This window comes from Helicoverpa zea, chromosome 9, assembly GCF_022581195.2.
Source record: "Helicoverpa zea isolate HzStark_Cry1AcR chromosome 9, ilHelZeax1.1, whole genome shotgun sequence".
Lineage (NCBI taxonomy): Eukaryota > Metazoa > Arthropoda > Insecta > Lepidoptera > Noctuidae > Helicoverpa > Helicoverpa zea.
Window position 1 is genome coordinate 13,528,472 of NC_061460.1, and position 72,089 is coordinate 13,600,560.

Consider the following 72,089-nt stretch of genomic DNA (forward strand, 5'->3'; position numbering starts at 1 on the left):
GTCCAATCAGATCTTATTTCCATAAGAATAGGAGGAATATGCATTGTTTTCTTTTTGGTTGTTGATGCTTCATGGTATGGCTCACCTGTAGGTCCAGTTGAGTGTTTGTCTGCTGAGAGAGTGCTAAAACTGTTGCTCAAATTTGTTGTGCTTGTGGTTGACTGTTCAGAGGGACGCGCATATCGTTTTGGGATCTTCCACTCACTTATGTTGACTGGGCCCTCTAGCGGGCGCTTGCCAACGGAATTAGATCGGCTTAAATAACGATCCATGTCGACAAAAGAGATTTATCGATATCGATACAGTTGTTACCCATCACTAAGATAGTAGGCAAACTACGCGCGACAGCGCGCGCGACGAACTGACTGTTATTTATATATTACTATACTTTACTGTATTTGCTGTACTTGCGTTTTAGAGTATTATATTTTTTATTCCTTTATTTCAGGCAACTAGGGCCTATAGAAATGCAAATACATACATATACCTATATCACACATAATAATACTTATTAAGTACTACATATATCGGGTGTGTCGTTCACAATAATACGTAAAAAAAAAAAAAAAAATGCATTTTTCAAACAAAGTAAATAGAATAAAATTGTGCGAAAATTAGAACACCATGTAAATGTCAGTCACTACAAACAACTGAAATCCTCCCTTGAAAACTGACAGCTGTCAATTGATCAAAACATTAGATACTCCTAACTTTATCTCTGCTTTACACATGATGTTGTAAATTATAAAAACGAAAAATGACTCTAATTAAACCACTGCATGGATTATTTTTTTTACAATTCGCCATAGAATATCATAAAGTATATGCGATAGGATTTAATGTGATTGTGAACGACACGCCCTGTATATTGATGATAGCTTTATACAAGCCGTAGACAATAGTAGTGTACTGTACACCGCCCCGTCCCCGCAGCCCGCACCCCTCCCCGCAGGCACCCGGAAACTTGTTTCAAACTCCTTTTAAAGTATTTTATTTAGCGCATAGTTGGTTGTTCTGGTTGCCGCAGCTCACAGTTATTAAGAGAGCGCCGGAGCTCGCACCTCACAAATACCTAACAATGTTTTCCTTAATTACATCGAAACGAAGGAAAACGTCTCTAGCAACAACATGGCTGAATTAACAATCTAACTCAGCACTTCATTTTCCGTTTTGTAATTACGAATATGTGCACGTTCGTACTTACCTTTATCAGAGCCTACTCCGGAACACGCGACACTGCAATATAATGGCGGCTCATAAACTTTTTAACAGCTAATTGAAATTCATAATTGACTTCAAAAATTTAACATAAGAAATATTTTAATTCTACCTGTTGAACCACTATAAAACAAGGATAAGCTGAGTAACTGGTGTCATTAAACAAGTGTAATAATAATAGTGTCCTAGCCGATTGTCAGTCATGGCGGCTGTTCTGTTCCTATAAAAGGGGCTAATAAGCCAGCTGGCCAACAAGAATCAAACTTATTTATATTTGACGTTCACAAGTAAAGGCTTAAATGAAATAAATGATTTGACTTTGCTTTAGCAGGGTATATTAAAGTGCACAAGCACTTACACAGATACAGGTCACTATTTCTTCACGCTCATAGCCCGATGGGTCAATGGCAATCCGACACGACCGGAGAGAGATCAGGCGCAGAACCGACATTAACGTGCTCTCCGATGCACGGGTGTATCAATCACTCCAGAATTCAAGGGTCTGGGCTGCCTTGTTAAAGTTTGTAATTCCTACAAAGCGGCTCGACCCGGGAATATAACCCAATAGAATTTGCATAGCAGTCGCGCGACAAGCAGCCGCGACGCCCGCAGACCGCGCGCCGCCATCACTATCAACTGTTGGCCTGAGCAGTTGACATAGCGCCTTGTGTGTGTTTGTACGGCGGGCTTGGCATAATTACTGTATTATTATTATGGAAACGTAAATACGTAATTGTATACGAGCTGTTCGTATTCTATTGACACAAGTGTTGCATTCTGGGCTCGGTGTAATCGTAGCACAATTTTCTCCGTTTATTATGTTACTGTTGTGTCCCATATTTTTGCACGCGTTCTTTAGGAATTGCCTTATTCTATAACAGTGGCTCGTAACCGGTGGTCCGCGGACCACTGGTGGTCCCTGGAGGCATTCCAAGTGGTCCGACGTTGCTATCTATCTTACGTATATATCCATCTTACTTGTCCAACAGAAAAAAAATGTATGTTTTGGCTACATTTTACGTAATATTGGTTTTGAGTCTTAAAAAATAATTAAAATTTCCCGCTCGCTTCGCTCGCGTATACAGAGGCTATGCGCCCTCGTTTTTGCATTTAACAACAAACAAAAAGTTGAGTACGTTTGGGCTACATTTTACGTCCGTAGGAGTACGTATGCACGAGTCTGAAAAAAGTTTCACGCTTCTTCGCTCGCACATTTGTAACCGCATAAGCATGTGTGTCTTTCTTTGCATTTACTTACCTACAAAAGAACAGAGTACTTGCGTTTTGTAAACGCTAAACATTGTGTTTGTAAATGAAAGATTTAGTCGCAGCTAAAACTGTTTTTTTACGTAGTGGTCCCCCAATTTGTCAAAGCTATAAATACGTCCGTTGGTTTTCGACGCTTCTGATTGTTAAAAACAAGCATAGATGCCTGTAGCACACCTCCGCTGCGAAACCCAAAGGGCGAAACCGCCATAGTTTCGCTGTGAGTTGTGAGTTGTTGGGCGGCGAAACAATAGCGAAATTCCCTGCTCTAACGTACAAAACTGACTATGACGTTGTCTCTTTCTAACATGATTTCGCTCATTTGCTTAGGCGCCGTCTACATCTCCGCCCTGGCGGACAACTGGCGGGCAACGAGCGAGATTGTTGATTGTTCTCGAGAGATTGTAAACTGTCGAATTATTGTGAACCGTAACATATGATTGCAATTTAACGCATTATTTTTCGCTATATTATAATCTATCGATGAGAAATTGTCAAATTGTCAACTGTCCGAAAGCTCTCCCTGATTGGTCAGTCTTTTTGTAAGATCGACCAATCACGACCAGCCGTGCATATACAAATATTAAAACACGAGAAATTAATGTAATTTAGGTTATGTTCGGAAACTAACACTATAGTTCGGCCATTCAGAGAATGCGTTCCTGACACGTCGCGATTGAACTGACGACGTAACTTTGCAATGGCGTTGCAGTTACGATAAAAATATTTTTGCTGGTTGTTTACCGTTTTAACAATTGAGGAGCATTAAAACAACATTATTATATCAATAATCAATGAATGTTATAATTTTGTGCCAAACTGAGTGTCAAATAACTTGGTAAACAATATTTTTCTAAATCTATACTGCGCTATTACAAGGTTATGTCAGCGGTTTATATTTTGTAGTGCTGTGCTAAAAATAACAGGCAAGTATCGTAATCTGTTCTTATACAGTTATAATATAAAATAATACGTTTTGATTTTCTTTTTAAGAATTGGAAAATAATGGACTATAAGACTTAATTATAACGTTTATGAAATATAAAAATAAAACTATGACCAAACCGCATTTTTATACTTAGATTAAAAATGGTAACCCCAAATGGCGTTATGGGCCGCCATTTTGTGACGCTAAAACAGTCGTCCGTTGTCGTTTCGTGCGCATAGACCACGTTTTTCAAGTGTTTTCGATCTGTTTTTATTTGATTACCCGGCTTTTGTTAGACCGAGATATCAGGATTGATTCTGTTATTGATAATAATATAATTATACATGTAGGCGAAGATGATGATGAAGACACCACCTCCTCAAGCAAATCGGAGTCTGATTAATATTCTGTTCGCACATTCAATTCAATGTACTTGTAACAAAGAATAAATAAAACAATTTTATTATATGAATATTACCTTTTTTTGGTTTCCACTTAAATAACTAAAATATAAAACAAATGATTCCGCCAATTTAAAACGAAAATAATCTTAAAATAATGCGGCGGTTCATTTTGAAGGAACGGTAACGAACTCAGTGTTATGTTGTGCCCATCACTAGTCGTGACTAACTGATAGGTGTCAGGAACGCATTCTCTGAACGGCCGAAGTATAATTTGTTGGTTTATCGTTCAAACTACTTTTCTTTGGTTAATCACAGATAAATTTTACATCCTCAACACTTTTATATAACTAATTCTAAAGATATAAGTTATTTTCAACAGGAAATCGATTTATAATCACGAAAACACAGTCGTTTACACAATCGACAACAAACGAAATAAACAAACAAAATGGCGAATGCCGGAGCGGCGGGGGCACATTACGTTCTACCAATCAGCGCGCAAGACGCATTCCGTTCTACGCCAGTTGACAATTTGACCGCTTTACATTGATAGATTATAATATAGCGAAAAATAATGCGTTAAATTGCAATCAGATGTTACGGTTCACAATAATTCGACAGTTTACAATCTCTCGAGATAGATTTTTAGATGGTGGGGGTGTCGTGTCCAGAGATAAGTAAATAAATCGAATACTAAGTAGTAGTGTAATCTAACGATGTTTGTAATCTTACGGTGACATATACAATACTAGGCCGTTTTCCCGCGGTTTCACCCGCGTCCCGTGGGAGCTACTGCCCGCACCGGGATAAAATATAGCCTATGTTACTCGCAGATAATATAGCTTTCTAATGGTGAAAGAATAATCTAAATCGGTCCAGTAGATTTTGAGTTTATCCATTACAACCAAACAAACAAACAAACAAAGTTTTCCTCTTTATGATGATGATGATGATGATGTTCTCCTAGCCGATTATCGGCTACGGCGGCTGTTCTCATGTAAGGAGATTAGCCAGCTGCGCAGGACATATTATAGTGCACGAGCATTTGCGCAGACACAGGTGCACTCACTATTCCTTAACTCTCATAGCCCGATGGGACGGCAATCCGACACGACCGGAAAGAGATCAGGCGCAGGACCGACATTTACGTGCTCTCCGATGCACGGGTGTATCAATCACCACCTTCCAGGCTCCGGGCTGCTATGTGAAAGTCTTCTAAAACCCACAAAGCGATTTCGGCCCGACTCGGGAATCGAACCCGAGACCTCGTGCTCAGCAGCCGCACTTGCGACAGCTAGACCAACGAGGCAGTTCCTCTTTATAACATTAGTATAGACTATATCTATAAACAACTTAAACATAGGTACTATAAATATATAACAAATATTCTTAAAAACTAATGCACACGATGTGTCGGCGTCGTGTTACGCTGACTGGTGTCACGTAGCCGGCCACGAAACCGGCGGTAAACAACACCCTTCGGCCAAAAATCTTCCTTGAGGACTTTTTCAAGCGCTTGTGTCGGAACACGCACCACAAACGAGTTAAAATTCGTGTTGTGACGCGGCTCCAAGCTCTCGACCCTCAAGATCCAATTGGTTTTGACGCGCAGATATTCTACGACCTCCTCAACCTTCGTAGAATGGTGCAGCCTGGACACGTACAACTGCGTCGTTGGGATAGCTAGACGCAGCAGCATATTGGGCCCCGCCAGCGCAGTACCGCACTGGTTCCGACAAGGAGGTTTCTTCTTCTTCCTCCTCTCGACCTTGATGAACCCATCCTTGTCGCACGTGTCGACCTTGGGACCCTGCTTACTCAAAACCTGGTTTGGTTTCGATCGGCTCTTCTTACCCCCTTCTCTGTTTTCCGCTACTTTAACCTGCGAGTTTTGTGGCTCAACAGGCTTCTTAGCGGCTGAAATTGCTGCGTAGGCTCGTTTGGGGGTCGACGAACCTACACGAGTCATCGTCTCTACCGATGTCGAGGCAGGGACGGCGGCGGCACACGTTGCAACGCATTCATTCTCGGCAGTAGGTGACGCATTCGAGCCCGCCGACTCGAAACTGCAGATGGAGGCATTTTGCGCCCCGCGACGCGTGTTCACATTACTGTCGCTGGCGGTAGGTGACCTACTTGCAGAAATTGCATTGCGCAATGCAACTACTTCTGCCCGTAGATCACTGATGGTGTTGTTGGACACCTCCAGCTGATGCTGCATCTCGGCCTGGCTTTGCTTAAGGAGAGTGATATCCTTCAGCAGCCTGGTGACATCTACGTGGTCGAACGTGACGGGAGGAAGCTTGTGCAGGTCCTTCGCTACGAAATCGGGCACGTCGTCCGGGTCGGTCTCCTTAAATAGCGTGACGATGTCTTGGAGACTCTTCTCTGTGCCGTCCCTTCGACGGGACGGCATCTGGCTAAGTTTGCCAAGAGTCGTGAAGAGCAGCAATTTAGCACTGCTAATCTCCTCCTCCTTGAACGACGTCTTGCAGATCTGCAAGATGCTAAACTCGTCCATATAATCGATGGCATGTTTGATAAATGCTAACACTTCGTTGGCTATGAGCGGTTGTGCACTCATAGCAAAAACCGGGCAACGGCTATAGCCGCGCAATTCGGGAATTTAAAATTCATAGAGTGCAGCGCAAACGCGTCCGTACTCGACCGCGTATCGCACTGAACTGACTGTTTTGTTCAGCTATCGACAATATAAAGAACTTAATCATAAAAAGAGCTAAATGAATACTTGGTCCACATGTATGTTAGTGTTGCATAGTGTGCGCGTGTGTGCGTGAGCTTGCGTCGTGACGCGCTCACGTGCTCGCTCGTCAGTGCGGGTAGTCGGCTACTGTCGGCTGTCGGCTACTGCCATCAAGTTGTTTCACTTCGCGACCACCTCTGAGCTGATAAGCTGCTCGTTTGTTTGTATTTGTAACTCCAACTCATTTGTGCATTCATTATTTTACTAATAGTTTGAAATTTTCATAATGGCCCTTGGCCCTGCTGGGCTCTGCTGGGAAATGCTGTAATATCTATAAAAATTAATACTTACACTTACGTGTATAAGTATCAATCAACAGTAGCCTATCAATGATTTGGATGCGAACTTTTGCTGCACAAGTTCGCATCCAAATCATTGATAGGCTACTGTTGCACAGCTCTAAAAGAGAAAGTGAAAAAAAAAAATGCAAAACAGTATTCATTATCTATTTATTTCGCAATCACAGGCCAAAGAGATAGTTACTGATATTCTATAATTACTTTACTATTTAAATCAAACCGCAATTCAAACTAAGTCTCTGCTTTAATGGTAGCGCCATGAGACAGGTGACATCGGATGATGTTTCTCATAGCATTTACCTGTTTGTATAAAACTTTAAATGATACGGACACATGTTCAACCCTATGAAGAATACTTTTGCTTTTCTTGTCCCAAGTTAATCAATATTACTTTTTTTAGCTCTGTACTTGATGAAACTTTCCAACAGACAAGCATGTTGTAGACAGTCTACTATAACCCTATTTCACTAGTCCATATGCAACTTTTCTTATTAATATACCTTCCACTGATTGTCAATACTTTGTAACTTAGAGCAGAGTTTAGCCGTAGTTATTATTTCATTAAACACGTTCTAACTCCCTTAATACTAACAAATGACAATAGCACCAATACAAGAAAATAATCAACATAAAATAAGCTTTCTATATGTGTACTTAATGCTAGAGGAGAGGTAGCCCAAAACGCTCATTCTCCTTTGTAACAAAAAATACATATAAAATGACACAAAGCGAGCGTGGAGGATACATATTAGCAGCAGCTGGCGCGAGGACAGCGAACGTTTAATACTCGGCGCCAGTTTAAAACAAATGTGAATGATTTTTGTATAATTTGATTAGCGCCGCCCGACCGGCCGCCGCCTGGCCTCTCGCCAGACGTGAGGATTAAGGTGCGAACACGACGCGCCGCGCAGAAGCCTCACTCCTCAGCAGACTGCACGCCTCGTTCAGTGTGCTTCATCTTCCTAAGTGTATGTAATTAGTGTTTGTAATGCGTTTGAGTGTATCAATTGGTTCAGTAATTCTGACCAAGGCGAACTTACAGCTAGTGTACACCGTTGACTAGCGTTGTTCGGCTATGAAAACAGCAAGTCCAGCTTGTGTAAACACTGAAAAATTCTGTTTTTACATAACCAATGGCCACAGTAATGAGACCGCGCTCATTTCTATCGTGTTTGTCTCGCGAGCGTGAACCTTTTGTAGTAGTTGTGCTGCGTCCCCGGTGCGGCGGCTGGACGCGAGCCAGCGCCGCGCCTTAAACAAATTTACTTTTGGCTTTAGGCACCGTAAGTGTGCTTAACGACGCCCCCTCCGCCCCGCACCGCCCCGCATCGCCCCGCACCGCCGCGCTGTCCCAGCCACCGTGCGCACTTCATATCATTCCACTTCGCACCAACCCAACCAAGCTAGCTAAATAGCTTTGATCAAGAAGGAAGCTTTGATCAAGAATAGCTTTGATCAATCTTTTTGTAAAAATAAAACAAAGTAATGTAAAGTTTAAGCGATACAAGTGCAGCAATACTGCAGCACCGCCGGTACAGCGCCGACCTGATGGAGTTATTTACCGCCGCGCTCACATCTGTTAAGTTCCAGCGAGCCACACGTTGCGCACAGTTGGCGCAGGCGTGGCGCTGATGTGGTGCAGGTGTGGCAATGCTGCGTCGCTTCGGCGAGCTCGCTGGAGTGGATATAATGTAAATCGTATTAACGCGTGAGAGCGCGCAGCTGCGGCCGAGCACGCCACCCGCGCATCACCCGCGTCGGCGCCGCCACCTGCGCCTCACGCTTCAAGCACTAACCACACGGATAAACTTGCGATACAGCTTAGGGTGCGTCCACATCTGGCGAATGTGCCGCGAATGCGCTGCACGCGAGCCGATTGCGAGCCGTCTGCAAGCTGCGCGCGTGCAGTCACTGCAATAGTTTGGTGTGCCTCTTTAGCGCAATTCATGCAAGGCTCGTATAGAGCGCGCGAGCGGCGCGCGATCTGCGCGCACTCAGTTCTCACCCTTACAGTTCCGTATACTGGCTCAGTACTATCGAAGATGTCAGACGTCGCGCGCCGCCTGCGCGCTGATCGCGTACGGCGCTTAGGTCGCGCGCGAACTGCGCGCGGGCGGCGCAGAAGCGGCGCACGAACAAAAATGCACGCGCGCAGCTCGCGGGCAGCGAGCAAACGGCTCGCGAGCTGCACATTCGCGGCACTTCGCCAGATGTGGACGCACCCTTAAACAGTATTTTTTTAGACAGCGTTGCCATGACAACGTAGTTATTTACATTCAACAGATAGTAACTCTAAGCTCAGTTATCCTAATCGCTGATAGCAAAGTGTCGGATTGTAATGTTGCAAGGAGTCACGGCTGCAAGGAGTTGCGGGATGCGGGGGGGGGGGGTAAGTGAACAGTCGTACAATGTCCACCAGGCAGGAGCCGATGCTTCGCGAGTATGTCAACTAATCCAGGGGCCCGATTCTCCTAAGTTAATAATGTCAAAATCGAATAGAAATCGAATCGCAATATGATTGCAATAGCAGTTTTAACCATATCGGGCATTCTGCTACCAATAAAAGACCAATCGTATTCGATTGACATTTGATTGGTGTGCGATTGGTCTGCTATTTTGGTGATTTTGGTCTATACGGTAGTTTGCTGTACAATCATTTTGCAATCGTAAATCATTTGCAGACAAAATGATTCATTATTGAATGACAGAAAAGGATAAAAACGTTTATTTCAAAGAAAAAATAGCGGAATGCCACATACGCTTCAATCGTAATCGAGTCGGGATTGGATCTCAGTCGAATCGAGTCGAACGTGAATCGTATGACGGTTAAGTATAATTAGGAGAACCGGGGCCTGCTGTCCTACATCTGTGTATGTTTTTATATAGAAACTTTAACTTTCAATGGATCTATATGCTACACAATGATTTGATGAAACTTAACAATAATAAAACTTAATATATCTCTAAATTTTGCTCTAGTATGGGAAGTAGATCCTTCGGAGAGCGGGTGAAACCGCTGGCAGAAGCTTGCATCTGTACATATATAAGAAAGTGACAAATGTCGCAGTCAGTCATGTTACACGAACGACTCACTAAATTAATATTTATGTGCAAATTGTTCGTTACAGTGACTATGTAGAATGATCAATATTAATAAGGCAAGACATATAAACATGGGCACTCAGAGTTGTGTGTTCGTTCACAATATGCGGCGGATGTGCGTGATGTTGTCTGACTAATAAATTAGACTTGAACCCTGTCAAATGCTCAGTAGTTTCTTTTAGCAGAAAACGTGTCCCTCGCCCTACAACTTATAAACTTAAAGGTCAGCAACTGCAGAGATCGCATGGTGTGCGTGACCTAGGCGTGTTTCATGATTCAAAACTTCTGTTTAATACCCACATTGAACAAATAGTGGCAAAAGCCTCGAGGTCGCTTGGTTTTATAATGCGAGTCGCAGGGTGTTTTAAAAATGCCAAAACTCTCAAGATCCTCTATTGTTCTTTTGTAAGAAGTCACCTAGAATATGCGTCACAAATTTGGAACCCTCGTTATGGCAAATACATTGATTGTATTGAGAATGTTCAGAAGAGATTTACTCGTTTTCTTTGTTTTCGGCTGCGTATACCGTACCATTCTGATAATTACATAAATATTTGCAAGAAGTTTCACTTACAACCACTCATAAATCGTCGTCGATTAGCAGATTGCACTTTCCTACTAAAAATTATTTCTAATGAGATTGACTGTCCTGATCTCCTGCATAAACTATGCTTTAATGTTCCCCAGAGATCGGTTAGATTTAATCCGCCTATCTCCATTCCTTATTCCTCTTCTAACTATAGGCAAAACTCATACATGGTGCGAGCGAGTAAAGACTTTAATGTTCTTTGTAAGGACTTCTCATTTGACCCATTTACCACTAAAACTTATACTGCGCGCACTCAGCTGAATGCGGACTTTTTCAAGAGTGAAGCCAAGTGATATTTTGTTATAATCTTATTATTTTATTTTTTTTTTTTACCGTGCTTGTTAGTGATCCTAAGTTGTCTGTTACTTTTTCAGTTTCTACCCGTGAGAATCTATAATTGGCTTACTATATCATATAGAATTGTTATCCCTTTGTTACAGCTGTTGATTCTCCTTCTAGTAAATAAATAAATAAATAAATGTGAGTGATGGCGCCTTTACAGATAGTTACACAACACGTGTGAGGTCGCTGGGGAGGCGCCGCTGAAACAATACTCAATCAGCCGCCCGGCGCCGGCCGGCACTTACCCTCTGAGCAGGCATTGTAGCCGCCGAGTGTCTCCAGTCCGCGGCGCCGCAACAAAGCAACGATTACTGCGCATTCACTGCTCGTCCGGCGCGGCTGCGGCGTGGCAGTGGCGTGCCGGCGGCGCAGCTGTGGCGCGACACAATGCCTCGTTAGCAGGTGCGGTCACGCTGCGCCGCGTCTCTACATAATTGTATGACGACTATTATTGTAACGACCAACTAGAACTGGTCACAAAACTTTACGGATAAGTGTGTCCGCAAATGTTGAGCCCCTACAAATATTTTATAAGTGCCTTATCAGGACTTTTATATGTACAATATGTGATTAACGATAAACAAGCTCGTTCTAGCTATACAGTAACTGTAGGCAGATTACATCGCTGACGGCGACCGTAGCGTGTTGCTCGCATGTCTACGGCTCGTAGCACGTGCGTAGTCTGCGTAGCTCGTAGCTGATTACGCTACGTTCATCGGCTGTCGAGTGTTGTCACGAAGGCACTCGGTGCGTGACGTGGACGTCACTTATTGGCACAAATGTGACACACTAGCTTCCGCTCGCGGCTTCGCCCGCATGATGTGTTGATAAAAAGTAGCTTATGGATTAATCCAGGGTAACACCTATCTACATACCAAATTTCAACAAAATCGGTCCAGCCCTTTTTGCGTGAAAGAATAACAATCATACATCCATACATTCTCACAAACTTTCTTTTATATAATATTAGTTGGATAGTTGGATTTATAATAATAGTTGGATGATTGTTTGTAACGGCTGCTTACAATGGGAAGTGAGTATTTGTCGTGCTAGTGTCCTCGGCACTGTGTCGGCACCCGCGGGAGAGACGCCGCCTCACTCGACCGACTCACAAATGTCCCGTCCATTGCTCTGCCCGCACTTGTAATCGGATTAACATACATATTATAGATAGTCTTACCTAATTCACACTTTAATTATTATTATTTATTACCATTATGTGACATTAAGACAAACATTGGATATAAAGAATATGTTCAGCCTTTAAAGAAAGCCTTTTATGATTTAAAAAAGATGCTTTATTCGCCTAATTTGGATGAAGAAGTTTCACAATTAACCATTTATGTTTCATGTGACGATAACATATACACGGTCAGCACCACAACTTGCAATAATTATATGTAATGTGAAACGTGACAAGGCAATATGCAAAGAAAGGCGACGATCAGTGGCTAGCCTCGCCCGACTGCGGGAAGGTGGTCACCTATGCGAAATCTTGGTTTTAAGAACTTTATGTGTGTTTCAAAAGGTTATAATGACTTTAATATATTTCTAGCATCAAAAGGGTTTTGCCAAGCATGCGTAAGAGTCTGTTGTGAATTAGAATTTTGCAGAATTGCTAAGAAAGTTGTTAAACCTTGTTCTGGGCTAATTCTAAGTAAAAACTTTGTCGGTGTTTTGAAAAGTATTTGAAGTGATTACATATAATGTTATTGTATTGCTACACTAATTACTGGAGACGTCTCAATGCCGCGCGAGTGCACGCCGTAAGCCGCCACACGTGTACGACTGCAGCACGGGCTACGTCGTGCGACTGACAGACAATCATAAGATTAGGCGCGTAGGCATGAGCCGACATATTCCGATCAGCTGCAACACTCACAATACAAGTGCCGTAAGTGAACAAGTACATATACCGGGCGGCGGCACAGAGCGAGCACGTGAGGACGCAGCGCTCGGAGCGCTCGGAGCGCTCGGAGCGTTCGGAGCGTCACGCGCAACTGTTGCCACTCACTGCTGTTTTTAATTAAACTTCTCTGTTTTGTATGTGCTGTGTTCGGATGAGTTTAAATTGAGTGTTCTTAACATAATATATAAAGTATTGTGGCGTTTCCGAACGCCACTGCGCTGGCAACCCTAGTTTTATTATGTTTCATATAGAGGTTGTTTGTCTATGGGACACATCTTTTTTCCAACGGACATGAATAATTACTTTACACTAAACTACGTTATTATAAAGGCTTCGAGTGAACATTATTCCTCTGTAGCATTAATATCTCATATAGTGATGATATATGTATCGATGACGACCCGTCAAATACATTGTTACACGTATGAATGACTTTCATTCGAAACTCCCTGTGACGAACAAAGGGGAGCCCTGAGTTCCCAAAGTATGTTCAACGTGTATTTCCGTGGAAAGATTACCTATTATTAATATACTTATTTCCTAAACATAAATATTGGGCTACATTATTTTTAGTATGTTCTACAGTAAAGGAATCGACAGTATTTTCTATGGTTAACGCTTCTTAAAATATGCATATGCAGTGAGCACCAAAACTTTGATCAGTGAGGTAATGTTTGTCGGTCGCGGACGAGTTGCTTTACATATCAGTACCTACTGATCGCTGATATATCTGTGTAACTAATCGATTCCGTCCTGCTTCATGTACTATGTAGGTACATTTCAGAATCTAGGAAGGTAAAAAACGGTACATTGATGTGTGTTCACATTATTTCTAAGCTTTCATCACAAGCGAGGATTTAATTGGCTCTCAGTCGTCTATAACTTCTCTCTATTGTTATTTTTGTTATACACGTAGCTGTAGTTTTTCCATAGTGTATTAAATAAATAAAAATTGTTAACGTACGTTACGTGCAGGGTCGCTTGCAGCACCGCACTGTGCCACGGCTAGCTGTAAGTGTGGTGCGTCGGTCGACACGTGCTCGAACACAACTGACAATCAAGTGCCTTTCAAATTCGTTTAACGCTCCAGCGAGCATCTGCATCGGTATTTTAAAATTGCCCAGCGCGAGTACAATGGGTGGCGCTCAGTGGATAGTGCGCGCCATTCGTCAAGCGGCGGGGATGAGGGGGGGGGGGCAGCTCGTGCACCACTGCGATACTAAATGCAGTTTTTGCGGTGCTCTGCGATTGATTCACACACGTCGTTAGCCGCCGGTTAGCTGTGTCCCTCCCTCCCTCCACCCTCAGCCGAGCCCCAGCACACCCCACAATCAAAATAGATCCACGTTTAAGATCGTGCGCGACTTCCTATCAATTCATTACAAGAAGTATAGCCCACCGCGTCTACATTACGACAGGCTGCACAGCCCGTGACGAACACTCCACTCACCACGTAAGTACCTAGTTTCTTCTTGTACAATGCGGGAAGTAGTTTCCTTGGGATGCGAGTGAAACTGCGAAAATAAAAAACTTTTTTACAAAAAAATTAAACCGACTTCCAAAAACACTAAAAAGCAAAAAAATAAAATAATTTTAGGTGCATCGGCCTAGAAGTCGGAGTCTAATGGATGTTACTAAGTTAATTTTGCTTTTTAGTGTTTTTGGAAGTCGGTTTAATTTTTTTGTAAAAAAGTTTTTTATTTACAGCTTTTTAGTGATACGAATAGTTATCACTATCCATATAAGTGGAAAGTTCTTATCAATAATATAATATAAAGTTCTTATCAAAGAATATAAGCCCAAATACGAGGTATTTTGCGCTAAGTCGTGTCAGAGGTATAGAAGGTATAGTTTTGTCAGATTTGGAAGCCAACAAGTTACTTAATCGACCACACGACGGCAGGGCGTTGGCAGAAATAACGAGGTTAAGAAATCTTCCTTCCAATACTTAAACGTCGGTAAACATTTCCATTTAGAATATCCTTAAACTGTTTTTCGTCTTCACTGTCGAATCTGCAATATTACCCATCTCAGCTTAAAGTGTACATCAATACGAATAAAATACGCCCAAACACTATGTAGCTGCTATCGACCATTAAGGAGTTTCCTAAACTGTACTGCACCTGCATCACTGACCTTGCTGTGGCAGTCATAACCCATCTCAGCTTAAAGTTCTTGTCACCACGAATAAAATAAACCCAAACATTATGTAGCTGCTATCAACCATTAAGGAGTTCCCTAAACTGTACTGCATCTGCATTTCGGACCTTGCAGTGGCAGTCATTACTCATTTCGGTGTAAAGATCTTGTCAACACTAATAAAATAAGCCCAAACACGAGGTAGTTAAGATGTGCCGTTTAGGAGTTCCCTCGATCCTCTGTCGTCTCCATCATCAGATCTGCCGTAAACCTCCATAGTATTGTAGTCTCATCAGATAAACACATAAATATAAAGTTTGTACCCCATGCTCGCCTACAATTTTCAAGAGATGCCCTCGATTTCTCAGGGTTTCCACCATCAGATCCTGATCTGATTACAATGGGACCAAATGACAAGCATACCCTTTCAAATAAAAAAAGATTTTTTGAAATCGGTCCAGGCGTCTTTGAGAAATCGAGTAACAAACATAAAAAAAAAAAAAAAAAATACAGCCGAATTGAGAACCTCCTCCTTTTTTTTGAAGCCGGTTGATGAAGAACAAACGTCAATTTGGGTACATCTTGTAAGATGTACCCAGCGTGGGTCACGATACCGCTCGCACGAGCACAGCTCCTCGGAGGAGTGTCCTCGTGTGCGGTATGTTCCACTGACAATACTTGCTCGTGGGGATAGATGAAAGCTTCTCTTTAGTTTTCGTTAGAGGAGTGTCGCCGCGCCGGCTAAACCTACTCCACGAAGTTCACAGGAGACTCGTCTAACTGTAACTCAATTAGCGCTAAGAATCGTGTTTCAAAGCTTTCCCCCTCGCCGGCGGGGCGGCCGGGGGACGCGGCGGGGTGGACAGCCGTGGCCGGTGGCAAATTATTGCCTGTCACTAATTACAGCCAGCGACCGGTAGGAAACAATTCGTAAATAAAGCTCTTAAGTTATAAGATCGCACATCTATAGCAAGCCGACGCGGGAAGTAGTCCCCCGTGGACGCGGGTGAAACCGCGGCCACAAGCTAGCATGTATATGATGACAGATCGGTGGGGTCGCGGCCTCTGCTGATACGAATTTCATTAAAATAGTAATAGCTCCGCTCTTGCGTAATTAGCTGGCGATTTCATTTATATTGGAACATCGCGCGCTCACTGCAGCTACTTACTAATTAATGTGATAAAAAGGGACTCAGTTAGTTCGCCGAATGTCTGGCTGTCCGCTACACAACAATGTTTTAATAGATTCTCGAGGCGTGTACGGCGCGCCGAACTTTGTGAGACATTAAGATATTCAGCAAGTTTTGGAGCGTTTCAATTAGTTGTGAGAAGTGGAGCGAGCGACGGCAGCAGTCGCAGAAGCCGTGCATCATGCACGCTCGTATAGCGCGACAGGCAACAACCTGGACGAGTAAGGCTGCAAGTGTGTAACGCAGCGGCTCACTGAGCAGCCACGCGAGGCGAGCGTTTCCACCACCTCCAGATAATTGATAAGTAGTAAGACGTCGCTAACAACACGTAAACTTTTAATAAATATCGCTCGCTCTCATAAATTCTTCCTTCTGACACTTTATTTTATTAATGTTCTTGCGGTGGCGGGTGTGTGGGGGCGGGTGGGGGAGGGGTTGACTAACTGGTAGTTGTCATCGACACGACTGTACCGCACCAAATAAAACGAGAAACTTTAATTAACGTCCAATGAGCCGATACAGTGGCGGCTTATCCGGCCGCTCATGAAGTAGTAGAGCGACCAGCCGGGCTGAGCTCCGCAGCGGCGGCCTCGCGGCGGCGGAGCGGCTCAGCCCGCGCTGGCCGCGCCGCTGCTGACCGCGGCAGCTGCGCTCACAGCCGCGAGTCCGCCGCGCTCGCCCGACACGCTATCTGCTGAGTTTCCTCAAGAATTTTCATCGCGACACGTTGAACATTGGTTACATTCGCAACTTAGTTAAGGTTACGAAACGAATTCTCCAAGTTCCTTCTAAGTGTTCCAAGTTAGCAGACATTTTTGAGAAGTGTTCGCAAGTTCAAGTTGTTTCGGTTAAATGTTTTGCGTGTTGTTTCGGTGCCCGGCGGGGGGCTCCCGCGTCCCGACTGCCGCCGTGGAGTTTCATACCTTGTGTTGAATTGTTTGTGTTGCACCTACTACTTACATAGTAATTAATGTACCTAGGTACATATAATATTTCTTTTATTTATTTATTTAGTCGGCGTCTTCTTTCGATATCGTTAGCAAAAGTTCATCAGCGTCTTCCCCGAGTACGCGGGCTCGAGGGGCGAGGGACGCGGGACGCGAGGAGCGGGGCCGGCCTGTCCGCTCATCAAAATTACCCTTTTACACAAAATGTTTGAACACGTAGATAAGCTATCTACAAAGCGAGTCATTTTTGTGAAAGCTTCAAGACAAAGCCTTTACAGATAACAGTTTTCTAATTAAAAGTATTGTTTTTGAAGAATAGACTCCGCATTGGGGAAAGTTTTATCGGCAGGAGAACTTTAAACGGTTTTGTAACGAAATCAACATATAATCATATAATGCACCTGTAATGAAATGCTCAGTTAAGTAAACATTGGTCTAGTGGTCGCAAGCGCGGCTGCTGTGCTCGTCGTCTCGGGTTCGATTCCCGGGTCGGGCCGAAATCGCTTTGTGGGTTTTCTTAAACTTTCACAAAGCAGCCCGTAGTCTGGAAGTTGGTGATTAATTCACCCGTGCATCGGAGAGCACGTAAATGTCGATCCTGCGCCTGATCTCTCTCCGGTCGTGTCGGATTGCCATCCCATCGGGTTATGAGAGTGAAGGAATAGGGAGGGCACTTGTGTCTGCGCAAATGCTGGTGCACTATAATATGGCCTGCGCAGCTGGCTGATCTTCTTAAGTGAGAGCAGCCGCCGTGGCTGAAAACGGCCGTGGACGCCATTATTATTAAGTAAACGATGGCAATCACGTCACCATCCCTTTGACGAAGGTCATCGTGAAGAGCTCGTGGCTGAGTTAAAGCCTCGAGGCTCGATCGATCGCTGAGTGGTTCGGAAGGCTCCGGTCAGACTAGTCTTCCATTGCATTGTCGACTGCATCACCTTTTCATCACTCGCAGTCATATTTTACACACATATAGCCTGCCTTTTCTTTTCCATACTTATAAATGTGGCAACAATGCCTACTCATATGTTTTTAACACGCTCGTATTGGCTTCCCTTGTAACTATGTATGTAAGAAAATCTTGGAATCTTAATTTGACCTACTTGCCGGTCTTCTATTAGGATAAAATATTGCACACGCCATGGGTTCTGATGACAATACATGACTAGTTAAGAAACGTCATTACAAATCCAATATGGCGGCCTCCCCAATATGGCGGACTGACTGGCTGTTTAAAAAACTAAAAAGAAAGCGTGGAGCGTAATCTTTACTCTTTTTGGGCAAAACGCTCCACGCTTTCTTTCATCAAACTAAATGTCCGAATTATTTAGTAATTTTTTAAAGCGTGTGTATACCTACGCTCGATGGAACAATGAAACTCATCAGGGTGTGTATAAAAATATTTTAATATGTATTGCTAGTATCACGACACGCTATGTGCGCCGACGCAGAGCGACGTCTTGCTCTTTATCCATTCCATGTTCGTTGTTGTTTAAAACGTAACGTATAATAGAAAACGTGTCAAAGTCAAAATATCACACGCACTAAGATGCTATAGATTTGGACACTTCAAATATTGTAGATCACGTTGAGTGTGTGGGCGCGCCACTAGCTGAGCGCGAGCAGCAGCAGCGCGCACAGCAGCGCCGCGCGCGGCCGCGAGCAGCGCGCGCGCGACGACAGCGCGCTCGCCTGGCACGCCGCCTCGTCCGCGTGCAGAGCCAGCAGCACGGCGCCGCCCGCGCACCGGCTGCGCCGCGCCGCCTCGCGCGCCGCCGCCGACCAGCCGCCCACCTCGGCCGTCCAGCGCCGCAGCCACGCGCCCACCCACGACACCGAGCAGCCGCAGCGCAGCGGGTTGCCGCCCACCGCCAGCCCACCTGCCGACACGCCTCGCGCTCACTCACATGCGCACAACTAGCACAGCACGCGACAGGTGCTACTTACCAGATAATAGTTTAGTTGCCACCCGGTTCCAGCCGGTGAGGTTCGGATAGAGGGTGGCGGGCTCGAAGCTGACGAGCTGGTTGTCGCTGAGGTCGAGCGCCAGGTGCGGCACGCGCGCCAGCGGGCGCAGCAGTGCGGGCGGCAGCGCGCGCACGCTCGTGCCGGCCAGCCGCAGCGCCAGCGCGCGCTGCCGCCCCAGCGGCGCCAGCGCGCGCGCCGACACCTGCCGCAGCGCCGCGCCGCGCAGCCGCAGCGCGCGCAGCTTGGGCGCCTGCAGCCCGCTTAGCTGGGACTCTAGAACAGGATCCAGCACGTGCACATCGAGGTTTTCTAGACCGGGAACGCACGCGGTTATGTCGGCCAGCGCCACTTGTGTCCGCTCGTTCAATGCGAGGGATTCGAGGGTGAGAGAACGCAATGATAACAGTGGCCGGAAAGCGCGCGGCTCTATCGCTCCCAGCTGACGAAGATGGTCGGCGCGCAGCTGCAGCAGATGGCTCAAACCCTCGAATGAACCGCTCGCGATGCGAACTATAGGGTTGTGCGAGATGTCGAGCGAGGTGAGGCGCGGCACGGCGGCCCACATCGCCGCCTGCAGGGACGTGAACCGGTTGCGCGAAAGCTGTAGCACGCGCAGGTTGCCGAGCCAGCGCATGTCGGTGGCCCGGTACGACGCTATGTTGTTGCCGCTCAGATCCAATTCAGTCAAATTGACTAACGGCAGATGAGGCACCGCCTTCAGGCCTGCTCCAGCTAACGCCAGACGTCGCAGGCGCGGCAGATTGTGGAACAATTCTTTAAAGTTGGTCTTGATCATATTATAGGAGAGATCGAGGCGACGGAGCCGCGCCAGCCCAGCGAACGTGTTGTCGGAGAGCACGGTGAGCGCGTTGTGGGCCACGCCCAGCTCGTGGAGGAACGCGGTGGCTTGGAACATGGCGGCGTCCAGGTACTCAAGGCGGTTGTGGCCGAGCTCGAGGCGGCGCAGCGTGAAGCCCACCTGCGCCAGCGCGCTGCCGGGGAACACGGCCAGCTGGTTGCGCGCCAGGTCCAGGTGCTCCAGCACGGTGTTCTTGAAGACGTCGCGCGGCAGGGCGCGCAGCTCGTTGCCGGCCAGGCGCAGGTGGCGCAGCCGCCGCAGGCTGTGGAACTGCTCGGCCGCCAGCTGCGCCAGGCGGTTGTGCGACAGGTCCAGGATCTGCAGCGCGGACTCCTCACCGAATCCTCTCCGTTTCACCGCACTGATATTATTGTGGTGCAGAATTACTATTTCCAGATTGGAGAGCGCGCCGAAAGCAAAGTTATCTATGTGCGTCAGGTGGTTATTCGCTAGAAGCAGTTGCCGCAGCGACGCTCCCACGCAATCGAAGAAAGCTTTCGATAAACTCTCCAGCGAGTTATGCGACAGGTCTAGAACATTAATGGAGACCGCTCTTCCGCCGCCCGCGAGTGTCTTGATGCGATTGTAACTGACGTTCACCGACAAATTGCTTTCCTCACTAGACACATTTTCAAAATGTTCTGTGGAGAACTCAGTTAGGCGGTTATCATGCAAGTCCAACACTTGTAACTTAGGAAGTCCAGTGAGTGCTCGTTCTGCGACGAACTCTAACAGGTTTCCTACTAAATTTAAATAAACCAAATTATGTAACTGTGCGAAACAGTCTTCACTTAGATTGTGCACGCGATTATATGAAAGGTCAACACTCTGTAAATCCGTCAACTTTCCGAAAAAATCACAGCTTATTTTACTTATGTAATTGTACGACAATCTCAGTTCTTTCAGGCGAGACGAACAGTTCGTTCCCGACACGTCACTGGGGAACTCTATTATTTTATTAAAATCTAAATTGAGATATTCTAGCGATGGAAAGTTATGGATATGTTCACTGGAGACGTAGTGAATGTTATTGTTATCTAAACTAAGCCAAGAGAGCGACGAGCTCGAGCCGGCGAGCGGGAACTCCCCGCTGAGCAGCGAGGAGGACAGCTCCAGTGCCCGCAGCGCCGGCAGGCTGGCGAGCGCGGCGCCCGGCACGACGCTCAGCTCCGTGAAGCTCAGCATCAGCTCGCGCAGCGGCAGCCCGCGCGGGAACGCCGCGCCCGCCAGCTGCGCCACGCGGTTGCCCTTCAGGTTGAGCGTGCTCAGCGCCTCTGACCACGCGCCGAACATATCCGCCTTCACCACCGCTATCTGGTTGTATCCCATATCCAGGTATGAAAGCATCGCAGGCGCCAGGCTCCACAGTCCTTTTGGAAACGCTGTCAGAAAGTTGCCAGCCAGAGAGATAGAATGCAGGTGCGGCGGGAGAGTCGCCACCTCCTGCAGGCGATTGTACGCCAGCGACAAGTGGCGCAGGCGCGACAAGTGCACCACGCTCGGCGGCAGCTCGGACAGCTCGTTGTGGTCCAGGTCCAGGCGCTCCAGGCGGCGCCGCAGCGCGTTCACCGCGGCCTCGGACACGTGCCCTACTTTATTGTATGCGATCGATAACTTCTCAAGCCGGGAACTGTCCATCACGAAAGACGGCACCGACGTGAACTCGTTGAAGTCTAGTATCAGCTGCTTCAGCTGCAGCCTTTGCTGGAAATCCAGCTCAAACAAGTCGTCTAGCTCGTTATGGCTCAGGTCCAGGGAATCAATTTTAGAATGTTCAGTGCGACATGTGCGATTTTGTGTAGGCCGTAACATATTGTTCCTCAAGTGCAGGTGGCGCAGGCGTGGCAGGCGCGCCGTCGCCGCGCACGGCATCTGCTGCAGCAGGTTGTCGGCCAGGCGCAGCACGGCCAGCGCTGGCGGCAGCGCGCTCGGCGCCAGCGCGTGCAGCCGGTTGCCGTCGAGGTCTAGCTGCGCCAGCGCGCGCAGAGACGCCAGCGCGCCCGCGCCCAGCGCACACAGCTGATTGTTGCTAAGCGACAGGCTGCTCAGCGAGTCCGCCAGGAAGCCCCAGTTCAGGTGCGGTCCCAAGTCACTGATGTAGTTACTGCAACCGTATCGTATATTAATCAAACGAAGAATTCGATCAGTCTTCTCTTTACTTACTTTTGTAACTTACTTCTGTAAATTCAGCCAATTCAAGACTTTCAAATCGCGCAGCGAATGTAAAGGTACTTCAGTGAACTCATTAAAACCCAGGTCTAGCGACGCCAGGGTGGACACCATGGACCTGCAAAGACGTAGCATTACTAGCCGGCAGCGGATGGGCACGCGAGACGCGGAGGCGGTGCGGTACGTACGCGAGCGCCGCGGGCTCCAGGTGGCTGAGCTGCGCGCCCACCAGCACCAGCGTGCGCAGCGCGCGCGCGTCCAGCGCCGCCTCGCCCAGCGCGCCCAGCGCCGCGCCCGCCAGCGACACGTGCCGCACACCCGCCTCTGCACACACTCACGCACTGCACCTCTCATCTAACATACATGTTACGGCGAAGCCAGGTGTAGCGGGTACTGCGGGTAGTCATAGTTGTATCCTCCTATCTTCGGTTATAACTAAGTAAAAACTTTATCATAGCGGCTAGAATTATATGTACCTATCCTATTTCTCATTGGCTACAACTTGGTTTACAGTTCAGTTAAGCATTTTGGTTTTATTACTCTTATCTTGTCTTTCCCGATTGGTTCTCTCTGACCTAATATGTATTGAAAAATGCAAGATAATGGTGTTGAAGTGTTTTCAGAAGGGACACAAAGGCAGTACATAGGGGTAGTGCCTTAGGGACTACATAAGGACGTACATAAGGAGTACCCAGAGGTAATACATTAGCCAGTTTATTGGGAGATATAAGGAGAGTTCATAAAAAGACGAGATAGTGTGACACATGGCCACTATTAGCACGGGTGCGCGACTACACCTCGTTCTAAACGAAGATAAGAGGATACAACTGAGTTTAGCCGCACGTAGCGGGCTACACGTAGCTTAAGCCGTCTAGACCAAGGTGTTTCAAGCTTTAGGCACAACATAAACATTTACTCCTTTACTTGTATAATTACTTTAATGATGATGACGTCCTCCTAGCCGATTATCGGCTACGGCGGCTGTTCTCATGCAGGAGATTAGCCAACTGTACAAGCATTTGCACAGACACATGTGCACTCGCTCTTCCTTCACTACCATAGCCCGATGGGACAGCAATCCGACGAGTGGAGAGAGATCAGGCGTAGGACCGACATTAACGTGCTCTCCGATGCACGGGTGTATCAATCACCAAAGTCAAAGTCAAATCATTTATTTCATTTAGGCTTTTTTCTTTTTTTCATCATGTCGGATGCTGTGGAAGTAACTAAAATATACCAGTCTAGCTGTTTCTACGTCCGCTAGCTGCCTCATCTTTCTAATAGCATAGGCGGCCGAGCTAAGACGACCCGCAAGAGATGTAATGTGGGGTCCCCACTGTAGTTTTTTGTCCAGAGTGATTCCCAGGAAAACTGTTTGATTTATAAATTCTAGTTTTTCACTATTAAGTATAATATCACATTCACTACTTTTTACATTTGGCAATGAAAATCGAATGCATTACGTTTTTTTTTTCATTAAGAGCCTAGTTATTTGCGTTGAACCAATTTTGGACCTGGATAATGGAATTGTTTACGTCGTCTAGGTTACGTCTACGCCTATCAATGTTAAAAATAAGAGAGGTATCATCGGCAAACAACACCATCCTAGGTTGATTATCAAATAGATAGGGCAAATCATTAATATAAACTAGAAAGAGGAACGGACCTAATATGGAACCTTGTGGTACGCCCATTGCCATCATTGAGCCCAGTGAATTTACGCCGTTTACTTGAAATTTAAGTTGCCGATCGTTTAGATACGATTTTAATAACTGGAGGGATGTATCTTTGATTCCGTAATGCTCTAGCTTCCGCAAAAGCGTTTCGTGATTTACACAGTCAAACGCTTTTGAGAGATCGCAGAAAATTCCAATGGAGTCTTCAGCTTCCTCCCAAGCCTTAAAGATGTGCTTGATCAAAGTTACACCAGCATCGGTTGTACAGGGACCTTTGGTGAAACCGTATTGTTCGTTATGAAAAATGAAGTTTTTATTGAAATGGCGCAACATTTGTGCAAGCATCAACTTTTCGAATACCTTGCTGAGAACAGGTAAAACAGAAACGGGTCTATAGTTGTTTGATTCTTTGCTGTTTCCCGATTTAAATAAAGGTACTACTTTACTGTGTTTCATTAGATCAGGAAACACGCCTTGGTCTACGCTAACATTAAAGATGTAAGCTAAATAGGATGCAATAGTTTCAATAATTGACCTACATACCTTGACAGACATACCCCAAAGATCTTCTGTTGATTTTATTTTAAGATCTTTTTAGATTTTATTAAAGGCCTTAACAACAGCCTCGGGGCTGATATGTTGAAAGTTTAATACTGAACAGCATGGCTTTACATTTGTTTTGAGTAAATCGATAGATACGGCGGTTGAAAAATTTTGTGATTTTGTAGTTTCGAAAGGTATTTTGGTGAAGAATGCTTCAAACTCTTGAGCTACTTCAAGGTTACCGTTGATGGGGCCTTTATGAGTTTCTAGGCTAAAATCAGTTTTGCGAACTTTTCGCCTACCTGTTTCGTTATTAATTACTGCCCAAGTTGTTTTTATTTTATCCTTAGAATTTTTTATTTTATTTCTAATATGAATAAAGGACAATGCTATTCTTTGTATGGAAGTTGGGCTCAAGAGTTGCCCGCAGTAACTGCATAGTGTATTATGTTCCATAGGCTTATAATAGGTCCCAGACCGAAATATTTCGAAATCTATCCCAGGAGTGCTGAGAAAAACTGGTTTGACTCTTATTCAATACTACGAAAAATATGCTTACGAACTCTTAACTATTCCACTTTTATTACCTTAATTGAAATGCATTATAATATTAATCGACAAATACGAGGTATTGAACGAGATTTTTTTTTACCGACTTCAAAAAATGGAGGAGTTTCTCAGTTCGTTTGTATTCTTTTTACGTAAGTACGTGCATAACTCCGTCGTTTACCAACCGATTTAAACAATCATTTTATTGTTTAAAAGGATTTACTTTCCAAATAGTTCCAGGGTCCAGGGTCTGGTGATAGAAACCTTAAAACATTATGGAACTCTCGGAAATTGTAAGCACATATCGAATAAAAACTTGTCATTCGGGTATATGTCTCCGACACCACAAAACTGTGGAGGTTAAAACCTGACCTGACGATGGAGACGACAGTGAGACGAGGGAACTCCTCAACGGTATCTATTTACTACCTCGTGTTTGAGCTTATTTTATTCGTCTTGATAAGATTTTTCCATTGCCATTAAGGATTTGCATGACGCTACTCGAACTTAGGACTGATTGTGCTAGATAGAGACTGAAAAGCAAGAGAAACAACAATTACCTTTAAACGTCTATTTCTGTTTTTTTTTATCCTGTTAACAGTAAAACCACTATCTATCTGAATGTTATTTCAAGAAAAGAGGTTGTTAGGTTTGTGGCTGCTTAAAATGGCTTGCTAACAATGGCTGGCTAACATTAGAACTGGTTTTTCTCGGGACCTCTGGGACCGATTTCAAAAATATTTGGATTCCGTCTTAAGAGTGAAGTAAAGAACCTATTCTAACCATTCCCACTACTGGGCAAATGGCTTGGGCTTTATAAAGTAACTGTTCAAGTTTAACATTTGAACCGGTTTTTCTCGGGACCTCTGGGACCGATTTCCAAAATATTTGGATTTCGTGACAACAGTGAAGTAAAGAACCTATTCTAACCATTCCCACTACTGGGCAAATGGCTTGGGCTTTATAAAGTGACTGTTCAAGTTTAACATTTGAACCGGTTTTTCTCGGGACCTCTGGGACCGATTTCCAAAATATTTGGATTTCGTGTTAACAGTGCAGCAAAGAACCTATTTCGACCACTTTCACTACTGGGCAAATGGCTCAGGCTTTGTTAAGTGACTATCTATGGAGAACATTTGAACCGGTTTTTCTCGGGACCTCTGGGACCGACTTCAAAAATATTTGGATTTCGTGTTCAGAGTGCACTATGGAACCTATTTTAATAATTCCCACTACTGGGCAAATGGCTTGGGCTTTATTAATTGACTGTTCAAGTTTGACATTAGAACCAGTTTTTCTCGGGATTTCTGGGACCGATTTCCAAAATATTTGGATTTCGTGATAACAGTGAAGTAAAGAACCTATTCTAACCATTCCCACTACTGGGCAAATGGCTCAGGCTTTGTTAAGTGACTATCTATGGAGAACATTTGAACCGGTTTTTCTCGGGACCTCTGGGACCGATTTCAAAAATATTTGGATTTCGTGTTCAGAGTGCACTATGGAACCAGCTGAAACTACTCCCACTGCTGGGCAAACTTTGAGCCCACACCCTGGCATTGTCCTTTAGCCTGTTCACAAACGTTTTAAAATATTTTCGAATATTTTGAGACATGATCACGGAAACTTGGATCGGTGCTATAAGGCTTCCACGATCTAGGCTACTTTGTGAAAGTCTTTAATACCCACAAAGCGATTTCAGTCTGACTCGGGAATCGAACCCGAGACCTCGTGCACAGCAGCCGCTCTTGCGACAGCTAGACCAACGAGGAAGGCATGTATGACGATAGAAGCAGGCGCTATGTGTGCGCTGGTGCAGGTTACCGGTGTCGGGGAAGCGGTGGTAGGGCAGGCCGGAGCAGGCCAGCAGGTCGCGGCGGCACGCGCACTGCGCCGCGCACGCCGGGCCCGCCGGCCGCGCCGCCGCCACCAGCGCCGCCAGCACCACCAGCCGCGCCATGCGCCTCCACGCGCTACATGCGCCGCGCACCGCGCACCCACGATCCTGCACACTATATTTTATGTCATTTTTGCATATTGATCACTCATTTATTTTAGGAAGCGCAATACATAGATGGGTAGCGTCACTTTCCAAACCTTCCTAATATTGTAAATCCTACCGAATCAACTTATGGTACATCGGAGACGGAGATAGCCTACTTGTTATCTGGGTATTGGAAGTAGTTCCTCGGAAACCGTTATCGTATACACCGGGAAACGCAAATGCATACTTGCGTGGTCTAAAGCATGAAGGGGTTTACTAACTTACTATATAAGTGTTTTGTTGTTATTATCGAGAAGACGAGTGGTGATTCGAAGGTTGTCCTGCTTTCTTCAGGTACAAAACTTTTATCAATTGACTTGGTTTATAATATGTAAGACTTAGTGGTTGCTGTTTTAAATATAGTACTGCGCATCGAAATCTGCCATTGAAAGGAGCGTTCAGCGACTGGCTACGCGTGCTACGGCAAGCGTTACGCGAGCGCTACGCTCTACTACCAACGCGTTTCGAACATGTCGCAACTAGGGTTATCATCATCTCCCAACCATGAGTCGGCTTCCAGAGCAAGTGTCGCAACTAGGTTTCGACAAAGTTTCCAATGCGGCTGAAGAGAGAAAACCATATCATAATCCTTTGTCATTTCCCACTGTCATACGTCACTACAATTAATGTGATAATTAAATAAGAGCAATAATTGGAAATAATTATGAGTCCAGTATCGGTTTGCTCAGGTACCTTGACTAAGGAGGTCAGTCGCTCCACATAAGAAACAGTTGCTCGGCTACACCCGGTGACTCTGGAAACATAGTTGGGAAAGTAGATCGATGCATTTATGCTTAATAATTTTCCATGAATTCGCCCGTGTCCACTTTACATAAAATCCCTTCTTAGCACAAACTTGTATATTGCATGGTTTTTGAAGGCATCTAAGTCATTAAGTTTCAGTGAAGTTAGAATATCATATCTCTCTTTTGTATACTAATAAATCATCATCTCCCGAGCATTTTCGGTCGGCCGAGGTCGGCATCCAGTCTAACCGGATGCAGCTGAGTACCAGTGTTTTACAAGGAGCAACTGCCTATCTGACTTCTGACCTCCTCAACCCAGTTACCCGGGCAATCCTTGGTAGGACTACTTTCAGATTTACTGGCTACTGACTACCCGTAACTACAGCCAAGGATGTTCAGTGACAGCCGGGACCTATAGTTTACGTTTATTTCAAAGAAAAATAGCGGAATGCCACATAGGTACGCTTTAATCGTAATCGAGTCGTGATCGGATCGCAGTCGAATGTGAATCCTATGTCGCTTAAGTAAAATTAGGAGAATCGGGTCCGCACAAGGCACGCGGGTAAAAAAACCACTAGCGAAAGCTTACGACGATACTTACGTACGATAGTACAAAAGCAATTTATTGCTATATTGCGGTAGCTACGTCATATTCTAATATTTATTTAATAATTTATATTATCCTTTCGTATTTACGAATATCTCTATGGCGCCCTGTAGAAAGAGAACAATATTACTCACGACACAGAATAAATAAAGTGCACTTGAGTTATAATCACATAATATTAGTGCGGAAGTTAGCAAAGTTTGTCGCGCGAAGTCCAGAGCGCGCTCGCGGGCGCCACAGCGACGTGCGACCTCCGGCGGCGGCGACCCGACTGCCGCGCGCCCTCCGCGCTCTCGGACGCACGCATAGGTATTTACCGCCTATTTCGTACATCACTCTATAACTTGTGGGAACTACAAATAGCAGTTTTCCAAAAAAATATACTTATGTTATCATAAATACCTACCTGATAATTTTCTATCCGGTTCTTCTCATCATAAAAAATCGAACCACCTTGGAGGTTTGTTTTGTAAGGTTTATGAGAAAATGTGTATATTTAGGAATACGTGTCGCTTATTAGTGTACTAGCTTCCGCCCGCGTGGTATGTTGATAAAAAGTAACCTAAGTGTTAATCCAGGGTATCACATATCTAAATACCATACCAAATTTAAAAAAAAAAACGGTCCAACTGTTTTTGCGTGAAAGAATAGCAAACATACATTCCCACAAACTTTCACATCTATACTTACAATAAATCTGTAGAGAGGTCAATTCTGTACATTGAATATTTTTCCAAAAAAACTACTAGGGGGTGATGAGTGCCAAAATGCAATCAGTAAAATTTTTGTCTGTCTGTCTGTCTGTATGTTCGTTATGGAAACAAAAACTACTTGACGGATTTTGACGAAACTTGGTACAATTATTCTTCATACTCCTGGGCAGGTTATAGGATACTTTTCATCACGCTAAGATCAATAGGAACAGAACAGTGACGGGAAATGTCGGGAAACCGGGAGAAGTTACTCCATTTCTTAAGATTTCGTCGTGTGTATGATGAGTTATGGTTAAAGCTACACAGAAACCTTCCTTAACTGTCTTCCTTAAAATTATGTAAAACATATAGGTACCATGGCAGCATATGTCTAACTTTTATGGTTGGCTCACAATAACACGTGTAACTCTCGATAGCTTAGCAGTTCGGAGCTTTCTGATTAGTCTACTATAACATTTACAATACTCTCACTAACGATAATTTAAAAAAGTTAACATTATTACGTACTCAATAAAGAAAGAATCATATAAATCGGTAAAGAAACACCAAAATTATACATGAAATACAGTAATAAGCCATCACGCGTGATTAAGTCATGCTATACATAAGGATCATTTTTGTGCAACGAATTTGAATAGACGTTCAGAGTGTTCCTTATTGACCGACAATAATTTTATTGACGACTTTAGAGACATCCAAACAAATATTATAAATGCGAAAGTAACTCTGTCTTTCTGTCTGTCTGTCTGTCTGTCTGTCTGTCTTTCTGTCTGTCTGTCTGTCTTTTCTTCACGCCTAAACTACTGAACCGATTTGTGTGAAATTTGGTACAGACATAGTTTGAAACTTGAGAAAGGACATAGGATAGTTTTTATTACAAAAAAAAATAAAAATAAAATTATTCCGGACATATAGCGCCATCTATTGGTCAAATCAAAAATCTGCTGGTAGTCACTATTCCACGCGAACGAAGAAACGGGCAAAAGCTAGTATCTACATAAAACTTAAAATACACTTATTTTTAACTTTCTTTTGGTGTTATTTTATAAAATAGGCAAGTATTAGTTATTTTGGCAGTGTTTAAATATTCGGCCAAATTACAAATTATTAATAGTTTACTTTTTATTCCTGTTTAGGTGAAGTAGTAGTAGGTACGCATAGATTTAGATAATTGGATAGGCTGGTGTTTATTATTTCTTCCTCTCTTTGCACAAAGTCCGAATCTAACGAGGACGAAGTCGCTGGCAGAAGCTAGTTTATACCTAATAAACTAGCTGCCGCTCACGCTTCGCCCGCGTGGTGTGTTGATACAAAGTTGCCTAGGTATGTGTTAATCCAGGGAATCACCTATCCACATGGCATGTACATGCACTACTTCTCACAAACTTTAGGTAGGTACCAAATACTTAGATGTTCTCTTCCCGTACCTAGTAATTTTATTAAATAAGCCACGATGTTAAAATAATCTCCATCGAAGCAGAAGAAATGTCTACCTACTAACTTATAGAAAATAAGTAAAGTCTGGGGTCCCGGAGATCAGGGGCCCGATTCTCCTAATTTTACTTAAGCAACATACGATTCACATTCGACTTCGATCCATTCCCGACTCGATTACGATTGAAGCGTATCTTTGAAATAAACGTTTTTATCCATTTTGTCTGCAAATGATTTACGATTGCAATATGATTGTAGAGCAAACTACCGTATAGACCAAATCACCAAAATAGCAGGGGCCCGATTCTCCTAATTTTACTTAAGCGACATACGATTCACGTTCGACTCGATTCGACTGAGATCCAATTCCGACTTGATTACGATTGAAGCGTATGTGGCATTCCGTTACTTTTTTCTTTGAAATAAACGTTTTCATCCTTTTCTGTCATTCAATAATGAATCATTTTGTCTGCAAATGATTTACGATTGCAAAATGATTGTACAGCAAACTATCGTATAGACCAAAATCACCAAAATAGCAGACCAATCGCACACCAATCAAATGACAATCGAATACGATTGGTCTTTTATTAGTAGCAGAATGCCCGATATGGTTAAAACTGCTATTGCGATCATATTGCGATTCGATTTCTATTCGATTTTGACATTATTAACTTAGGAGAATCGGGCCCCAGACCTATCGCAAACCAATCGAATGTCGTTGGAATACGATTGGTCTTATACTAGTAGCAGAATGCCCTACATGGTTAAAACTGCTATTGCGATCATATTGCGATTCGATTTCTATTCAATTTTGACATTATTAACTTAGGAGAATCGGGCCCCAGACCTATCGCAAACCAATCGAATGTCGTTGGAATACGATTGGTCTTATACTAGTAGCAGAATGCCCGATATAGTTAAAACTGCTATTGCGATCATATTGCGATTCGATTTCTATTCAATTTTGACATTATTTACTTAGGAGAATCGGGCCCCTGGAGCCATATGTGAGACATTGTTACGAACGTTGGCAGGTAGCTTCACAACTGGTTACAAGAGAATATATTATAAACTGTGGTATACAGGCAATTGATGTAAGAACAAAAATTAAGTAAAAAAAGCGTGTTAAAAAAGCTAAGATTACTGGGTCCATACTCTTCTTCGCGATTGGATATCTAAGTCACATTCAAATGTTGTGGCAGCTAGCCGAGTGTTTCTGGGGCCCGATTCTCCTAAGTTAAGAATGTCTAGAAATCGAATCGCGATATGATCGCAATAGCAGTTTAAGCCATATCGGGCATTCTGCTACTAATATAAGACCAATCGTATTCCAACGACATTCGATTGGTTTGCGATTGGTCTGCTATTTTGGTGATTTTAGTCTTTACGGTAGTTTGTTCTATAATCATATTGCAATAGTAAATCATTTGCAGACAAAATAACGGAATGCCACATAGGTACCACTTCAATCGTAATCGAGTCGGGATTGGATCGCAGTCGAATGTGAATCGTATGTCGCTTAAGTAAAATTAGGAGAATCGGGCCCTGTTCTACGAAGTCGTAGAACAGGGCCGTAGGGTCGTAGTTTTTATTTTTTCTCCTATAGATGTTCGATCGCATTCATGTCCGGAGCTTCTTGCTGGCCATTCCATAATCGAGGTATCTACCGACTTCGGTAAGATAATCTCGTAGGTACGACGCTGCGTATTTACAGTATGTACATGGCTAGTACGCAAGCGTGTGAAACTAGTCGCGAATAGATTGGAATTCACTTTTTATACAAAGTCTTCCGATGTATACAGCAGTAGTACGCAAATACTCGCAGTGCCGTCGTAACTAGCCTTTTATGCGCCCGGTGCGAGCTTTCAAAACTGCGCCCTTGAAAAATGCTCTAACCAGGCTCTGACAATAAAGTGGAGAAATGTGCATAAAAATAAATCTATCTATTTTTTGTTTACGAAGGTATAGGTACTTAGTAGATTTCTTTAAGATAAAAATTGTTTATTCAAAATCTATCTCTCGCACGCTAGTGACCGGACCAATGAATGTGGCTGACAGCCACACTATCAGCCACAGAACGTGAACTATATGTACATCTCCTCAGCTAGACAGATTTGCTTAGAACTTCTAAGTTAGAAGTGGCGCCCTCCAAATGAATATAGACAGAAATTGTCTCATAGTTACGGTATAGGTACTTTTGTTTGTGTATGTAATATTGCGAGCAAGACAAGGTGGATTTATATTTGTCTGATGTGTCGTGACGTGACGCGTCAGAACTGTATCGGTTCCATACATAAGCCATCACAACACAACACGTTACGCACTAGTGTGAACGTTACCATCCTACTAATATTATAAACCCGAAAGTTTGTATACCTACATGGACGGATGGATGTTTGTTACTCTTTCACGCAAAAACTACTAAATGGATTTTAATGAAACTTTACAATAATATAGCTTTTAAATCAGAATAACACATAGGCTACAATCAGTGCCGGCTTTAATTCTACTAGCGCACTGGGCGAGATTTCTACGACGCCCCCAACTGCTATTCAAACCCATACGAAAAACAGAGACATAATATACCTATGTAGTTACCGATTGCGCGAGCGAAGCGAGCGCAAATTTTTTTTTCATAGTTCACAAGTCCAAGCAAAAATTACCTAAAATGTAGCCCAATCGTACATAAGTTATTGCTGGTTTGTGAATGTAAAAACACGGGAACACAGGTTCTGATTGCGCGAGCGAAGCGAGCGCGAAAAGTTTTGTTATATTTTAGAACTCAAAACAAAAATGACTTAAAATGTTGCCAAAACGTAGATAACTCTTTGTTGGTGTTGGCGCCTATGAATTAAAATTTTGGGACTTAAAGTAGTACCGTAAATAGAAACTAGAAGTTACTTTCTAATTATTAAAAGGACTTAAAAACGACGCTACCTCTTTGCTAGGGTAGACAAAAAAATGTTGAAAAATAAAAACAACTATAAAGTGAAGTAAGCCCGAAAAAGCTTTTTTGAGATTTGGATCACTATAGTTCGGCCATTCAGAGAATGCGTTCCTGACACGTCGCGATTGAACTGACGACGTAACTACATTCATTGATTATTGATATAATAATGTTGTTTTAATGCTCCTCAATTGTTAAAACGGTAAACAACCAGCAAAAATATTTTTATCGTAACTGCAACGCCATTGCAAAGTTACGTCGTCAGTTCAATCGCGACGTGTCAGGAACGCATTCTCTGAATGGCCGAACTATAAAAGTCCTTAACATATCTATACATATAATAAATCTGTAGAAAAGTAATTTTTGTACATTGAAGAAATTGGCAAAAAAAATAGCCAGCATGTTAAAGGATAACTAACAGAACCCATTTCCATCATTTTTGTCATTTTTGTCTGTTTGTCTGTTTATCTGTTTGTTTGTTCGGGATTCACGTAAAATCTACGAATTCAATGCAGACAATGCTTACATACAAAAATTCTACGTAACTTGGGGTATTACTTAGTTTTTGTTTCATCGAAATCGATTCACTCTATCAAAAGATATGATTAATTTTGTGAATTCAAGATGTAAAATATTACGACACGCAATCTGTTTGTCAAAACTGTACATTTGAATGTTGTACTTATATTAGTTGATCGGCCTATTATTAACCTTTACACAGAAAATCACACCTTCATAAGTATATTCGGAAGAAAAAAAAAATGAAAATTGTGTTTAGCCAAGGTTAAAGTAGCTCCATCTGTGGTAATCTGTGTTAAATAAAATACATAAAATTTGTCAAAGGAGCGAGGTGGTAAATGACAATAAATTACCATACATTCTTTATAGAGGATTATTATTTCAACAGATGGAGTTGTGTATTTTCCGTAATTCACCATATTTTAACACGTAGTGTAATTTTTCGATAGACATTTCAATAGTGTTTGTCAGTTTGCCGAGCCACATCAAAATCCAATTATAATTATTACCTTGATGAAAGGAAAATAATAGTTCTCAGCCAAATTTAAAACGGTGCCATCTAAATTATTTTTTGAATATTATGTCAAAAATGATGACTTTAGTATAACAATTAATTATCATTTAAAGTTACAGATGGAGTTTATATCAGGATTTTTTCATAAACATAGTTTAGCTTATCTTCCACTAATGTGGTGGCCTTAAAACAAATTACTTTGAGTGAGTAGTATTAAGTAGACCTCCATTATTTTTTCTGATACAAAATATGTTAACTTAATCCTAGAAGAAAGGAGTATCTGTCTCTCGCAAGCGCTGCTAAGCGTGAGGTAGGTAGGTAATGTAGGATTCTGTAGCTTTAAGAACAAGCCCAGATACAAAGTGCAGATAAGAAATGGGAGCTTTCTCGATTTAATACCATACACACGTAAAATGCTTTATGCGTCTGAAAACGTACAAATTGCGCGTCGCATACCAGAGACATGCTTACTTTCAACTTCTGATCGCAAATACACTGGTCACGATTACGAACAGTCTCAGTAAGACCCGAGCCAAGTCTAAAAAAACACCTTTTATATAAAACTACGTTTGATGTCATTCAATCACAAAGACATAATTGTTCTCTGTTGCAAATCCTATCCACCTGTATCCTATCCTAATCCAGCATGCATTGCAGGTGTGCATTGCACAAAAACCAATGGTATCCTATTCGAGAAGTCAAAAGAGTCGACCTGCCAACGTCAGCTTCTGCGCTAAGCAAGTGTTCTTAATAGTACCATCAGAATTACATTCATCGTTGAATGAGGTGAATAAATTTTCAGAAACCACAATAACAGTAGGAGCCAAAGCATATGATCGCTTCATAGAGCTCTGATTGGCCCCAGGTGACCAAGTCAGGTCTGATTTGTTCGTTCATCAGATCTTTGAAAGCGTTTCGGTGGATACTTACTGTCGTCCTGGGTGACACAAAATATGGTATATAAACGTCCTCCGCAAGAGCGAAATTTTCCCGGTGTGCGGTAGTGACGCACAGTATACAACACTTATGTTCCTTTCGATTTGCTGGCTCCACCAAGAAATGACAAATTGCAAGCGTACATTTTGAAAATCTTGGCAAAACTGCAGGTTTCAAGTACCAAAACATGAAGTGGACTCTCACAGATACGTACATTTTGCCTATTCGTGAACTAATGCAAACATTTCGGTGGAGTCCCGGCTTAGGCCTCCCCCACATTAGGCGTGCGCGATACTCGGGCGTGTGAGTAGCGCGGGCGTCGCGAGCACGCTGCATGAACGTCGCGTTTTGCTGCCCTGCGGCATTTACCTACAGCGCGCTCGCGGCGCGCACGTGCCGCTCTCCTTGACGTTTAACTGCTAAGGCGTTTAGCGGGCGGCGGGGATAGCAGGCGAAGGGGTAAGAACGCAACTCGAGCGCCGCGTGCTCGCCGCGAGCGCGTCGCTTGCACTCTTCACACATGCCGCAGGGCAGCAAAACGCGACGTTCATGCAGCGTGCTCGCGACGCCCGCGCTACTCACACGCCCGAGGATCGCGCACGCCTAATGTGGGGTCAGCCTTACCATAGTGAGTAAGTGCACAGAAAATCCCCGTCATACAAGTGTTTCTCCCCAGTAGTGAAACTATCCTACCCTATGCGCCTGCTGATGATGATGACTCATTTTATCATCCATCCAGCTATTCCCCAACTATGTTGGTGTTGGCTTCCAGTCACCGAATCTGTTTGAGTACCAATATTTTGCTTGGAGCGACTACCTATCTACCTATCTTCAATCCAGTCAACTACACAAGCCGATATCCATGGTAAGACTGACAGACTTTCTGGCTTCTGATTAGTCGCAGCAGCTGCAGAAAATGTACAAATGACAGCTTTGTCAGACTCAAAGCATATAGACATAGACTAGCTGTTGCCCGCAACTTCGTCTGCGTGGGCAATATAGAATAGTCAAAATACTACTTATCCCGCAGGTGCATTCTTTCACGTGACAGTATAATTAGGATTAGCACTTAGCAGTCGCATAGATTCATTGATCAAGGTTGTGTTGTGGATGTGACCATTTATCTAAACAAAAGAAGTAAAGTTTGTGACGTTGTGAATATCTCTGGATCTAGTCAGCCAATTTGGAAAATTATTACGTATGGTGCGTAAGTAATTTTCACAGGAAACAGTTATAATCTATGTCTATATGCTTTGAGTCTGACAAAGCTGTCATTTGTACATTTTCTGCAGCTGCTGCGACTAATCAGAAGCCAGAAAGTCTGTCAGTCTTACCATGGATATCGGCTTGTGTAGTTGACTGGATTGAAGATAGGTAGATAGGTAGCCGCTCCAAGCAAAATATTGGTACTCAAACAGATTCGGTGACTGGAAGCCAACACCAACATAGTTGGGGAATAGCTGGATGGATGATAAAATGAGTCATCATCATCAGCAGGCGCATAGGGTAGGATAGTTTCACTACTGGGGAGAAACACTTGTATGACGGGGATTTTCTGTGCACTTACTCACTATGGTAAGGCTGACCCCACATTAGGCGTGCGCGATCCTCGGGCGTGTGAGTAGCGCGGGCGTCGCGAGCACGCTGCATGAACGTCGCGTTTTGCTGCCCTGCGGCATGTGTGAAGAGTGCAAGCGACGCGCTCGCGGCGAGCACGCGGCGCTCGAGTTGCGTTCTTACCCCTTCGCCTGCTATCCCCGCCGCCCGCTAAACGCCTTAGCAGTTAAACGTCAAGGAGAGCGGCGCGTGCGCGCCGCGAGCGCGCTGTAGGTAAATGCCGCAGGGCAGCAAAACGCGACGTTCATGCAGCGTGCTCGCGACGCCCGCGCTACTCACACGCCCGAGGATCGCGCACGCCTAATGTGGGGGAGGCCTAAGCCGGGACTCCACCGAAATGTTTGCATTAGTTCACGAATAGGCAAAATGTACGTATCTGTGAGAGTCCACTTCATGTTTTGGTACTTGAAACCTGCAGTTTTGCCAAGATTTTCAAAATGTACGCTTGCAATTTGTCATTTCTTGGTGGAGCCAGCAAATCGAAAGGAACATAAGTGTTGTATACTGTGCGTCACTACCGCACACCGGGAAAATTTCGCTCTTGCGGAGGACGTTTATATACCATATTTTGTGTCACCCAGGACGACAGTAAGTATCCACCGAAACGCTTTCAAAGATCTGATGAACGAACAAATCAGACCTGACTTGGTCACCTGGGGCCAATCAGAGCTCTATGAAGCGATCATATGCTTTGGCTCCTACTGTTATTGTGGTTTCTGAAAATTTATTCACCTCATTCAACGATGAATGTAATTCTGATGGTACTATTAAGAACACTTGCTTAGCGCAGAAGCTGACGTTGGCAAGTCGACTCTTTTGACTTCTCGAATAGGATACCATTGGTTTTTGTGCAATGCACACCTGCAATGCATGCTGGATTAGGATAGGATACAGGTGGATAGGATTTGCAACAGAGAACAATTATGTCTTTGTGATTGAATGACATCAAACGTAGTTTTATATAAAAGGTGTTTTTTTAGACTTGGCTCGGGTCTTACTGAGACTGTTCGTAATCGTGACCAGTGTATTTGCGATCAGAAGTTGAAAGTAAGCATGTCTCTGGTATGCGACGCGCAATTTGTACGTTTTCAGACGCATAAAGCATTTTACGTGTGTATGGTATTAAATCGAGAAAGCTCCCATTTCTTATCTGCACTTTGTATCTGGGCCCCGATTCTCCTAATTTTACTTAAGCGTCATACGATTCACGTTCGACTCGATTCGACTGAGATCCAATCCCGACTCGATTACGATTGAGGCGATTATCACACTGCCCCGCATGATGCAGCGTAGTGCGTGGATGCGTTTTTTTCCGTTGTATGGAAATATCTCCGTTTGTATGGAAAACACGCATAGTCCAACACACTGAAAATGCATCCACGCGCGTTCATGCGGATCACGCACATACATGCGGAGAAACACGCACCCCCGCGCGTAGGTGCGGGGCGAGACGCAAGGTATGGCACACTGAATCCCGCAATGCCGCGCGTGATTTTGAATGGGCGTGACGTGTATATTTGAAAATGGAACTCGCTGTGCGTGAATTTACAAAACGCACCTACGCGCGTGAGTGCGTGAAAAACCCGCACGATGATGCAGATCTGCACTCCCGCAGGAACGCGCGTAGGTGCGTCGACACGCAAGATGCAGCGTGATGCGGGGCAGTGTGAAGAAGCGTATGTAGCATTCCGCTATTTTTTCTTTGAAATAGGCGATTATCACACTGCCCCGCATGATGCAGCGTAGTGCGTGGATGCGTTTTTTTCCGTTGTATGGAAATATCTCCGTTTGTATGGAAAACACGCATAGTCCAACACACTGAAAATGCATCCACGCGCGTTCATGCGGATCACGCACATACATGCGCAGAAACACGCACCCCCGCGCGTAGGTGCGGGGCGAGACGCAAGGTATGGCACACTGAATCCCGCAATGCCGCGCGTGATTTTGAATGGGCGTGACGTGTATATTTGAAAATGGAACTCGCTGTGCGTGAATTTACAAAACGCACCTACGCGCGTGAGTGCGTGAAAAACCCGCACGATGATGCAGATCTGCACTCCCGCAGGAACGCGCGTAGGTGCGTCGACACGCAAGATGCAGCGTGATGCGGGGCATCTTTTCTGTCATTCAATAATGAATCATTTTGTCTAAACTCCATCTGTAACTTTAAATGATAATTAATTGTTATACTAAAGTCATCATTTTTGACATAATATTCAAAAAATAATTTAGATGGCACCGTTTTAAATTTGGCTGAGAACTATTATTTTCCTTTCATCAAGGTAATAATTATAATTGGATTTTGATGTGGCTCGGCAAACTGACAAACACTATTGAAATGTCTATCGAAAAATTACACTACGTGTTAAAATATGGTGAATTACGGAAAATACACAACTCCATCTGTTGAAATAATAATCCTCTATAAAGAATGTATGGTAATTTATTGTCATTTACCACCTCGCTCCTTTGACAAATTTTATGTATTTTATTTAACACAGATTACCACAGATGGAGCTACTTTAACCTTGGCTAAACACAATTTTCATTTTTTTTTTCTTCCGAATATACTTATGAAGGTGTGATTTTCTGTGTAAAGGTTAATAATAGGCCGATCAACTAATATAAGTACAACATTCAAATGTACAGTTTTGACAAACAGATTGCGTGTCGTAATATTTTACATCTTGAATTCACAAAATTAATCATATCTTTTGATAGAGTGAATCGATTTCGATGAAACAAAAACTAAGTAATACCCCAAGTTACGTAGAATTTTTGTATGTAAGCATTGTCTGCATTGAATTCGTAGATTTTACGTGAATCCCGAACAAACAAACAGATAAACAGACAAACAGACAAAAATGACAAAAATGATGGAAATGGGTTCTGTTAGTTATCCTTTAACATGCTGGCTATTTTTTTTGCCAATTTCTTCAATGTACAAAAATTACTTTTCTACAGATTTATTATATGTATAGATTATAACTGTTTCCTGTGAAAATTACTTACGCACCATACGTAATAATTTTCCAAATTGGCTGACTAGATCCAGAGATATTCACAACGTCACAAACTTTACTTCTTTTGTTTAGATAAATGGTCACATCCACAACACAACCTTGATCAATGAATCTATGCGACTGCTAAGTGCTAATCCTAATTATACTGTCACGTGAAAGAATGCACCTGCGGGATAAGTAGTATTTTGACTATTCTATATTGCCCACGCAGATGAAGTTGCGGGCAACAGCTAGTATGTATAATAAAAGGCGACTGTGAAGTGAAGAAGCCGCGAGCGAAGGGAGCTCGAGTTTTTTTGAGTATTGGGACATAAAAGTAGTGTATCTAACGCGCCCGGCCCATATAACCATTTTTGCGAACTTAACGTAACCGTTTCGACACTTAGCGTCGACACTGATCTATCTCGAAACATAATCTCGTCGACGTTCCGTGTTAGCGCCGTCGCTGCAACTAAAAATGGGGAAGATCTCGACACAATAAACAAGTAACATTTGGTTTCTAATTTACGTCGCCGTGTCGTAACATTGTTACCATATTTTAACCAGAGTTAGCACTAATCATTCAATCATTCATTCGTTCGATCAATTTCGTTGGCTCGTGCGTGAGTGACACGACGAATACAAAATACAAGAAATCCCATAATGATGGTTTACTTACCTTGAGTTGATGAACTGACAAAGTTTTAGTTTTCATTAATTAATATGGTTTATAATGCTCAAATCTTATTGGGAAAAAAAGTTTACTGTGTAATTTCTTTGAATATGTTGATATTTCCAACGCGCCACCGTAATATCATGTTTTCATAATTCTGGCGAAAGAAAAACTTTTGTTAAATAAAATAAAAATATAAAATTATGCACATCGAGTGCTTAAAAGCTTCCATTTAAATACAATATCAAATATTTTAATCCTAATACAAATTATTTTAGCAAGATTTACTCATAAAATTGATAAATAATGAACTATGAAAAAACATTTTTGATATTTGTTATGAAAAATATGCTCGTCGCAACTAGTCACAAAGTTACGATAATGTGTCGACACGTGTCGACATGTTACGGTAAATTGTTACAAAATTACTAGATTTTTAAGATGGTTTCTCTTAATATTTGGTTACAGTGTTTCCCAAAGTTTTTATCAAGTCAAGATGCCTTTTTTCATTGTTCTAACCAAAGGAGGCTCATCAGAATTAATATCGCTTGTGCCGAGTACTTGAGTTAAAGACGAAGACGTCTTGTTTTGGCCGAGAAAACGAAAAAACAGCGATTTGGAGCTCGAAAGTTGAAACTTTGGCACTAGGGACTATACCACTAAGCTCCTCCACTAAATTCCGTACTGTTTTCCTGTAAATGGCCTAGAAAAGAATAAGTTTTAAGTTCAATAAAATGGGTATCCGTCAATGTGCCCTACCAACAATGCACATCATGAAAAAAATATTAGGTAATATAATAAAAAAAAAAATTGTGTACGAGTACAATTAGGTACTTGAGATATTTTGGGACGTACTTATTTCTTTTACTCTTCTGTAAAAAGTTGAAGTCCATCGGAATTTACGTAAGGTTTTTGGTTGTTTACTCATTTTAAATTTCATTAAATGGTTGATAATGGCAGAAAACATAGACAGTTTGAGAATAACTGGCTCTCGTCATGTTTTTATATATGCAAGTTATTGTTAAAGTGTTCTGGAACACCGACTACACATGTTACTACCCAGTTACAACACAATTGTGTCAACATTGCACACTGGTTACAAACCAAACGCAAAGTTTCTAAAATGTGTGGTTACAAATTAAGCTGTAAAGTATCGACACAGCGACCACACAAAGTTACTGAATCTAGTTTCCGTCACATTTTTACTGAACCGTTACAACTCATAAAAGCTAATCCCTACACAGTCACGTTGTGTCGTATCAGTTACGAAACTGTTGCGACTTGTTACATCTTTATCATATCTGCGACCAAAAATGGCTGTATGGGGGCATTGTATGACAATACATTAATTTGCCTAAAATCGATCTCAGTGGCGTGCACTTGGAGAGGCCTATGTCCAGCAGTGGACTGCGATAGGCTGATGATGATGATGATGATGATGACATTAATTTAATTGAAATTTCTTGGTCCAGGAGCGTACCGCGGCGCCCTTGAGCCCGCGGCGCCCGGTTTATTCGCACACTATGCACCATAGGTTAAGGCGGCCCTGATGCTATCCATACATTTGGATACAGTTCTTGTAAGCTGTGATCTTTGATGAAAATTAAAACAAAAATAGGAGTAAAATTGCGGCGCCCCTTATGTCCGGCGCTCTAGGCCGTCGCCCAACCGCGCCCTACCCTAAAGCCGCTACTGGCTACAATTTATAAACATATTGTTCGAAATACTAATCCTGCGCAGACGAAGTCGCGGGCACCAGCTAGTACTAAATGTATGAAACCGATACCGTTCTGACGCGTCACGTCACGACACATCAGACAAATATAAAACCACCTTTACAAGTGTTGTTGTTTCAAGATCGCTTGAAAAATGCCATATTGATATAGATAGTACAGAGGGCGCGTCTACACCATATTCGCAATAAAACAAAATGTACCTACTAAATACCATGCATGAAACAAAACTACATAGATACTGGTCTGGTCATTTCTGCGCCCCTCCAGGGTCTGCGCCCTGTGCCTGGGCACCGCTGGCACCGCCCTAGTTACGGCACTGAATACTCGCATATATTTTGTAGTGGCCAAAGTATCTTGCTTTGTTCCATAATATACAGTGCTAGTCCGCATGCAAACTAATCGAGTATACATTGGAATAGGCGCGAAAAACTTTACGATTCCAATCTATTCGCGAGCAGTTGCATGATCGCCATTTTTATTCAAACACGACCTAGCATTTAATGTTAATTTAAATATTAATAATGCTCGTTCAATTAAAAAATATTGTATTAAAAATTGAAGTTAGTGACGAAAACGAATCGCTGCAAAAGCGACTCCACGTAGTCTTGTCTGTCCTACCCCTAGAGTGCAATTCAAAACCGCGTAGGTGCGGAGGGACGAGGCGGCCTGCGAGCTGAAGCGCAGGTAGTTTTAACGCCCGCCGACGCGGCTGAGGCTGGCTGGCAGAGCCGGCCAGCAAGCCGAAGCTGCGGTGGTGAGCGTGAAAACCATCTGCGACGATAAGCTCGCATGGGACCGCCGGAGCCCCGCAGCACCGGAGCCATGACAGAAGCGATGCTTGCTTACATTTTAAACGTACTGAATTTAAAAATTAGAAGCTAATTAAATATATTTTATGATGTCATTTAATAGTATTTTAGAAGTTTACTGCTAGATGCTAAAAAATAATCATCATGCTGAGTTGTATTTAGAGTGGTTTACTTAGAAGATAACTAGTGGCAAAGATAGTATTATTTAGATGCTCGTTAATTGTGGCTGACTTAATAATTTAGAAGGCAACATACATTTTTGGAGGCGAATAATGATATTAAAAAGAAGCCTGTTTAATTAGCATTTTTAATAAACAAACTCAGATTCAAAAGCCATTTTTATTTAATGCTTTACCTAATATTAATTTTGTATAGTCAAATTTGACCGTGTATAAATTGGAAAGATGCATGTGCACGTCTAAGCTACGAATTATACGCGAGCAGTACGCAAAATTCGTGTATACTTTGAAATCACAAATTAAAAAACAGCATTACAAAGTATCAGCGAGCAGTTTCCTATGGATGCGTTTTGGCTATGTACACTCTGTAAATACGCTACGACGCTAACAATGTGAGGCCTAGCATTGTCGTGTATGAATATGAAAACGTTGTGAATGGGTTTTCTTTTAACACTTTCGATGCCCAGCACCCGGGATTCGAGTCGAACCATAGTTCATTCCTTATGCCCGCAACCCGAATACCGAGTCGTCGCTATGTGTAGCTATAGATGCATGTGCTCATGCCCAGGACCCGAATAGCGAGTCCATAGCTAAGTAAGCTGTAAGGGTTGTCAAAAGTAAATAAATCGAAGTGAGTGAAATCAATTGAAAAAACATCGCTTTAGTTTATAACGGATTAGAAAACGTAAATTGGTATTATTCCATCCAGTTATTGCTTCATTCCAGTATTGTATTAATTTGGTACATGCGTACTTAGGTTAGATCTTGTTTGATGTTAGTAATAATGTAATAATGCGCTCACGCGCGCCATCTATTGATGTATGTCCAAATCAAGAGACGTTAAATTCGCAAAGATAATCCTTGCCTAATGTAAATGGGAAATAAATATATTATTAGGTCAAAGTAATATAAAAATACTAGTGTTTACAGCTAAATCACATATCATTTACAAAATATGAGAAGAATTACGGATTTCAAAGGTTTTTGAAAGTATCTCATTTGGGGATCTCTTTGAAAATATTAAAACAAAAGTGCATCTATCGCCTTTTGTGCAATAACGAGATTTATGGTTCTTTATCTCTGGCCCGTAAAATGACAAACAAAGCGCGTCGGCATGTTTTTTGAGATTACGAGTATTTAAAGTAAAAACTAGATACTTATTTTCTTTGTTATCCTATGCAGGTGTTAAAACAAAGCACGTCGGCGTTGTATTGATTAAAAAAAAAGCTTACAGAAACATGTAGATAAATCATATATTAAGTAAATCTGTTCTAACATAATGTACGTTAAAATTAAAAAAATAGTCTCTTTAACAACATAATAAATTAAATAACAAGACGGGATTTATTTTCTTTATTCTGATCAAAAATGCACAATAATTATATTCTAGTAAATTATTTTGGGTAGCCCTACGCTCGGTGGGCGGGGCTTAAGTGAACCCGGACGCCGGGTTTTCGGGCATAAGGGTCCCGTTCCGATACAATTGCGCTGTTGGACTCGAATACCGGGTTGTTATGTAATTATGCAAAATATTTTTGGGCATGTGGATAGGAATTGCATAGGTGAGCTGGGCAGCGAAAGTGAGAATTAAAACAAAATAGTTCCCAAAAAGTTAAAGTGGCGTTGTACCTACTACGTGAGTACCTATACCTTTGCCAAGTTAAAAAATAACTTTGCACCGAGCCCTTTGATATCTATCATCAATTAAAAATGTAGAAAACAGGGATTATCGGCCTACTATTTTTATGTAGTAGAATGTTTGTGAAAACTCCATTTAAAAAAAGTAATACCCAGTACCTGTAGTATGAGATGAGTATGAGTACCTACCTAAAGAAAAAAAGTAATAACTACCTACTTTTAAAAATGTCTGTGGAGTTTCTTGTCGGCTCTTCATGAACCCAACTTTTTGAAACTGTGTAACTAGTGTGACGCATGAAAGGAGCCTGCAAAGGCCTATTTGAAATAAAAACATTTGACTTTGACTTTATATTTATGGAATTTGTGCAGCAGTTTTTGAAAGGTGTGTTTATTACAAGTTTAGGAGTTGACCTACAGTTACCTAACAGTACTGTTTATGGAACTTATAAATAAATAAAACAAGATGGGTTTTAAGTTTATTTATTAATTTCTAGTCACATCACTTAACTTCTTTCACCTGGAGACCTGTAAAACAAAAAAAAATGTGTAAATACGAAGTCTTAAAGAAGTGGAAGATTATCTAAAGTTGTATGTATGAGGGAGATAGACAGTAGATAAACATTACAATGACACTGAATTACGATTTTGAATACATTAGTGAACAATACGCGGTTTCTCCCGCGGAAACTTCTTCCCGTACCCCGATAAAACAGGAGAAAGACTTATTCAGATCGGTTCAGTAGTTCCAGAGCCCATTAAAAACTTCCAGATTAAAAACAACAATCGAATCTTTACATTTTAGTTTAGAGTATAGATTACGATTATTTTACATCGAAATAATCAAAATACAACAAAAAAAAACTTCTTTATTAACATAGATATGTAATTACTATTTATTTTATTGCTTATGGTATGAGTAGTCGTGATAAAAAAATAGTAAAAAAAAAACTAAAAAAACACGCTTTTTGTAACGTTTCTTAGCTAGCCATGTATCGTCATCAGAACTCAGCGTGTGCAAAATTTAGAAGTGGGTCAAATTGAGATTCCAAGTGCTACTACTACTGGTGTTGAGGAGTTCTGACCTCCTCAACCTAGTTACTTGGACAACCCAATGACAAGACTGGTTGTCAGACTTCTGAACTACCCATAATGACTGCCAAACATGTTCAAAAGGCAGTCGGGACCACCTACAGTTTATCGTGCTTTCCGAAACACAGGACCGGATGTCATGACCGGACGGTCACCCATGCACTGACTGACCGCGCCAAGTGTTACTTAACTTTATGGTCGATCGAAGCACGCGACTTGGACTTAGGCACAAGGTCTTCTAACTAAAATATTATATACTAGCTGGTGCCCGCGACTTCGTCTGCGCAGGTTTAGTTTTTCGAACAATATGTTTACAAATTGTAGCCTATGTGTTATTCTGATGTATAAGCTATATTATTGTAAAGTTTCATTAAAATCCATTCAGTAGTTTTTGCGTGAAAGAGTAACAAACATCCATACATACAAACTTTCGCGTTTATAATATTAATGGGTTACATATATAGATATTTAGAAAAACTCATTTTATTCTATATAACAAATAGCTCTTGGCTCCGCCTTCGAAAGGAGCATTCACTCACACTAGCATTTAATAGGTGTATGACTGAGTAGACAGCAATCTGTTGTTCACAACAATAAACCACTTCTGGGTCCGTAAAGCTTGTATCTGTTAAGGAGCATTTTAGCTTGATGAGACCCTTCTTCATAGGTGCCTCAATCCTTTCTGACCAATCTATCTAGATGAGTAGGAACGCTAGGTCTTTAGTCTTGTTATGTTCGAGACCTCTGTCCCGGCATGTGCAGAAAGCACTATTTAATGTTTTGAAGATTTTTTGGTGGTTGATGTTACACCTCATTGTCTCCTGTGTAACAGCTGGTCATTATTATGAGCTTATTGCTTATGTATTGAGGGATGCTAAATATTTAGGTTCTAAGCCTTTAATACCATTTCATGTGTTATACAGGTGGTACATTTTACAGTCTAGACACAATATAGCTGTTGCTGGCCATAATCCAAAGTTGGGTACCATAGGGCCATCTAGGTTTCAGGATGGTTTCTGTAGCTTGTTTCATTTGTGAGTGGGGTTCTGTTAACCAGTATCTACACCACTACGCTTTACCTATACCTACATGTTTTTCCACATCAACCTTCATTCCAAATGTATATGTTACAGCCAAAGTAATAAGTCTGCATATTATACATATTATCTATTTATAATATCTACTCAATTTGGATAAAGTGATAATTGACACAGAATTAATCGCATTAACTAGCAATTTTATATAATATCTCCATAGACTTAGATAATGTAATAAAACAAGTATTTAAAAATTATTATTTGATGTTAACTAAGGTGTCTGGTAGCTGACTTTAAGAGGGCTATCACAAATTTTCGAGTTTTATACGAGTTTTGATGCGTCATTATGCTTTGGATATAGTCACAAAAAAAATAATAAAAATAAGATTAAGAAAGTTTGATCATTTATCTTGGGGCTGTTTTCAGTAAATATTTTAATTTGTCCACGTACATCAGTAAAATCTTTGTCTCTGCAAAGGATGTTTCATAAAATGTTGCTTTTGGGAATCTTTTGATGCTTCAGTACTACGAGAATATAGCAATTTAACCATTTATAAAAATGTTCAAGATACAACTATATCTTGTACAGTCAACTTCAGGTCAGTGGTAACACTTTTATAGGAAAATCGTACTTATTACTATTGGGTTAAGGTTCATGACAGTTACCACTGATGTGCAGTCTACTGTACTTGTGCTTGCTTACACCAATTTATTACAATTCATACAGTAATACACCAAAAATAATTCTATAAAACTGAGAGTTACTGACAATTTTCCGTACAAAACTATATTTTTTATCTATGAAAGTACAAATTCAAATAAAACATATTTAATAATTAAGGTGGTATTGTTATAAAGCTTGAAAAAAAAAATTGGTCTATTTAAATGTAAAACAATATTTTAAAATAATTTTTGTTTGCAATGCAAAAATCAATATAAATCTTGTGACGCGCGGTGTTCAACTTTAGTCAGCGTGAGGACGTATCGCTCGCTGTTGCGCCGCGCAAACTCGCCGGAGCTCGAAAAATATAGCGCAACCTGCGCAACGAACTCGTTTTGATACTAGTGAGTTTTTATTTTATTTATTAGTTATAATGATCTGATTGAAATGTAATATACACAAGTATTAACCCATGATATTCTAATGCGAAAATGTTTTAGATTGGGTTCTCTTTTTTTGATGTTGGTTATATAGAAATATGTACGTAAATGTCATCGTCGTTAGTTTCGCTGTTGCATAATAATATTATTGGATATCTTTGATTCTTGCAGGATAATGAAAGCATATTTAATTCAGATTATCAGACTCAATCGGATACCAGTACAAATAATATGGTAAGTATTTTTTGTCACTCGCAACAGACATATTTGTTTTAATAACTATTTACATTTACATTCCTAGTTTTTATTGTTGCAGGAAAATGAAGATACAATACATGGAAGACGAATTATAGAATTTAGTTTTTTTATAAATCAATTACTTATACCTAATTGATAAACATGGTGAAAAGTTTGGTTGTCGATTAAATAATTTAAAAATTGTAAACGATTATTTGTTTATTGTAACTCAATCGAGCTATTCTAGGTTATAAAATTCATCGGTACAAATAATATTTCATAAACTATAAAACCAATAAACTATTTCGAAAATAAAAGTGGCAAAGTCTCAAGTTTGTTTGTGCCGCGTGGCGGTCCGCAGGTGTGCGTTGCGTATTTCACTAGACGCACACGCGCGCAAGTGCTGCCGGCTATCGTCTAATACCTAAACCTGAGCGATTCGATTTTGTAATAGCGCTCTTAATATAATTCGAAAAAGGCTAGTTAGCTCAGTGCAGGGCACCCCATAATAATAGCGAAAAGTTTTTGAGGTGTGGCTCGGGCCACTATACGGACGGCCCGGAGGACACGGTGAACAACACAGTCCAGGTGTGCCCTGCCTGGGAAGGGCACCGCCGTGTCCTCGTCGAGGCAACATGGCAGCGGCGATCTCTCGTGCCCGGCCCTGGTTCAAGCCATGTTCCGGGGTGAGAGGTAATGGGATGCCGTCGTCTCATGCAGACGCTAGAGATCTCTCATCCCAGCCGCTGCCTGGACGTGGAAGACACTACGGGCGCCGGGTGTCGAGTGACGTCTCCCGGCGAACGTAGGCGTGGGTCTGTGGGCGGTGAATTTCGGGTGGCTCATCGTCCTTCCGCGTCTTAGAAGACACGAGCCCGTCACGGCAGCGCGCGTTGCTCCACGCGCTCCTCGAAGAGATTCAGCAAACCCCAGTGGGTTTAAGTCACTATAGTTCGGCCATTCAGAGAATGCGTTCCTGACACGTCGCGATTGAACTGACGACGTAATAACATTCATTGATTATTGATATAATAATGTTGTTTTAATGCTCCTCAATTGTTAAAACGGTAAACAACCAGCAAAAATATTTTTATCGTAACTGCAACGCCATTGCAAAGTTACGTCGTCAGTTCAATCGCGACGTGTCAGGAACGCATTCTCTGAATGGCCGAACTATAACAGTCTGACATTCCTACACACTGCTAACCCACAGCGCACAGTGTGAGAATCTCGCAATCTAGGGGGATTTAATTCCAAATCGAATTAATTAAAATATACAAGTTAAAAAATAATATTTCTTGGTTTACAAATAAATAAAAATACTTAAATAGTGAGAGAAAATAAAGATTTATTTGAAAAAATGCGATATGAATAAATTTTGTTATTTTAGTCACTATTTCCACTTACGGCCTCATTTACGGTGGGTACAGAAAGCAATTTTAGGACATCAGGATCTAAAGGACTCCGTTTTCTCTTTATTATAAGGCTCAAGCTGGATATGAAGGGGTCTGATGATATGAGAAGTCTGTTAAGTAGGTCGGTATTGGTGTCTATTCGTGTCGTTTTTCTAGTGAAGAATTCCCTGTATCTTCGGTTATCTTTGTTTCTAGCCTCTTGTGCCTCCTCTGATAACTGGCCAATCGGCAAAACACACGAAGCTATGACATCCCGGACATTAAATAAAACTTTGTACACTCTAACTGGCATGTTATGCCATGAGTATTCCCTAAGATACAAGGTTACATTCTTGTGCAATCGCCATTTCTTCAGGGCTAGTAGACGATATTAGATTCTGAACTTTGCGTTTTTTGGTTTTATCGCAACATTTTACAAAAACTTTATGTGGTCTTCCTTGTGAGTGGCCAGATGTAGATGGTATTTCATTTAAAACATTAACTGGTAATTTAATGCATTCATTCAACCAAGTAACATTCTTATTTGGAAAGCGTTCGCGATGTCTAGCACTTGCTGTCCATTCTTATTTGGAAAGCGTTCGCGATGTCTAGCACTTGCTGTCCATTCTTATTTGGAAAGCGTTCGCGATGTCTAGCACTTGCTGTCCATTCTTATTTGGAAAGCGTTCGCGATGTCTAGCACTTGCTGTCCATTCTTATTTGGAAAGCGTTCGCGATGTCTAGCACTTGCTGTCCATTCTTATTTGGAAAGCGTTCGCGATGTCTAGCACTTGCTGTCCATTCTTATTTGGAAAGCGTTCGCGATGTCTAGCACTTGCTGTCCATTCTTATTTGGAAAGCGTTCGCGATGTCTAGCACTTGCTGTCCATTCTTATTTGGAAAGCGTTCGCGATGTCTAGCACTTGCTGTCCATTCTTATTTGGAAAGCGTTCGCGATGTCTAGCACTTGCTGTCCATTCTTATTTGGAAAGCGTTCGCGATGTCTAGCACTTGCTGTCCATTCTTATTTGGAAAGCGTTCGCGATGTCTAGCACTTGCTGTCCATTTTTCGTTAAGTTTGTTACATAACTTTCTTTAAAAAAACTTAATTTCATTAATAGCACCTTTCGAAAACTGTACTTGAGGGTAATTACCTATTATAAATGCAAAAATAGCATTAATTCGCTCCTCTTTCGCATTTGAGGTCCAAATATCAAAGTTTCGGCGGTCATTCTGAAAACCGAAAAAAAATGTTTGACGGTCGCACAAAATCGCAAGTTTTGTAAATTGTTCTCAAAAGTTAAGATTCTCATCTATAAACTGAAACAATAGAAACACCGGGATATTGAGAGCATTTTTTTCTATACGCCTTTTATTTTGCATATCATCTCTAAAAAATGCTTAATTTAACTGTGCTTTTAAAGGATGTCATTAAATCAATGTTTAACTATTACTTAGATAAAATACACAATAACTTACCTTGAAAGATGTACAGAATACAATAATAAACAAATAAATAAAGACTATACGTTAATTTGATCAGTAATCTCAAGTGAAGATGACAACTTAATTTTGTTGTTCGTATCGTAAAGTTGCAACGATTATTGTCTATCCACTTTATTTTTTTTTTTTTTTTTTTTAACCTACTTACAAGAATTTCTAATATGTAGCTATGACAAATAGGGTCTTAGGTATAAATAGGACATAACTATATTATATATTATTAGAATTTATATTTTGATTTAAATCCCCCTAGATTGCGAGATTCCTTCACTGTGCAGCGGGAGGAATCATTTGATGATTTATCATAAAAAAGTCGAAAATTATTTAAACCATTTTTAAGAATTGGTCAGTAGTAAGTTGGTTATACCATATTTATTACTCTGGCTAACTTTGACCAGCTATTATGAATAATATCCAGATAAAGTGATTAATTTAAAACATTGTCAAGTCAATTTGGGTATTATACACAATGACCAGTGATTAAAAAGTCGTGGTGGCCTAGTGGGCAAAGAACCAACCTCTCGAGTATGAGGGCGCGGGTTCGATCCCAGGTCAGGCAAGTACCAATGCAACTTTTCTAAGTTTGTATGTACTTTCTAAGTATATCTTAGACACCAATGACTGTGTTTCGGATGGCACATTAAACTGTAGGTCCCGGCTGTCATTGAACATCCTTGGCAGTCGTTACGGGTAGTCAGAAGCCAGTAAGTCTGACACCAGTCTAACCAAGGGGTATCGGGTTGCCTGGGTAACTGGGTTGAGGAGGTCAGATAGGCAGTCGCTTCTTGTAAAGCACTGGTACTCAGCTGAATCCGGTTAGACTGGAAGCCGACCCCAACATAGTTTGGGAAAAAGGCTCAGAGGATGATGACCAGTGATTATGTATAATATTTAATCACTATGGCTGTAACATATACACAACTATTTTGCATTGCCATCTTAAGGGACTTCACCGTTGTTAAGGTTAAACATGGGCATGGGTGCCTTCTGAGAGTGATCGTCTTGTGTTAACTTGTTTTTATTTGCCTATATTCTGAGTTTTCAGTCAATTTTAAATTTGATGCTCTAGGTCAGTGGTTCTTAACCGGTGGTCCGCGGACCACTGGTGGTCCCTGGAGGCATTCCAAGTGGTCCGCGAAGCTTGGCTTCGCGACGTTGCTATACGTTATCTAACTTCATTTTTATCGACCTATAATTGCGAGCGGGGGTTTTCGCATGGACGTGTATAATTTCGCGCTCGCTTCGCTCGCGTATTCAGAAACGATATGCCCTCATTTTAGCATTTGTCAACAAACAAAAAGTTAAGTACGTTTGGGCTAAATTTTACGTAATATTTAGTTTAAGACCGATAAAATTTCGCGCTCGCTTCGCTCGCGTATTCAGAAACTATATTGTGGCCCTTATTTTTGCATTTGTCAACAAACAAAACGTTAAGTACGTTTGGGCTAAATTTTACGTAATTTTTGTTTTAAGTCCGATAAAAATTTCGCGCTCGCTTCGCTCGCGCATTTGGCAACTCCATAGCCTAGTTTTTCTTTATTTGCATTTGCTTACCTACACAACTGCCGACATGCTTTAGCTTTGAGTAGAACTGACCCAAAAATTCAGTTTTTTTTTTATAAATAATAAAGAAATGAGTGCTAATTTAGGTAAACCGATGAGGTGGTCCCCGGCAAGACAAACTTTAGTCAAAGTGGTCCCTCATGTCAAAAAGGTTAAGAACCACTGCTCTAGGTGTTCTGATGCACTCATAGGGTTTGTAAGTAAAGCTGTGTCATCTGCATAATATGTTTTAACAGTCTTGCATGCTCATAGTAGGTCAGCAGCATAATATTGTATAATTGTGTTTCTTGTGCTCCTCATTTGATCTCATCATATACAAATTTTGGAAAAATCACAATTGAAGTTTACTTTCAAGCATCACTTGCTGAAGTATGATTTTATTTTGGTAGAACAAGTGTGGAAGCAACTTCTTAACTTCATCGAGTAGGTCTTAATGCCACCTTATCAAAACTCTGGTTATTGTCTAGAAATATTGCTAAGCAATGTTGTTATTCTTCCACAGATTTGCTTGTAAGGTCGCTGATATGGTGAACTTGCTCAAACTTAATTTATTTGCTCATTTGAACCTCTAATTCTTTGTGTTAGAACACCCATTTATCGATACTTTTAATCTGGTTGTGATTAATGCAACAAGATGCTGGCAAAACAGAGGGGAGAGTATTATCTGACATTTTACTGTCAATATTTGAGATTTAAAAGCACAAGCACATACCTGGCGGTAAGCTCTGTTTAAGTTTTTCCGCCTTCTCCTTGTCAGTGATCACCAGCGTGTACAGGAAGCGTGAGCATCGCACTTTGAACTTCACGTTCTCGGGGTTCTTCTTTATCTTGACAGCTGAAACCGACAGAAGCACGACTTACTTGCTGGCTTCTGACACAATGCGGCTTTACTTAGCGAATGCTAACATATTACTTACATTTGGCATCTTTCCTGCGTGCCTTTAGGAGGAAATCTTTGATGTCTTTGATTTCACGCGGCTGTAACACAATAGCAACAATTAGTCTTGGGCTTTGTCTTAATATACATGAAATGCTGCACAAACTCAATTTAAAAAAACAACAAATAAAAATCATGACTTACCATGTTGAAGGCGACTATGTTCTGGGCAGAACTGGAAAAAAAATACACTTTGATTAAAAATATACCATCCAAACAATGGAAAACTATCACTATAACGACTCCCGTGAGAAAACTGAAACTAAACACACCGCTTAATCAGGATTATTTTAGATTTCTAAACAAATCCAACAAAATTCCGTACACTTCTCACCTGTCAAACTTCGAAAAGAAGGTCTAAACCTCAATGAATGACAGACAAATGACAGTTGACAGTGACACTTTTGTTAATTTGACTGACACCACCAAGAACTATCTCGTGCAGTATGGAGACCACATGGAGACAGTACTCAAGAACCATAGACATAATATTAGTAAACAGGACTGCGCATATAAACCCAAAAAACGAGCCGAGTGAAACAGTTAGTACGGAGGCTGTCTGTCCCTTTCTAATAGGGTGACTATGAGATTAAGCTATGTGAGACAAATCCGAATTTGCTAAGATTATTAAACACAGATTAGTATTGAAGTTTTAACTTACGCAGTTTGTGACCTTAAAATACTAATAAAGGCTTTTAATAATTAGCGGAAATTAGCAGTATAAAAGCAGGAAGATTCGAAGTGAGGACTGTTTTTTTTGTATTTCTACTTCATATATAGACTGCTGAGCCATTTATGTCGCCTTTCTTCATTTTTTGGGAAGCTATAACAATAGTACAACAGTTTTAAAATCCATCACCCATATTTTGACTCGTTACAAGAATTCATGGGCACCCTAGTTGTTTGGTTTACGAAAATATTATTATTAGCTAACCTGTGGAACGATATATTGCAACCACCATAGGATTCACTTTTGCAAGTAGAAACGCAACACTTTTTCACCATTTTAATAGTTTAAATTGATTTAATACAAAAAAATATAAACAAAATTTTAAATGCTGATTGTTCACCAAGCACGCGCGCCAAGAATGTTCAGGGTTACCGCTAGAAAATAAAAAAAAGCAAAATAAAAATTTATGTTGTTTATGTTTTAATAATAAATACGAATAAATTAATGCGATTGTTATTAATTTGTTGACTTACAATTGTTAAAATAAGATAAAAATATAAGTGATTCAATTGTTTTTGGGAAGACAAAACTTTTGATCACAACATTTTTTTATGCTGGCAAGGTGTTAGAAAGAGACAAACAGCCTCCGTTCGAACTATCCCTCTCGGCTCGGATTTGCCTCTGTGTATTATGCAACCAATTTAGTACCTTATTGCGTTAGAATAGAGTTCATTTTTGTAAATATATATTTTGAGCGTGCGCAATCTTGTTTAGTAATATTATATCTATGTCAAGAACATGCATTGGCAGAATCGTCGAGTTGACATCGACACGGATTGCCATATACAAAAATAGAATAGAATAGAAAATAATGACTGCTATAACAACTTTGTACCCATGAATATGGACAATCAATAAGAATTTGTATAATGCGCTTAAATAATTTTTTAGCGCATTTAAATAAAAGCTAATTTAAAAAAAATCCTTGATTTTTTAATTCTCAAAAAGAAAACCTCCTATTCTTTTCTTATCTGATGACTAAATGACGCTGACCAAGTTACGTGAATGCAAGAAACGACGTCTCGACGTCTAAACTAAAAAAACTAGGGAGGAACTAGGTCTGGGAAGGTCTAGACGTCTCGTGGTATAATCAATAAATAAATAAAAAAATTGGTTGCCTGTAAAGTCGGTATACGGGCGAAAGTTTTACGTGACAACGTCACTCTCTCTCTCTCGCTCTGTCTCTCTCGCTCTTAGGCGGGCTAACCATGCCCGAGTGGAAGGGACGCGTGCCTCTCACTCGCTCTCATTGTGAGCGCATAACGTGAGCGGAGCGTAACGCAGTTTCTTGAAGTGTCACCCGGCAAACCAATTTATAAGACGTTGTCACGTCAATAAATAAATCTTTATTCAGCAACTTAAAAACTTCTACAATAAATCTTACGCAGGGGTTTCCTTTTAAATATGAAAAATACCTGTGCAGCACAGGTATTTAGATGCCTGTGCTAGGAGGCCCCGCTCTTTAAAACAGTAGTATGTAGGAGTGTGCTAATCATTAATTACAGACTGCCGGAATTTTTTAAACTTGCATATTCTAAACGGTTACCAAATAACACAAATAACACAATGTAAGAGAAGAGCAAAACACAATATAAGTTCATCAATTTACGAAAATGTGGGCGTAAAGTAATACAATTTATTTATCGTTGAGAATCTAATGAAAGTTTACCTCTCGAGTATGAGGGCGCGAGTTCGATTCCAGGTCAGGCAAGTAACAATGCAACTTTTTTAAGTTTGTATGTACTTTCTAAGTACCTATATCTTAGAAACCAATGACTGTGTTTCGGATGGCACGTTTAACTGTAGGTCCTGGCTGTCATTGAACATCCTAGGCAGTCGTTATGGGTGGTCGGAAGCCAGTAAGTCTGACACCAGTCTAACCAAGGGGTATTGGGTTGCTCGGGTACCTGGGTTAAGGGGGTCAGATAGGGCAGTCGCTCCTTTTAAAGCACTGGTACTTAGCTACATCCGGTTAGACTGGAAGCCGACCCCAACATAGTTGGGAAAAAGGCTCGGAGAATGATTCCTTCAAAATTACTACTCGTACCGGAGTCGGCTTTGGACTCCACGAATTAAAAGTAAATGACTTAAAAAAGGGTTGGCTGTTAGCTAGGTTTGGTCCGGTCATTTTTACAATTTTAGAAAGGGACACACTATAAGATAGTTCAACTCAGATTTGCGCGCGGCCCTATGTGTGCGTCGGCTTGTAAATATACAACTTTCATTCGTGTGACAGTGACGTCGTCCGAGCATGACGTGTTCTTATCGCTTTTTGTTATGGGTACAGTCGTTTACGAAAATGTCTAGTTCTTCACGGAGAAGATGTTTAAGGAGTCAGGTAGCGTTTCAAAAAATGAAACAACATTCAAAGCTTTTTATTATTACATTTTACAGTTTTTCATTATTTTCTCATAAGTTTTTTCAAATTGACGTTGACAGTATCTAATAAATAAATGAGGTGAAATATCTAAGATGAATTAAATACTCCTTACATATTTTCTAGATCTCGGGGTACGCGGACAATAAATAAAAGTGTGGACTAAGAATGTAAAAAGACGTATAATCTAGTATAATAATGTAAACAAAATGTGTGGGGAATTTTAAAAAATAATATTGCTTCGCATAATGTCGACCAAAATAAATAATGAAACTCATAAATGAACGTTTAAGTCATATTGATGAAGGGATGTTGGGTAATACTTGTCGACATGTACAAAAGAAAAAAGAAAAATACTATAGACATTTTGACATGGAGTCAAAATTTATAATTTACCTCGGTGAGAGTAGCGAATCCGAAAATTCATCATTTGATTTTTCAAGTAGCGATTCAGAATCATTATAAATAAATAAACATTAAATTACGTAATAACTGTTTTTCTCATAGATATAATATTACTAAACAAGATTGCGCACGCTCAAAATATATATTTACGAAAATGAACTCTATTCTAACGCAATAAGGTACTAAATTGGTTGCATAATACACAGAGGCAAATCCGAGCCGAGAGGGATAGTTCGAACGGAGGCTATTTGTCTCTTTCTAACACCTTGCCAGCATAAAAAAATGTTGTGATCAAAAGTTTTGTCTTCCCAAAAACAATTGAATCACTTATATTTTTATCTTATTTTAACAATTGTAAGTCAACAAATAAATAACAATCGCATTAATTTATTCGTATTTATTATTAAAACATAAACAACATAAATTTTTATTTTGCTTTTTTTTATTTTCTAGCGGTAACCCTGAACATTCTTGGCGCGCGTGCTTGGTGAACAATCAGCATTTAAAATTTTGTTTATATTTTTTTGTATTAAATCAATTTAAACTATTAAAATGGTGAAAAAGTGTTGCGTTTCTACTTGCAAAAGTGAATCCTATGGTGGTTGCAATATATCGTTCCACAGGTTAGCTAATAATAACATTTTCGTAAATCAAACAACTAGGGTGCCCATGAATTCTTGTAACGAGTCAAAATATGGGTGATGGATTTTAAAACTGTTGTACTATTGTTATAGCTTCCCAAAAAATGAAGAAAGGCGACATAAATGGCTCAGCAGTCTATATATGAAGTAGAAATACAAAAAAAACAGTCTTCACTTCGAATCTTCCTGCTTTTATACTGCTAATTTCCGCTAATTATTAAAAGCCTTTATTAGTATCTTAAGGTCACAAACTGCGTAAGGTAAAACTTCAATACTAATCTGTGTTTAATAATCTTAGCAAATTCGGATTTGTCTCACATAGCTTAATCTCATAGTCACCCTATTAGAAAGGGACAGACAGCCTCCGTACTAACTGTTTCACTCGGCTCGTTTTTTGGGTTTATATGCGCAGTCCTGTTTACTAATATTATGTCTATGGTTTTTCTTTAAACAGCCGTAACCCCTAAATAACTGTATTTGTACCCGACTGTACCTCTTGTCACGCACACAAAGTCACTGTGTATGTACAAGGGTTACCCACACATAAGGCCGCGCGCAAGACTGAGTTTTATACCAACGTAAGCCTTCTCGCGCAAGACGGTTCTTGTACTATATATTGATTGTGCAGTTTTGAAATAAAGTTTATTGTCTTTGATGTAGTCAGAGTCAGAGACTACAGAGTGCTACAGAGAGTACCCAACAGGCAACATGTAATATTATGTCTATGGTACCAAACCAACGCTGATCGGAATATCAACATTATCATCTGTGCTCTGCGGTTCTGTCATTCTGTCTGTGATGGTTCGATTTGATGCCGAGGAGTTAAAAAGAACAGGGTGTATCAATTTGGATGTCCCCGACCGTTATAATCGACCATCAGGCGTGAACGCAATGTGTGAACGATTGGGGCCGGCGAGCCACAGGCGTCAGTGGGGGAGCCACTCAGGCCACGGGCGCGGCCACTGCGGCCAGCAGTAGCCGGGGACATGTCGGACCGCAGCGGCGTTCGGTCCAGCGCGCGCCTGAGCGGCGATGGCACGGCGGCACCCGGCGCGAGGACAGCGCCAGCGCGCGGGCGGCCGGTGTCGGCGGCGCCGGCGGCCGCGCTGCGCCGGGCCCGCGCAGCCGAGCGCGCGGCCGAGGTGGAAGACAGCCCTCGGGTGCTGCGTGACAAGTGCCGGCGTCTGGCGCGCGCCTTGCGGAACGCTAAACATCTCGTGGTGAGCCCTTTTGCATTCTTCCAGTTTCGTATTGTTTACATTTTACTTTTAACTTTGTAACAAAGTTTATTAGTTTTCCCAGCCAGGCTAACTTTAATGAAGTACTAGTAATCTGTTTACTGCACTACTACACCTGAAGTAAAAAAAATATAGACTGCAATAGTTCCGTGTGTTAATTTTAAAAGAACATGTATAAACCCAGTATGGTCATTTTAGTGCAATAGCTGTGAAGTGTGTGTGCTTGTGAGTAATGAAGATGTTACAACCTGCTGACTGAAACAACTTAGTCTGCTGCATGATTAAAGCAATGGTTGTAATAAAACCACATGCAGCTGCAGTAGCGTGGGCATGTTGTTGTGATGTTAATATTCTCTGACAACTATACTCTATTATTTTTAACAAACAAGTACTGCAGATTTTCACTGGGATTCTGTTAGCCCATGTAAGCAACATAAAGTTCTTCCACATAAGTGCTATAGTTACATGCTGACAACCATTATTATATTGATGATAAACCGTTTGTAAGTTGCAAATTGTATATTGAATGTTCAACAGATATCCCTTAATGCTCAATAATAGACCAAAAACCCAGAACCATAAAGGACAAGTGTAACACATGGGGTCTATACTGCAACTAATTGAACATAATAATATTACCATACTGGGAGCTAACACATACATTCAAACTCAACAAATTCAAACAACTTATGTTTGGTAAGGTAAGACATATTGTGACCTAAACTTAATAATATAATCTGATAATATAGCATGTCTCAATAGGAGAGCACTTTATTTTAAAAAATTGATTATATTATGATAGAATTGTGATATTTTTATTGTATTGTAAAGAAGACACATTCCATTTATTTATGGAATAAATATCTGGCAATGACACCCACAGCTCTAATGTTGTATGTCCGATGTGTACTTGTTTTTACTACTGCACTATTGAACACATTCACACCATTAAACAAATTATAGAAAAATATCATGAGTGCCAAAAATCTGTATATGTCACCGGAAAATAACAAGATCCGTAAGTTTATCAATTTACTAGGAAGTTTATAAAGTTTCGTAAGATTCTAAACGGGAGATAAATTGTAATATTTTACGTCCACATTTTCACGTCATTTTCACGTCATACGGTAAATTTATAAACTAACGAATATCTATTCATAAGATTTTATATGGTTCGACCAATCACAGAAACTCTATTAAATATACGATCTTTGAGATACGTAAAATAACACACTGCTCTCTGATTGGTCAATGTTCATAGTGGCAATGCTTAGGAAGGAGAAGTGACACGTGACAGCCAAACAATCAGATCGCGCGTAGCGTTTGGTTACTGCTTACTTATTATTTTACGAGTGAGTTCAGTAAGTTTATCAATTTACGAAAATGTGGACGTAAAATATTACAATTTATCTCCCGTTTAGAATCTTACGAAAGCTTATAAACTTCCTAGTAAATTGATAAACTTACGGATCTTGTTATTTTCCGGTGACATATACATATCTTTTATTGATTATTCAAAGGCTTTCGTTAGTATAAAACATGAATACATCCGGTTAAGTTTAAAAGAACAAGGAGTCGAAAATACCAACATAAAATTAATTAATTCAATCTACAATAGCAGCAACAGTCGCATAAAATTAGAATCAATAGGTGAGTCATTCTCCATAGACAGAGGCGTGAGGCAAGGGGACCCACTATCACCCAAACTGTTCAATGCAGTGCTGGAACACATCTTCCGGAAACTGAATTGGAATGATCTGGGACTAAACATAAACAGACGAAGACTGGACCATTTAAGATTCGCTGATGATATCATCTTGCTAAGAGAAGACCCACAAAAACTGGAACAAATGATAAACACCTTAGCAAATGAAAGCAGAAAAGCAGGGCTAGAATTGAATGAAAGTAAAACCAAGTTAATGACTAACTCCACTGAAGTCAACATATAAGTTTATGGAAACAGCCTTGAGTATATTAAGGAATATGTTTACCTCAGACAAATTATAGCCCCTGAAAATTCAATGTCAAAGGAAGTAAACAAGAGAATAGCTAGTGGTTGGAATAAATACTGGTCCTTAAAAGAAATTATGAAAAACAAAGATATAAGCATGCATATAAAGCGGAAGATTTTCAATACATGTATTCTCCCTTGCTTGACATATGGGTGCAAACTTAGGCTCTAACAGATAACCACAGAGAAAGACTGGCATCCTTTCAAAGGGCAATGGAAAGAAGTATGCTCCGGATCAGGCTAAGTGATAAAATAAGAAACACAGAAATAAGGTCGAGAACTAAACTGGTAGGCATACTGACACCGATAGACCATCTTAAATGGATCTGGACGGGTCATATGCTGAGGAGCAAGCAATGGAGCAAACAAGTCACTCTGTGGTATCCAAGGGATGGTAAAAGGAGGCAGGGACGTCAGATGGAGAGATGACATCTGTCTGACATTGGCACAATATTGGAGCAGATTCCCACAAGACAGGGCGCAATGGAAGGAGTTGGAGGATGCCTATGCCAAGAGGCACACAGAGTTAAGGGATACTATTTAAATAATTATAATATAGAATATATAATTGTAATTGTAAAACTGATAACTCGGAAATAAAGGCTATTATTATTACATACTTGTTTTTATTTTAAATTTAAAAAGTGCACTCTTATTGAAACACCCTATATAGCAACTTTTTGCATGATTGCATAATTTTATCTGGGGGCATTATAATTTTCCCAAAACAATTGAGAACCATGCTAACATTTTTCCATGTGTTTCGTATTCTGTACATAGTTGTTATTTGTTAAAAATCATCAATCATGACCATCAACTCAGTTACCCGGGCAACCCAATACCCCTTGGTAAGACTGGTGTCAGATTTACTGGCTTCTGACTTCCCATAATAACCCCAACATAGTTGGAAAAAGGCTAGGCCGATGATGATGATTTATTCATTAAAAAGAGATAAAATGTGTTATGGCAGAGCTATGAATGTTAAAACAACGTGTGGCATAAACAGGTGTACACGGGAGCCGGCATCAGCACCGCGGCAGACATCCCCGACTACCGCGGGCCGCACGGCGTGTGGACGCGGCTGCAGCGCGGCGAGACGGTGGGCCGCGTGGAGGTGTCGCGCGCGCAGCCCACCTTCACGCACATGGCGCTCACGGCGCTGTGGGCGCGCGGCGCGCTCAAGTTCGTGGTGTCGCAGAACTGCGACGGCCTGCACCTGCGCGCCGGCCTGCCGCGCCGCGCGCTGGCCGAGCTGCACGGCGACATGTTCGCCGAGCTGTGCGCGCCGTGCCGCCGCGTGTACCTGCGCGCCTTCGACACCACGGAGCGCACGGCGCGCCACGCGCACGGCACGCGCCGCCTGTGCCACGCCTGCGGCCAGGAGCTGCGCGACTCCATCGTGCACTTCGGCGAGCGCGGCCGCGCCGCCTGGCCGCTCAACTGGGCCGGCGCGCTGCGCCACGCGGCGCGCGCCGACGTCGTGCTGTGCCTGGGCTCCAGCCTCAAGGTGCTGCGCCGCTACCCGCGCCTGTGGCGCATGCAGGCGGCGCCGCGCGCGCGCCCCGCGCTCTACATCGTCAACCTGCAGTGGACGCCCAAGGACTCGGTGGCGGCGCTCAAGATCAACGCGCGCTGCGACGCCGTCATGCAGCAGGTGGCGCGGCGCCTGCGCCTGCGCGTGCCGCGCTACCGCGCCGCGCTGGACCCCGTGCTGGCGCACGCCGAGCCGCTGGCCGAGCCCGAGCGCCACACCTCGCGCCGCCCGCCGCTGCAGCCGCGCGACGCGCCCGCCGCCGCCGACCACTGGGAGCCCTCCTCGCCCTCCGCCTCCGACTCGGACGAGGAGCTGCCGCTGCGCCACCTGGCGGCCCGGCTGCGCGCGCCGCCGCCGCCGCCCTCTGCCGGCCCCGCGCCCGACGCCACGTGCTCACCAAGCGAACCAGATCAATCTAATGTGCCAGAATCCCACAATCGACTGCACGCATTTCAGGTAAAGCTGTTTGATAGCCTTGCATATGCCTCCAGTCTCACTATATATCGATAGCTTACAGCTGTAAAGCAAATTGTCTCGTTTCAGGTAAGCATGCAAGCCGGCGAAGCCACGATTCTTCTGCGTGCCGAAGACGCTGCGTCGCCCGAGCGGGCCGGCCGACCGCACTCGCCGCTCCGTTGCCGCACCACAGACCTGCGGAGATTCCGAATGGCGAGGCACCTCCCGGAAGTGCAGTTCGCGGTGAACGGTCACGGTCCCCCCGGCGTCGCCGCAGATACAAGACCTGGCGCCGGCCCGGGAGCCAACGGCACCGCGGGCCTGGGCTCGCGACTGAGGCGGCTCCTCGAATACGAACCTAGAATCGATCCTGCGGAGACGAGCAAAGAGCTTCCGGTAGACCTCCGACCGAAGGAGGAGGTCGACGAGAAGAGTCCGAAGGTCGAGGTGAAGACGGAGCCCAAGGACGAGCCCAAGGAGGAGGCCAGCACGTCGGACTCGAGCGGCGCCGGCGCGCTGGCGGCGGGCTCGCTGGCGGCCGCCATCATCCGCCGCGCCGTGCTGCTGTGCCGCGCGTCGCTGTACCCGGGGCTGCACACCATCATCGCGCCGGCCGCCGCGCCGCCGCCCGAGTGCGCGTGGTGCGCGCGGCACTTCGCGGCGCGGCGCTGCCTGTGGTACGGGCCGCCGCGCGAGCCGCCGCCCGCCGCCCGCGCCTGGCGCCGCGCGCGCGGCCGCCGCTACCTGTGCGCGTGCTGCGGCGCCGAGCCCGCGCCCCAAGACGCCGCGCCGCCCGCGGCCCCGGCGCCGAGCGACGACGGCGGCTGGTACGGCAAGGGCTACCGCAAGGGCCGGCGCCGGCGCCGGTAGCGCCCGCAGACCCCTACCGGGGGCACGTCGTCTTTAGCGAATTCGGCTGACGAATGAATTTTGAAACGGTTTTTATAATTTGTTACCGATACTATGGATCGAATCGTGACTAAACATTTCATACTGACGCATAAGGCGGCAACGTTGATACAATTAGTACACATAAATGGTTGTGATCTAAGTGCTTAAAGTAAATAAAAACGTGTGCCGTCGGTATGCCGACGCCGACGGCGGCGGAGGCAGGCGTCGTGCGGGCTCCGCATGCGGCGCCGCGTGCAGGCGCCCGACTTACAGTGGACGAGGAAACTCATGCATGTGCGTGCCAACAACATTATCTCAACTTGCAGTCACCGAAATGTCTAAGGTTTTTTAAATTGTTAAATTGGATGAAACTGAACTAAATACTTACTATATCTGTTTCGTAATGTAATTTGACTTGAGTTAACTCAACAAATGGAAATCTTAATGAAACTATTTTGCATTAAAACAAAACAGTTAATATTTGTGGAAAACCATACAGCATTTGAGCAAGGTTCTTGCTGGTGGTAGAATGAAGACTACGAGTGGGTGACTATCTGTCACTTGGTCTGCGAGTGAAAGGCGCAGGTAATACAGAGAAGGCTTTTCTGTTAATGATTAGCATGTCCATGGCAAGATTTAGCGAATGCTTCTTCAACGAATGCTGTGTGTTATGGAAACATAAAAATAGTTGGTATTACAGAATAGCTACATAACCTAATGGCGGGTTGAGTCGACTTCACACATAGGCATGTTCGACTAAATAATCGAAGTCAACGTATGGTCAGACGGAGCGCATTGCAGTTTCAATATTTGATCAAAGAATTAATTTATTGTACAACCCGTGCCGATAAAGAATGGGATTAGAAATCGCGACAGCTGTATTTACCTCTCGCTCATACACTGTAGCACATGAGCGAGAGTTGAATACAGCTGTCGCGATTTCTAATCCCATTCTTTATCGGCACGGGTTGTAGCGGGTAACACGCCGCAAGTTGTCACATAAAAGAGAAATGATTTAAAGCAGGTTCCTCGATGATTGGTGGACTGTGCCCAAATATGTAATTTTCAAATATTTTTATTCATTCAAACCAACAATTTTAGGACAGAGTAGTAAACATGTCATTTTTTATGAGTCAGAGCGTTTTAGGCTATATACAGAAGAAAAGCTGGTAGGCAGTACTGCTGGGGCCCGATTCTCCTAATTTTACTTAAGCAACATACGATTCACATTCGACTGAGATCCAATCCCGACTCAATCACGATCGGCCCCAGAATGCCACATACGCTTCAATCGTAATCGAGTCGGGATTGGATTGCAGTCGAATGTGAATCGTATGTTGCTTAAGTAAAATTAGGAGAATCGGGCCCCTGATCCACCATCTGAGTGCTTAGTGCGAGTTTTCGTGAATTTTTTTACGGACTCACATGAGAGCGCGTATACTAAGATTTGTATGCAGTGTTGCCAACTTAGTGGATTTTCCACTAATACTGGTGGTTTAAGTCCCCTATTTAGTGGCGAAATGTTGAAAGTACTGCGGGTCAAGTAGCGAAATGTAAGTTTTGTGGTACAACTTTAAGGAGTTACTATGGAGATTTGAAGTCTCACGGAATGTCAAAAAAGCATCTACAAAACAAAAAGGTGAACGACTACTATATAATTATATTAAGTACTCATTCATTGGTCAAATGCGTAACTAAACAATTTGTGAAACTACTACGCCGATTATAATTTGTGAAGGATTCGGATCGGGTCGGATGAATTGCTAAACAGATGTAATGCTTTGTCTGTTTTAATTTTCTATCGTTGCCGAGTTACATCTTTGGATGATTAAATTGTTTTAGGTTACAATAAAATATAAACAATATTTTTTTAGTGGTGAATTTGGTGATTTTAAGTGTGGGATAAATTTTTGTTAGTGGTTTTCTGGTGGTTTTAAAAGTTGACTCTGGTGGTAAGCTTCTACAACTGTTGGCAACACTGTTTGTATGGAACAAAAACAGGTTCCAATTTTTGACACTAGGTGGAGCTGTTTTTGTTCCATACAAATCTTAGTATACGCGCTCTCATGTGAGTCCGTAAAAAAATTCACGAAAACTCGCACTAAGCACTCTGATCCGGCCATTCTGGTAACAGTCACATGTGCTTCACGTCGCTTCAATGTGCTTGCTTATGTAACTATTACCAGAATGCATTGGAGCTTTCTTTCTGTCTACGGCCACACGCTTACTACCTTCAAATTGTGTATCTAGCAGCGCAATTCTTAGTTTTTTTTACAAGTTTTTATTTAACTTGCAATGTATGAATTTTACAACTCAATTTTAAGGCACTTGCCCTCAACCGATTGAGCTGATGCATACATGTTTATTTTTTAACCTAACTTCTGATTTCAACGCGCAGCACTAGACTATCGGTCGCATGACACATTGTAAGTTACTAGTAAATTTTGATCAAAATTTATAATACTGTGGCAAAACGCGAACAAATATTACTACTCAAGTTAACAACTGTTTACACAACGCAGCTATAGCCTTACACTGACGAGATGCCAAGCTGACGAAAGTCATGTTTGAGTTATGAAATTAGATTTGGAGAAGTTCTGTAGCTTAGTGTCTCGCCCGCTAGTAGGCTATCGTTGAGTGTGTATGCCCGACACCCGCGGGGACTGCCGCTGCGGGCACTCGGTGCTGCCTGATCACGTGTCGTCGTTAGCATGTTTCACAATGTGTAACTTTAAGATATTATTGTAATAAAGTAATTAGGTCTAGTTTAATAGTGAAATATAATTTGATGATGTCAGTATCTACTGCGTGAATGTCGATGAAATGTGAAATTAAAATAATCATTATAAGCGAATAAATTTGAACAATGTGCATAAATTCTTTTTAATACCTATAATATTCTATTCAACCCCTATTTTCCTTTTTTGCCCAGTGTCCGACTAGTCATAATTTCCTTTTGTGGTTTTCTTGCTGTGTCTGGGACCAAATAGAACCTTCAAAATAATCTAAAATCCAGCTGTCCAATATGTTGTTAATTGCAAGACAAATTATTACATAGAATTAAGATTGAATGATGATCTCATTCCAGCAAGTAGCCTCAGAACCGTATGCTGTTTAAACAAACGATCAAACTATTAATAGAGCATCTGAGTAGTGCGCGGCCGGATGCCGCTATCAGCCGGCGCGAAGCTTCCGCCCCACTCCGCTCGCCGCTCACACATCCGAGTGTACAAAGCATACGCTAACTTGCTGTCTACAGCCCCTATTTAAAGTATATATTTAAAATCTCAGAATATAGCCAACACCGCAGATCACTGAACGAACTTCCGGATACGGCGATCCCTTGCTATCACGCAGTGTCCGCATCTGATTGGTAAGTTTTTAGGCATTTATCTTTGTAATGGACATAGGATAATGCTCTAGTATATGTGTGAATAGTATAAAGTATAGTGATGTCGGTGCGGCGGCGCGTGACGGGCGCGCTGCGGCGCTGGCGCGCGCTGCTGGCGGGCGGCGCGCTGCTGGCGGCGCTGTGCGTGCGCGTGCCGGCGCGGCTGGACGAGGAGCTGCACTTCCCCGCGCACGCGCCCGCAGACATCGCGCACCACCTCGCCGACTTCTCCAACCAGCCGGGCATGTGAGTGCTAGCCGAGACTCCTCTGCACTTCACGTTTTCATTGTTCCTGCCTATTTAAATGGAAACGTAAAAGCTCGAAAAAAATATTTTCGCTTAAGTTTAATAATTTTACTTAATCACGACTCAATTAAGATTAAAACGAATGTGGCATTCCGAAATTTTTCTTCTAATTAAACGTTTTTATCGTTTTTTGTGATTCAATAATGAATCATATTGTCTACATAAGATTTACGATTGCATTATGATTGTAGAACAGACTACCCTATATACCATGGCAAACCAATGGCAGTCCAATAGCAAACCAATGAAATGTCATTGGAATACGATTGGTCTTATATTGGTAGCAAAATGCCCGCTAAGGTTAAAACTGCTAATGAGATTCAATTGTTATCCAATCGTCACATTATGAACTTAGCAGAATCGAGCCCCTGTTGATTCTAATAGTTTTTGGGTTTGTGTAGATAATGTTCATATTATTTCATTATGTGTGTGTGGAGCAGCGGCGCAAGGGAACGGGTAGGGGTTGATGATGTTAATGACAATATTATGATGTTGTTAGTGAGTGCGGAATACTCCTGAAACAACCAAAAATTCGTGTGCGTTCGCGCAGCGGAATGTTGTTGAATTTAAAGATTTTAATTATGCAGATAATTAGTGTAAGACTTTCTATAATTGTGTATGGTAAATAAAAATTTGTGTATGCAGCCATTGTGGAGAAATTCACCAAAAACTGATTCCGCTCAAGGGCGGATCCACCGTTGTGGGCACGATGGGCATGCCCACACCCTTATTAGACTTGTGACCTCACACTTTTACGGTCTTTTGAAATCGATAGGCTGATCATAACACAAGGGAACAAAATAAGACTTTTTTTGTTGCATTTAATTTTCTGACTGCTGTTTACTAATTCGAGGTCACCATATTTTTTTTCTAACAGCTTTAGTTTTTGAGGTACTTTTGTGTCCCAAAACTCAAAAAATTCGCGGCTTCTTCACTTTGCGGTGATTTGAGTCCAATGTAGAAAACGTTCGTTTAAGTTAAAATTTAAAAGTAGAAGAGGATAGCACCCCCATAACGCCCTCTTTCAGCACTTTCTGGTTAAGAAGAAGCGGTGAAGAACAAACTTCCCAGCAACACAGCTGTCTATTACCATACAATTATTATTATTTACAATAGGCACAATTTTAAATTTTTTAGTTGTTTTGGTACTGTTTTGTTCCAAAACTCAAAAAAAATTTCGCGCTCGCTACGCTCGCGGTTTTTTCCCTCGGAAGTTACTTTTTTCAATTGTTTGAGTGATTTCGTGTTCCAAGATTCCAAAATTTTGCGCTCGCTACGCTCACAGCTTCTTAATTACACAGTATTTTTTTATAATTTCTTTAGGTAATTTGTGGCACAGAACTCAAAAACTTTATACGCTTATATTCTGCGTCTTCGCTTTTGGTTTTATAACTTGGTACCTACAACAAAATCTACAAATTTTCCGGCTTGCTACGCTCGCGCAAAAAAAAATACTACTCACAATCTTTCCATACATAGGGATGCTTTAGCAATAATTGCTCCCGGTATATTTTTTAAATCGGGACCGACTTCCTCCTAAGTTTATTTTCATTCCTAATGCCAAAGTCCTGATGCTCAGAAAAAAGAAAATAGTTGAATTCAAAAGTTCATAAACGACTTGCATGATTGTTAATGAGCATATTCATGCTCCGATTTGTAGGTACTTAGCCGATTTTCTAGTAGCTGTGACCACAACCTTTTTTGAGGGCTGGACCCGCGCTTGATTCCGCTGGGCGAACGTTGTCCTGGCGAAACTTTTTTTAATCCATAGACTTTAGAATAAAAGAGATGTGTCCAAAAATTAGTGTGTATTTGTGTATAATTATTTATGTATGAACTAGCTGTTGCCCGCAACTTCGTCTGCGTGGGCAATATACAAGGTGTTGATTTGCATTTGTGCCATAGTTCAGGAGGAGGACATACAATACGTAAATAATCGATTGGAATTACAGTAGATGGGAAATAACTAATATGCACTGCTTTTTTTGTCATTTTAATGTCGTGGTATTTCCAAAGTAATCCAATTTTATGAATGAAATTTATGAGTGATCGTTGCGTATGCTTTGTGTTTGCGTTTGTGTGAGGGTGCAGCACGGTTTAAATGCCAGTAACATACGCGCCAAGTTTAAATAAGGCTAGATGACATTTACGGAATTCCGAAAAAAAATTAAAGAAAAAAAATTACGTACCAATTTTTTTATTGATTTGGGTCGAGAATCATTAGCATAATTACCTCCTTGAATATGGCACGGATGCAAATCAACAGCTTGTAGAATAGTCAAAATACTACTTATCCCGCAGGTGCATTCTTTCACGTGACAGTATAATTAGGATTAGCACTTAGCAGTCGCATAGATTCATTGATCAAGGTTGTGTTGTGGATGTGACCATTTATCTAAACAAAAGAAGTAAAGTTTGTGACGTTGTGAATATCTCTGGATCTAGTCAGCCAATTTGGAAAATTATTACGTATGGTGCGTAAGTAATTTTCACAGGAAACAGTTATAATCTATGTCTATATGCTTTGAGTCTGACAAAGCTGTCATTTGTACATTTTCTGCAGCTGCTGCGACTAATCAGAAGCCAGAAAGTCTGTCAGTCTTACCATGGATATCGGCTTGTGTAGTTGACTGGATTGAAGATAGGTAGATAGGTAGCCGCTCCAAGCAAAATATTGGTACTCAAACAGATTCGGTGACTGGAAGCCAACACCAACATAGTTGGGGAATAGCTGGATGGATGATAAAATGAGTCATCATCATCAGCAGGCGCATAGGGTAGGATAGTTTCACTACTGGGGAGAAACACTTGTATGACGGGGATTTTCTGTGCACTTACTCACTATGGTAAGGCTGACCCCACATTAGGCGTGCGCGATCCTCGGGCGTGTGAGTAGCGCGGGCGTCGCGAGCACGCTGCATGAACGTCGCGTTTTGCTGCCCTGCGGCATGTGTGAAGAGTGCAAGCGACGCGCTCGCGGCGAGCACGCGGCGCTCGAGTTGCGTTCTTACCCCTTCGCCTGCTATCCCCGCCGCCCGCTAAACGCCTTAGCAGTTAAACGTCAAGGAGAGCGGCGCGTGCGCGCCGCGAGCGCGCTGTAGGTAAATGCCGCAGGGCAGCAAAACGCGACGTTCATGCAGCGTGCTCGCGACGCCCGCGCTACTCACACGCCCGAGGATCGCGCACGCCTAATGTGGGGGAGGCCTAAGCCGGGACTCCACCGAAATGTTTGCATTAGTTCACGAATAGGCAAAATGTACGTATCTGTGAGAGTCCACTTCATGTTTTGGTACTTGAAACCTGCAGTTTTGCCAAGATTTTCAAAATGTACGCTTGCAATTTGTCATTTCTTGGTGGAGCCAGCAAATCGAAAGGAACATAAGTGTTGTATACTGTGCGTCACTACCGCACACCGGGAAAATTTCGCTCTTGCGGAGGACGTTTATATACCATATTTTGTGTCACCCAGGACGACAGTAAGTATCCACCGAAACGCTTTCAAAGATCTGATGAACGAACAAATCAGACCTGACTTGGTCACCTGGGGCCAATCAGAGCTCTATGAAGCGATCATATGCTTTGGCTCCTACTGTTATTGTGGTTTCTGAAAATTTATTCACCTCATTCAACGATGAATGTAATTCTGATGGTACTATTAAGAACACTTGCTTAGCGCAGAAGCTGACGTTGGCAGGTCGACTCTTTTGACTTCTCGAATAGGATACCATTGGTTTTTGTGCAATGCACACCTGCAATGCATGCTGGATTAGGATAGGATACAGGTGGATAGGATATGCAACAGAGAACAATTCTGTCTTTGTGATTGAATGACATCAAACGTAGTTTTATATAAAAGGTGTTTTTTTAGACTTGGCTCGGGTCTTACTGAGACTGTTCGTAATCGTGACCAGTGTATTTGCGATCAGAAGTTGAAAGTAAGCATGTCTCTGGTATGCGACGCGCAATTTGTACGTTTTCAGACGCATAAAGCATTTTACGTGTGTATGGTATTAAATCGAGAAAGCTCCCATTTCTTATCTGCACTTTGTATCTGGGCTTGTTCTTAAAGCTACAGAATCCTACATTACCTACCTACCTCACGCTTAGCAGCGCTTGCGAGAGACAGATACTCCTTTCTTCTAGGATTAAGTTAACATATTTTGCATCAGAAAAAATAATGGAGGTCTACTTAATACTACTCACTCAAAGTATTATAATTTGTTTTAAGGCCACCACATTAGTGGAAGATAAGCTAAACTATGTTTAT

At 42.2% G+C, this 72,089-nt stretch overlaps 4 protein-coding genes and 1 pseudogene across 8 annotated transcripts in view; 2 read left to right on the forward strand and 3 right to left on the reverse strand.

The window, feature by feature from the left end:
• Window positions 1-5,207: 5,207 nt before the first annotated feature.
• On the reverse strand, window positions 5,208-11,172 carry LOC124633130 (annotated as a pseudogene).
• A 7,404-nt stretch (window positions 11,173-18,576) lies between these two features.
• On the reverse strand, window positions 18,577-26,821 carry LOC124633131 (chaoptin-like). Its single transcript, XM_047168233.1, has 5 exons — window positions 26,686-26,821; window positions 22,282-22,417; window positions 22,101-22,211; window positions 19,045-22,028; window positions 18,577-18,977 (listed from the first exon to the last, which is right to left on the reverse strand). Exons 1-5 carry the CDS (start codon window positions 26,819-26,821, stop codon window positions 18,706-18,708), a joined length of 3,639 nt encoding a protein of 1,212 aa, XP_047024189.1. The 3' UTR covers window positions 18,577-18,705.
• Window positions 26,822-45,445: 18,624 nt separating this feature from the next.
• Window positions 45,446-54,277, reverse strand: LOC124633103 (60S ribosomal protein L38). 2 transcript variants are annotated; one of them, XM_047168198.1, is made up of 5 exons: window positions 54,177-54,277; window positions 53,987-54,017; window positions 53,823-53,883; window positions 53,618-53,740; window positions 45,446-45,506 (listed from the first exon to the last, which is right to left on the reverse strand). In XM_047168198.1, the coding sequence occupies exons 2-5, from the start codon at window positions 53,987-53,989 to the stop codon at window positions 45,481-45,483; spliced, it is 213 nt and encodes a 70-aa protein (XP_047024154.1). In that variant the 5' UTR covers window positions 53,990-54,017; window positions 54,177-54,277; the 3' UTR covers window positions 45,446-45,480. The 2 variants fall into 2 exon arrangements, with proteins under 2 accessions (XP_047024154.1, XP_047024155.1); XM_047168199.1 differs by having other exon boundaries at window positions 54,115-54,182.
• Window positions 54,278-58,559: 4,282 nt separating this feature from the next.
• LOC124633341 lies at window positions 58,560-64,881 on the forward strand. Of its 2 annotated transcripts, XM_047168530.1 has the most exons (4): window positions 59,138-59,215; window positions 59,771-59,934; window positions 62,251-63,234; window positions 63,322-64,881. In XM_047168530.1, the coding sequence occupies exons 2-4, from the start codon at window positions 59,923-59,925 to the stop codon at window positions 64,102-64,104; spliced, it is 1,779 nt and encodes a 592-aa protein (XP_047024486.1). In that variant the 5' UTR covers window positions 59,138-59,215; window positions 59,771-59,922; the 3' UTR covers window positions 64,105-64,881. The 2 variants fall into 2 exon arrangements, with proteins under 2 accessions (XP_047024485.1, XP_047024486.1); XM_047168529.1 differs by lacking the exon at window positions 59,771-59,934 and having other exon boundaries at window positions 58,560-59,215.
• A 2,307-nt stretch (window positions 64,882-67,188) lies between these two features.
• LOC124633071 overlaps window positions 67,189-72,089 on the forward strand; it is a 17,695-nt gene continuing 12,794 nt past the window's right edge. Inside the window, exons 1-2 of one of the 3 annotated variants that reach the window (XM_047168166.1) lie at window positions 67,189-67,498; window positions 67,571-67,762. In XM_047168166.1, coding sequence (XP_047024122.1) covers window positions 67,578-67,762 — 185 coding nt within the window. In that variant the 5' untranslated portion in view covers window positions 67,189-67,498; window positions 67,571-67,577. Of the gene's footprint in view, window positions 67,499-67,563; window positions 67,763-72,089 lie in introns of all 3 variants that reach the window. The other 2 variants (XM_047168165.1, XM_047168164.1) reach the window with 2 other exon arrangements.

Excerpts from the sequence above, each read along its gene's own strand:
- LOC124633131 (XM_047168233.1), bottom strand. The coding sequence starts at position 26,821 with ATGGCGCGGCTGGTGGTGCTGGCGGCGCTGGTGGCGGCGGCGCGGCCG. Across the intron at positions 22,418-26,685 it reads CCACCGCTTCCCCGACACCG|AGGCGGGTGTGCGGCACGTG; the intron begins GTAACCTGCACC and ends GAGTGTGTGCAG. Across the intron at positions 18,978-19,044 it reads GGCAACTAAACTATTATCTG|GTGGGCTGGCGGTGGGCGGC; the intron begins GTAAGTAGCACC and ends GCGTGTCGGCAG.
- LOC124633103 (XM_047168198.1), bottom strand. Across the intron at positions 53,741-53,822 it reads ACGCAGGAAAGATGCCAAAT|CTGTCAAGATAAAGAAGAAC; the intron begins GTAAGTAATATG and ends TGTCGGTTTCAG. Across the intron at positions 45,507-53,617 it reads TAAACAGAGCTTACCGCCAG|GTCTCCAGGTGAAAGAAGTT; the intron begins GTATGTGCTTGT and ends TTTGTTTTACAG.
- LOC124633341 (XM_047168529.1), top strand. The coding sequence starts at position 58,982 with ATGTCGGACCGCAGCGGCGTTCGGTCCAGCGCGCGCCTGAGCGGCGAT. Across the intron at positions 59,216-62,250 it reads GGAACGCTAAACATCTCGTG|GTGTACACGGGAGCCGGCAT; the intron begins GTGAGCCCTTTT and ends TGGCATAAACAG. Across the intron at positions 63,235-63,321 it reads ATCGACTGCACGCATTTCAG|GTAAGCATGCAAGCCGGCGA; the intron begins GTAAAGCTGTTT and ends GTCTCGTTTCAG.